The sequence below is a fragment of the Mytilus edulis genome, chromosome 11 (assembly GCF_963676685.1).
Source record: "Mytilus edulis chromosome 11, xbMytEdul2.2, whole genome shotgun sequence".
Classification (NCBI taxonomy): Eukaryota; Metazoa; Mollusca; class Bivalvia; order Mytilida; family Mytilidae; genus Mytilus; species Mytilus edulis.
The window spans coordinates 52531179-52603267 of NC_092354.1; the positions used below are offsets into that span (position 1 = coordinate 52531179).

At 33.1% G+C, this 72089-nt stretch overlaps 1 protein-coding gene across 1 annotated transcript; it reads right to left on the reverse strand.

Moving 5' to 3' along the window:
* Positions 1-18685: 18685 nt before the first annotated feature.
* On the reverse strand, positions 18686-42667 carry LOC139495797 (uncharacterized). The gene is made up of 10 exons (XM_071284171.1): positions 42058-42667; positions 40624-41211; positions 38088-38186; positions 37057-37344; positions 35789-35983; positions 32198-32404; positions 30861-30959; positions 28705-28803; positions 26201-26299; positions 18686-20243 (listed from the first exon to the last, which is right to left on the reverse strand). Exons 1-10 carry the CDS (start codon positions 42593-42595, stop codon positions 19420-19422), a joined length of 3036 nt encoding a protein of 1011 aa, XP_071140272.1. The 5' UTR covers positions 42596-42667; the 3' UTR covers positions 18686-19419.
* Positions 42668-72089: the final 29422 nt, after the last annotated feature.

The following is a 72089-nucleotide window of genomic DNA, read 5'->3' on the forward strand; positions in this document are numbered from 1 at the left end:
TAAAAGCTGCAATCAAACCTCCACTGATTATCCGGCAATTAATGAGGACAAAATTACAGCTGAAAAAATGCAAGACTTATTATTGTATACACCTTAGCATTACAAACTAAGACTTATACAATTGTCAAGAACCTTCCGATAGATTTATACAAAATTTCAATGACTACAACGATTATTTTCGCGTTTGCCTTTTTGTAATACATGTTAACCATTATAGTGTTGAAATCATTAAATCAGATGCGTTGTGTAGTGAAGTGAACGGTTTTTTTTTCACAACTCTATCCTAGCTATTTAAAGAGATATTTTTAAAAGTTGGCTCGGTTTCTACACGTGATATTCACATCACCTTATTAATATTTTCTGACAGAGGCAACATGAAATTTGTAAATAGTTTATATTTTTATTTTGTAACTTTTCCCAAAAACAAACCTTTTTTTTTATTGTTCATGGCCTTATTGGGCGATTCTTATTTGTAAATGGGGGTTGTCCCGCAGTGTTAGCTTACAATTGACTGTGTATGCAATACTTAAATAAATAGATGTTTACAATGTTAAGGAATAGATAAGGAACTACAGGTATATTATCACCTCTTAGTCTAAGCTAAAATCTTGAAAATGATCTTTTAGTATGCGAAGAATTTAAACAAAAAGAACGATGTAGACACAAAAGTTACCAGGCAATGAGGTTTCTACTTATTCAGTCGACATTGATGTTTAATTCTTCAGACCTTTTTATGATGTATTATTATATGAATCGGCAATGCGAATAGTTTCAACCGCAAATCGATAATTATAACAATTTGTACTGTCAAATTTCCTTTATCAGAAAATACTTATTATTATAAGCATTGGCATGTGTTGATTCGCAGTTCAACGTGCAATTGTCCAAGACCACTTATATCTAAAAGATCATAGGTAGATTATCAGTTCATATGTTAAGCTGAAATCTTGAAAATCATATTTTAGAATGGGTTCAATAAAATCAACGGTACCATTTTTTTTGCACCAGATGCGCATTTCGACAATTCATGTCTCTTCAGTGATGCTCGTGGCCAAAATATTTGAAATCCAAAGCATATATAAAAGATGAAGAGCTATAATCCAAAAGGTCCAAAAAGTATAACCAAATTTGTGAAAGGAATCAGAGCTTTGCATGAGGGAGATACAAAAGATTCAAAAGACACCAGACAAATATTTTAAAAACTTGTTTTTCATTTTCGTATTTAATATGTATTTGCTCATGATATCAAGTAGCCTTCTTGTTTCTTCATTGACCTGTCTGTTCTTTCTTCTACTTATTATTTTTTATCGTATTGAACACGATTGTTTTTGCTTGTGTTATGTAGATTATTTGTTTCGTCATTAACCTGGCTTTTCTGTCTTTTTACTTATTCAGTCGACGTTGATGTTAATTTCTTCAGACATTTTTCAAATTTATTATGAATCGGCAATGAAAAAAGTTTCATCTGCATATTGATAATTACAACAGTTTGTTCTTTAAGTTTCATCATGGGAAGATATTTATCATTGAGTCGTGTGTTGATTCACAGAGGTACAACGTGTAATTGACCAGGATCACTTATATCTACAGGGATTATATCAAACAAGATAAGAAAACAGGTAGATTACCAGTTCATATGTCAAGCTGAACTCTTGAACATAATATTTTTGTATTGGATTCAGAAAGATATCGGACAAATATTTTAAAAACTTATTTTTTTCATTCTCGTATCGAATATCTATTTGCTCATATCAAGTAACCTCCGTGTGTCCTCGTCAACCTTTGTTCTTTAACCTAAGAGTATATAAAAAATCTAGAACAAATAGTATGGCAGGTATTGTCACCGTTAACGCCTATTCTGAAAAGGACTCATCGATCTTCTAGAAATAAAAAGAAATATCTGGTTTGAAAGGCAAAATTGGGAAAGCCTTATGAAGACAAAAGTCACCATGAACTATTACAGATAATATAAACAGGTAAGATACCACAGGTATATTCCCATATCTTTTAAATCATATTTTGTTTTAGGAAAGATTAATATATGGATTGAATATAGACATATGCAGGTCAATTATAACTTACTATTCAGTTATTTTACATACATTTTCTTTATTTCGTTTACCTTTTTGATCCTTTTTTTTCGAAATTCAAGACTATTTATTGAGCACACCCTTATTTTCAAGGAATTGATAACAAAGACTTGAAATCATTGAATCAGATGCGTGTAGTGAGATGAACTACACGTATTTTTTACAACTTTATCATCAAGTTTTTATTATTTGTTGAAAGAACATTATCTATATAGCGGAACGATAAGTTTAAGGACATTGCCAACTTCTTATCTTCCTTTATAAGTAGTTCCTGTTTGAAGTCAGCTTCATAATGACAAGGAAACAAGTCGGCAAGAAAAGGGGCATAACTGGTTACCATTGGAATTCCGACAGCCTGATGAATAACAAACGTAACAAATATGTTGTCAATCAAGAAATCAAGCATCTTGATAATGATAGTTTCAGAGAATGTTTTGTTTGAATAAGAGTGATTCTTTACAGTCAATCAAGATATCAAGCATCTTGATAATGTCAGTGTCAGAGAATGTTTTGTTTGAATAAGAGTGATTCTTTACAGTCAATCAAGATATCAAGCATCTTGATAATGTCAGTTTCAGAGAATGTTTTGTTTGAATAAGAGTGATTCTTTACAAAGTAGGATATATCCCTTACCAAGACAAGAACACGTCTGTAATTAAAGTGAAATCACAAAAAAATACTGAACTCCGAGGAAAATTTATAACGGAAAGTCCCTAATCAAATAGCACAATCAAATGATAAAACACATCAAACGAATGGACAACAACTGTCATATTCCTGATTTGATACAGGCCTTTTTAAATGTAGAAAATGGTAGATTAAACCTGGTTTAATGATTTATGTGGTCGTTTCATGGGAAAGAAGAGATCAAATAAGAAAATGCTGTTTACTTCAAAGTTATGCATCGCTGATATGATTTTCGGATTTCTTAAGTTTCTAGTAATTAAAACAAACAATGCTAATATGTCGTACTTTGATGGGGCGTTGTCTAATCAACGCTCCTATCCCATCTTCTTATTTCTATGGGATGTTTCGTTCATTTTAACATTACCGTAATATCTTACTCTGTATCAAATGTGCATACATGATATAGTTATAGTATTTTTTTCAAAGTATCCACAGGTTGTTTGAACTCTAAAGTATTTACAATAGACAAACACCTACCATATTGGCAGTAATGGGTTTATGGGTATTTGCTGTCTTCTTATTAGGTTTGATTCAATTATAAACATTGCTGAACACGAATGTGTAGTGAAGTTCTTAATTCAGGATTTCCGTATGTAGGTGCGTTACTCTTATTTAATTTAGTAAATTGACCTGTATTTCAGTTTTGATAGTTTACTTCAAGATTCGAATGAAGTCCTTGGTAAGAGGGGAAACCAGTAAAACTGACATTCGACTGTGTATTATTATTGTTGTGAGTATTGAGTGTACCTTACTGTACCATGGACAGTTGCAGTATTCTACGGAAATTTACCTAATTATATTTAACTATAAATTTCAACGTGTGTGTGCCCATTGTCATTATGTGATGTGCTGTTATAGTTCCCGGCTTTGGTTCTGTATCTTGATTTAACTTCTTTGAACTAGATCTTTGGTTTCCCGACCTCTTTAGTCATAACATTATAAACCACATGTATCACTCAACTTAGTTTTATTTAACATGTTTAATGTTGTCGCTAAGAATGCCGCCAATAAAGATTCAGTAAAAAATGAAAAAAATCATGAGGTATATACCAACCCAGTGCACAGAAAACAATTTGACAAATAGGACGAATTAGTTGCTGTAAAAGATGAACAAGAAAGTCCTGCTTCTACAACGACACTCATTATAAGTTTGTGTGGGAACACGAATCTACGAAATGTTCAGTCAGTACACGACACTTCCCCTAATTCTTGAAATAGAGATGACACTGAATACATAACAAGTATAAAGAGGGGTACGGATTTTATATTCCGAGTTTTATTTAAAATCTAGAATGATGACACTTACTAGAGATCAAGTTAGCAACAGATTATCGATCACCAGAGGTGCAAATTGGGCAATATATCTATAGAATCAAACTTACATGTAGATCTTTCCATATCTTGATTCAGACAACCGTTGGTTTATTTCTTTTGACACGTAGTTTAAAAACCAAGAAAATAATGACCTCACAGAAAAAGTACTTTCACAGTACTACTGTTATTGACAACAGTGTATCTCAATGCATGATAATACGAGGCCATAGTTGAATATCCCCCTTAGGTATGGTACATATAAAGGTAAGAACCACTAAATCTGGCCCGGTTAGAAAAATTACAGAATTGGAAGGAATTGTATACTGATTGTAACAATGATTTATGAAATTTAATAAACAAGGGTTGTATAAGGTTTTCAAATATAGCATTTCAAACTAGTATTTGTAATACAATTATGAAAACAAAAGTAGAGGTTAGCGGGCAGTTTTCTTTTAATGGCACTACATGGATAAAATCCGAGGATTCTAAATATCTGACAAAAAATCCATATCAAGAGAGGCGAACATCCTAAAAAGCAAATTTTCCCTGATCCTAGCTAACCCACCAGGTCTTGATTGACAGAGTGTCTCTGATCCTGACTACATATTTAACCCGCAAAGTCTGGTTTGACAGAGTTTCCCTAGTCCTAGCAAACCTGTCAGAAAATCTTTAATCAATAGTTATCAATAGACAAATAGGTGGAATAAAGTATTAGAATTGTTATGCCCCATCTACGATAGAGGGCCATTATGTTTTTCTGGTCTGTGGGTTTGTTCGTCCGTCCGTCCGTTCGTTTGTTCGTCCGTCCCGCTTCAGGTTAAAGTTTTTGGTCAAGGTAGTTTTTGATAAAGTTGAAGTCCAATCAACTTGAAACTTAGTACGCATGTTCCTTATGGCATGATCTTTCTAATTTTAATTCCAAATAAAAGTTTTGACCCCAATTTCACGGTCCACTGAACATCAAAAATGATAGTGCAAAGTTCAGGTTAAAGTCTTGATTAAAGTTTTGGTCAAGGTAGTTTTTGATGAAGTTGAAGTCACATCAACTTAAAACTTAGTACACATGTTCCCTATGATATGATCTTTCTAATTTCAATTCCAAATTAAAGTTTTGACCCCAATTTCACGGTCCACTGAACATGGAAAATGATAGTGCGAGAGGGGCATCTATGTACTATGGACACATTCTTGTTTTTAACTGTTTTTGAAAAATGATCCGATTTTTATTTTCCCATTAAATAAAGGCAACAGTAGTATACCGCTGTTCGACAGGACATTTTAAGAACAAAAATGGTGGATTGAACCTGGTTATGTGGCATGACAAACCTCCCGCATTAATGGCAATGTTAAATATAACATTACAATAACAACATTACTTGACATGACTACAATACAAATATATGGGAGAAAATATAGAACATAGAAAACCACGAAAAATAGCCGACAAAAGGTACCAGGTTTGAAATTTTGATACGCCAGACGTGCGTTTCGTCCTTACAAGACTTACCAGTGACGCTGAGATGAGAAAAGTTTGAAAGCCAAAACAAGTTCAAAGTTGAAGAGCACTGAGGACCAAATTTCAAAAAAGTTGTGACCAATACGGCTAGGGTTATCTGCCTGGGATAAGAACATCCTTATTATTTAAAATAATTCACTTCTGCAAGCAATAAAGTTAAAACTGTATTAATGAATTAATTATATGTTCAGATCTGAATCACTGGCATCATAGTCTAAGATGTCAACAAGACCATCATATTAAGAATTCGACTTGAGTCGGGGTTCTTGCTAAGAAAACTATACTGGAAGTTGACATTTTTATGATATGCGCTGATCAAAATTTTTGTTGACTGATACAGATATATTGTTTTAAATCAAACGTATTTCATATTAGAGTATAATAGTTTTATTCAAAATGGTCAAAAAATATGATAGAGTTACCGATTTTGTATTTTTATGAGTATTTGAAAAGTTTAAAAATTTCCACGATTTGAACATCACGTATTTATCGATTGAAACATAGAAAGTAAAATATATATGTAAACTTGAAATGAAATGACATAATATTTCTTGACTGATGCTTTGTGTAAACAATATGTCATAAAGCAGTGAAGATTAAAAAATACGGATGAGAATAATTTTACTTGTATTTGAATGATTTAACAGTTTTCTCGTATTGTGCATGTTGAGCATCGCGATTTACAAAGGTAAAAATTGTTTAGAAAATGCGAGTAAAACATGATTAAAAAAATAACTATTTTAACTCATTATGTTGAACAGTGTTCACTTTACATTCGCTTGCTTTTATTAAATATTATGATAATTAGCATGAATCAAACTTCAGAGTGATTATTAACTTAGTGATTAAATTTAATCAAAATAAATTAATAATAATTAATATGAACTATGTTCATACAATCCAAATTTCTTATAAATACTGGCTTGACCAACAAAATGTTATGATTCGTATTCGTACTGATTACAGCTCACAACACGACTCACTTCTTGGACAAATCATTATGGAAATCCTTGATGAATCGAAAACTTTGTTAGCAGCCATGAACGTGTCTGGTAAAGAACCTGCTTGGAAGTTTCCGGCAAATACTGACCAGGTGACCGTACAGTTGATATGCAACAAGGCTAAGAAACCAGAGGCATCCTCCAGTATTCCAAGCCGGCCATGAAAACGAACAAACCCACATCCCCCAAAAGGGACGCCAAGCGTTATGACCAGTGGGTGCAGGCCAAAAGTTCTGCTGCAACATCGGCTGAGGTTATACCACCAATAACCAGTGAGGTTAGACCAGTAACAACAAACAGAAGCTATAACATCGATTCAAATGATTTGGAAATGAAAGATTGACTATTTTCTACCTCATTTTCACGCTTGGAGAAGTGGCCCATATCACTTTTCATTTCTGTTGCTCAAATATTAATAAACAGTGACATGGTCACCATTATAAGCCTATATGATGCATCAACAGACACAAAAGAAGATGATTATATAAATCTCTTGAATCAAATTGAAGGTAAATTTATTATCTGTGGTGACTTTAATGCTCATCATTATCTATGGGGTAGTAATAAAAGTGACACTAAAGGTAACTCATTGCACAATGCTATTAGTGCCAATAATATTATAGTTTTAAATGATGGATCAGGTACTAGACAAAACCCCTCCGATCTACAATTGTCATGTATTGATATATCAATGTCTAGTGTACAGTTAGCACATCAGATAACGTGGACAGTAGATAATAAATCCTTATATGGTAGTGATCATTTTGTAATACAGTTAACATTGAATCAAACCTCATCTTGTTCAAACAGCGAACACGAGTTGATTTGGAACTATAAAAAAGCTGATTGGGATGGGTTCGCCAGCTCATGTCATAAACAACTTGGTGAGAGCATGATTACTGACAATATTAATGAATCATGTACTCATCTCACTAACACTATCATTAAAATTGCTGGTGAGCACATCCCTTCTAAGAAAAGAAGGAAAAATAATAAACCAGAAGTCCCCTGGTGGAATGAAAACTGTACATTGGTGGTAAAAGAACGCAATAAAGCTCGTAACAAGGCCAGGCATACGGGGGGTGGACATGATTATTTATTATACAAAGAAAAAGAAAAGGAATGTAGAAATACTATTAAATTAACACAGCAAAAATATTGGGAAACCTTCTGCAGTGGCTTGAATAATAATAATAATATAGGGCAAGTGTGGAATACAATTATGAGAATGATGGGTAAAACAATTAGTTCTCTAATTATGCCTACTTTGATTTACAAAAATAAAATATATGAATCTACTAAAGAAAAGGCTAATATATTAGCTGAAGCATTTGCCAATGTAAGTAGTTCAAGTAACTATTCAGAAGCATTTATATCACATAAAGAACATATTGAGTCTATAGAAGCTGAAAACATGAAACATTATTTTTCTGAAAACTCCCAAAGTTATAACATGTATAATGAACCATTTACACTTAATGAATTACAGGATGCTATTGCTGATACATCAGATACATCTCCTGGTAAAGATAAGGTTACATATAGTATGTTTAAAAGCTTTAGTAATAAATCACTTGGTGTACTTCTTTTATTATATAACATAATTTGGTTCTCACAAGATATTCCTCTGGCTTGGAAACATTCAATAATAATTCCAAGCTTTAAAAAGGGGAAATATTCAAGTGACCCACATGCATATAGACCAATAGCTTTAACATCTAATTTTGTAAAAATTATGGAAAAGATGATTAATAACAGACTGAGGTGGTACCTTGAGCAAAATCATATATCACTTATCAGAGTGGATTTCGTCAAAATAGAAGTACGATGGAACAAATAATTAGACTTGATAACGATATACAAAAATCATTTTTAAAGAAAGAATATTTAGTTGGAGTATTTATTAACTTCCAGAAAGCATTTGATATGATATAGAAGTTTGGACTTCTAAACAAAATGGTTAAAATTGGGATAAAGGGTAACATGCTCGGTTGGGTTAATAGTTTTCTCACTAACAGAACAATACAGGTCAAAATAAATAACACTCTTTCTGATACTCTCACGATTCAAAACGGTACCCCTCAAGGAAGTTGCATCAGCCCGACATTATTCAATATTATGGTAAACGATCTCCCTTCATGTATTAATAATTGTTCTATCTCCCAAGTTGCAGACGATAGTGCAATATGGCTATGTGGTAAACATTGGTTATATTCAAAGGAGAATACAGAAAGATCTTCACAATATTAAATCATGGTGTGATAAATGGGGATTTCTCATTTCCCCCTCTAAAACTGTAGCTATTGTCCTTAGTAGAAAGAAAAACACTGAGAAATTAGTATTAACTTTAGGTAACAGTTTATTACAAGTAGTCAATGAGGTGAAATTTTTAGGAATAATTATTGATAGTAAATTGACTTGGTTAAAACATATACAATATATAGAGGCAAAATGCAGTAAAGTCTTAAATTGCATGAAACTTCTAACAGGTACTAAGTGGGGAGCAAACAGCCATTCTCTTAGAAACATATATATTGCACTTATAAGATCTAAAATTGACTACGGATGTGAAGTATATAATTCCGCCTCACATTCCGTAAAGAAAATACTGGACCGGGTGCAAAGTCACGCACTTCGAATTTGTACTGGTGCATATAAAAATGTAGCCACAAGTGGACTACAAGTAGAAATGGGTGACCCACCCTACGAAGAACGTAGGCAGTGCCTTATTACAAAATCATTTTTAAATATATCTAGTCATGAAGACAACCATCAAACTAAGGAAAGTTTGGCCAAAAAAGCAACATTTTTTTGCTACTCCAGGGAAATAAAACAGAATAAAAAACCATATTTTATTGTTTCAAAAGATATGATTAATCAACATGATGTAGATATTAACCAAATATACAAATACAAACACTTCCCAACACCCCCTTGGCATTTGACTAAACCCTGTGTATGTACACAACTCTCGAATTTCATTTCGAAAAAGGATAATCCACACTTAATTCGAAGTGAAAGTAACTTCATGATTGATACGCAGTACCGCCAGTTTTTAAAAATATATACGGACGGATCTAAAGATCCAAATTCTAATAAAACCTCATGTGCATTTGCAATACCTGAAATGGGAATAAAAAAAGGTTTCAAACTGCCTAAGAATATGTCAATTTTCACTTGTGAGCTTATGGCAATATTTCTGTCTCTTATATGGTTAGAATAATTTAAACCAAATAATGTTATTGTGTTTGTCGACTCTTTATCAGCTCTCCAAGCCTTAAAGAGTAATTTATTTAAGGTAAAAAATTATTTATTGTATGACAATATATTTTTATACAACCAGTTAGTCAAACTAGGTAGTAACGTAATATTTGAGTGGATCCCAAGCCACGTCGGAATTTTAGGAAACGAAATTGCAGACCAGACTGCAAAAGTGGCTCTTAATAAAGATACAGTAGATTGTCATATTCCCCTTTATAAAGAAGACATCAAATGTTTAACAAAAAACATTTTAAAACAAATTTGGCAAAAACAGTGGTTAGATAACACAAAGGGAAGATTACTACACTCCTTCCAAAATAATATATCATTTAAGATTACTATTCCACCAATGAATAGAGAAAATGAACGAATAATTTACAGATTAAGATCTGGCTCTATTAATGTAAATAAATATCTTCACAAAATAGGGAAAAGCCCGAGTGAAATTTGTGAAAACTGCAAAGTCACAGACGATGTTGTACACTTTCTATTAGTCTGCTCAAAATATGATGCGCAACGTAAACAGATGTTTGATCAGCTTAAAAATAATGGAGTCGTAGATCTCTCATTGAAACACCTGCTATCCGGTTACACACACACCTTTAGTCCCGTGCATAACTATCTACGGGAAACTAATATACTTATAAGAAAATAGGAAGACTCTCAACTTCATGTATAAGTGTCATTTAGCTTTAGTTTAGAGATTATAAAACAAATAATTATGTATTTGGAACTAGTGTATATGAATTATTTCTCAGACGGTCCCTAAGTTAAATTATTTCATAAAGTCAGTATACAACCAGCAAGATTAAAGATAAATGAAAAACTCACCCGAATATGAAATAATTTCCTTTTTAAATATATATATAATAATCACAAGCAAGTCAAAAGTGCAATGTACACTTCACCTTTGTGTCAGTCCATTGAGCGTAATCAAACAGAGTTTTTCTACCTGTGTCATACATCAGTAAATCATTCACCTTTCAAACACCAGTACTAATTTACCATGAAATGCACGCATTTAATTTTAACAAGTATCAACATTCAATTTTAAAGCTGATCTATTGAAGATTAGTATACTAGATAAGTTAACAGTGCATAGTAGAGATTTCCAATAAAATGACTTTACTCGACTTAACCGACCTAACTCAACGTATTTCGTCCTACTGCATTGAAGCATGACAGAGGGGAGCATACACTGCGTGCATGTGTTGCTCTTTGAACACGCATTGTTGCTGGAATATGCCTTCAGTAAAAATCAACCACAACTATTTTTTTACTCTTTAAATATTTTGTCATTAAACTTTGAATGATTTTTTTAACATAAATACTATAAAGGAACAATTACATTACCAACTTGTAATCAAACACACCCATCATTTCTTGTCATTTCACTTGACCCATATCTGAGTTCTTCTCACATTATGAATTTTAAAAACTACCAAGACGACATTTAGCATACACATTTTAAAGTAACGAATTCCGAAGCGAGAAGGTTGCCTTTTTGTTGTTTTAAAAAGATTTAACGTTTAAAGTAAATTCCAACACACCCGAATGTAAAAGGTGTACTCGACTTGTGAAACAAAATAATATTTTTCTATAATTTAATTGAAGATAATTTGATGTGGGCAGAAATTCATATCAATGATATATTTTTCAAAAGTACTTTTTCGTCTTTAACTATACCAAATTATGGGGCGAAGTTTTCATTTAAGTATACCTAAACTTGCATCCGAGGATACAGGGGTAGAGGGCGTACCCCCCCCCCCCCCCCTTTTTCGATCGATAAATAAGAAATTAAATATTATAAAACATTTAAAAAAATTGAAAAGAGGAATATATCTGATAACGACACACAAAATCAATACAAATATCAAATAATAAGTTCATTAAATTTTGCAATTATATCTGAAAATCAAAGTCATTGTCAAAACCATGAAAGACAACTCCAATGAGTCGTATGATAGGTAAAGATACGTCTATATACGTGGTCTTATGACAGTGAAGTTTAGGCGGGAATCTCAAGAATCACGTGATATATAAAAATCATGATTTCTTTCGTTTTTCATCATCTTAGAAATATTTGATATTGATTAAATTTATTATGAATGGGTTTCCTAGTTTATGAATACTTAGTTAAAACTTGTGTAACGCATTTTACAAAATTAATTGCTTAGCAATAACCGGTCCCGTTACGTGCGTACGTCGAGTTAGGTACGTATGTCATTTTATTGGAAATCTCTATTGAGGGATAATACAACATCACTTTAAAATTCTCTACAATGAAAAATTGCAGTCATATCTTTTAAGACAACAAACACAACACACTATGCTCAGATATTTAACAATAGAAACATTTGCTACAGGCTTTTCGTTTTATGAAAGTGCCACTAACATTTATCTTAATTATTTAATGTTATATGTTTAAAGATTAACGCAAAATACAATATGTCTTCTCCGATTTTCATAAACTGACAACTATAGTCATATTCATATTGATAGAAAATAAGAAAAATTAACAAACACAAACACAATCACTACGCTCATACATTATTAGAATAGTAACAAGAGTTAAATCCTTTTCTATAACAATAAAATGATAAAATCTAAAATTTGTACTAGAGGATGTCAGTTAGACAAACACACACAGATTATTGTATAATTATATATATACACATCCCAGCACTTCTGTTTCGCTGACATTCTCTGTACTTACAACAAAATCAAACAATGTCATTGTTTTAATTATATACTGGTATAATTTTTTTTCATATTTTTCTATTTTTGCTCAACTTATATTATATATATATATATATCTAAATAGGCGATTAAGGGTGTAGGTAGGGGTGATTCCTCGTTCAATGACGGAAGTGTTTTTTTCTCGTCAGGGAATGAGGAATCACTAAATACCAGTTTGTCTTTGGAAATTTATTTGGAATAAATTGACGCAACTTGCCGTTATGGAAAAGGAATAACTTCAACCAATCCTTACTTAAAGGAGTCATTATTTGCTACATCAATTGAGGAAGACGTCCTAACATTGGTTGCATTTAACTAGCACATGTCTTGTTACATGTTTCTAAATATACTTTTTTTATATATAAGTATATCACAGACGACACAAAGGTGAATAACCAGATTACATTTATAAACAATTTTATGATACTTATCAATAAATAAAGCATTTCATTAGGGACTATCATTTGCTTTTTTTTCATTTTCCTATTACATGTATCTTCTGTTATGTGTTTTTTTAGTTTTGTTTTTTGTCTCTCAACATATATGATATATATTTCTGAGTAATTCAGTCAACCATGTTCGCCATAGTTTGACATACAACTCGCCAAAACGTATTACTAAAAATAAATTAAGGACTGAAAGTATATATACATAATACTTATGTTATATGAAATTAAGGCGCAATTACTACATAAGTAAGTCGCCTACCAAAACCAATAACAACAACTTTTCATTTCATAAATAATCTTAAAATTTAATTCAAATTAAATTAAATATTTCTTTAAATTTAATTCATATTAAAAATTCTTTCAATCTAAAATTCATTCAAATTTAATATACATTAAAATTCTTTAAATCTGAAATTAATTTAAATTTATTTTTATTAAAATTTCTTTAAATCTGAAATGTATTCAAATTTAATTAATATTATAAATTCTTTAAATCTGAAATTTATTAGAATTTAATTTATATAAAAAAATCATTGAATTTGAAATTTATTCAAATTCAAGCTATATTAAAATTCTTTAAAATTGAAATTTATTTAGAATTAAAAATAACTTTAAACTAGGTTGAAATTTGGGAATCTATTTGCATTATTAAATATAGTTTAAATTTATATAAAATTAGAAATTTTCCGTAATATTTTTCTTAATTTGAAATTTAATATGCATAAAATGTGCATTTAATTTTATATTGAATGCATCATTTCATGCAGTCAGATCTGTAAAGGTCTTATAAAATCTTTATTATGTTTGTAGACGAAACGCGCGTCTGGCGTTCTTCATTATAATCCTGGTTCCTTTGATAACTATTGATAGCTTTGAGAACTTAAACTTGTCAATGATAAAACTTAAGAAAAATCAAGAGAGATTTCTGGCCAATTTTGTTTACTCTTTTGGTTCCTTTATTAATCCTTTTCAATATAAACTAGTGTTACGAAAAGCTTATTATTTTGAAACTGAGTAGCGAACCACCTCAACTAACCAAAAACTCGTATACATTTTAACGGACAGTAGTCACGTTTGTAGATAAATATTGTTCTTCCTAGATTCACTCTCGAAAAATCATTTTGAAACATTTGGTTAAGTAACTTTAATATGTGTAGCTCACACGGCCCCTCAATTCGAGTGAGCTTATAGTAACACGGGTTGATAACCAGTTGAATTAAGCCAGTTTTGTAAAGTGTGTATTGTTTAAAACTGCTATGGCTTTTAAAAGCTAAATGTATGTGTATCATTTCAATTTTTTTTTAATCTTATATACTTCTTTATACTCAATTGGAAGTATGAAGGTACGAGATATTTTGGATTTTGAAATAAAAAGGCATATTTACAAAACAACCGATTTCGGTAGGTGCATATACTTAAAGTATAAATTAAACTGAAAAAAAAACCCCATTCACGAAAAGATAAGATATTAATTTCTGACCCCTCTTCCCATCAACAGCCTTTTTTTTGGGGGGGGGGGGGGGGGGGTCTAAAAATGGGCATTATCGTTAAGAGACTGTCGAATACGCATTTTTCTTTCAAGGCGTGTTTGATTAGGGTATTTTGTCCTGAAAACGCACAAATGAAAAAAAAAAAAAATGTTTGTTGTATCTGGCTTTGGTTTCTATTTTTTTTTTAAATATAAAGCTACATGTTGATATAATAATACTTAGAATGGGCCCGCAAGAACCAACAGTATCAAAAACTAGACCTTGTGTCGCCCCCATTGGTATATGTGCAAGCAGCATATTAGACCTTGTGTCGCCCCCATTGGTATATGTGCAAGCAGCATATTACACAAAGGACACAAATTATAGTCGAGAATAGAATTCATGATAAAATTGTGTTTTGGTGATGATGTGTTTGTCCATCTTACTTTACTGAACATTCTTGTTGTTTACAATTGTCTCTATCTATAATGAAGTTAGCTCAGAAGTTTCAAATGAAAACATTTTGTAAAAGTTTACAAACAAATACATAATTTACGAAAATTGTTTATTATTAACTATAAAGAGCAATCAATAACTTCTTAAGGGGCAATTGACCGTTTTGGTAAAGTTGACTTATTTGTAGATCTAACTTTGCTATACATAATATTGCTGTTACCAGTTTATATCTATCTAAGGCAATATTGAAGATATTTCAAGAGAATAAGAGATTTGCTCTAAATGCTTTGATTTGAGAGAATTAAGCCAAAATCTACTTTTTATTCATTTGTTCTATTTCTAGCCATAGTGGCCATCTTGGTTGGTTGCCCAGGTCATCGGACACTACTTTTAAACTAAATACCCCAATCATGATTGTGGCCAAGTTTGGTGAAATTTGGCCAAGTAGTTTCAGAGAAGAAGATTGTTTTTAAAGAAAACTAAAATTTAAGAAAAATGATTAAAAATTGACTATAATGGGCAATGACTCCTTAAGGGGTCAACTGACAATTTTGGTCATGTTGACTTATTTGTAGGTCTTACTTTGCTGAACATAACTGCTGTTTACATTTTATCTCTTATCTATAATATTATTCAAAATAATAACCAACTGCAAAATTTTCTTAAAATTACTTACATAGGGACAGCAACCCAACAACGGGTTGTCTGATTTGTCTGAAAATTTCATGGCAGATTAATCTTGACCTAATACACAATTTCATCCTATTTCAGATTTGCTGTAAAGGCTTTTGATTTCAGAGACATAATCCAAAATCTAGTCTACCTCTATGTTCCTTTTCAGCCATGGTGGCAATGTCGGTTGATTGGCCGGGTCATCGGACACATTTAAACTAAATACCCCAATGATCATTGTGGCCAAGTTTGGTTAAATTTGGCCCGGTAGTTTCAGAGGAGAATATTTTTGTACAAGTTTACGGACGACGGGCGACGGACGCCAAGTGATGAGAAAAGCTCACTTGGGCCTTTGAGCTCATAAAATACATGGGTGAAGTGAAATACCTTTAGTAACAAGTCATCACTACAGAGAAGGTGTGTTTGACACACAAAAAGCTTCGTAATATTATCAATATTTAAATAAAAGCGTATTTCTTAGACTGGTATTTTTTCAGTTCACTCATTTTCAATTAGATTAAGGCATACTTTATTTTAATTCATGAAATATATTTAATATAAAAAAGAAGGGAACATCGTACACTGCCTCTCCTTAATTCTTTATAAAAAAAATCTACTTTATCTTGGAATTATAAAAGGCAAAACTTTAATTTTTTATCTTATTTCTGTTAGTGTATCTTGTCTTCATTCTCTGACAAATTCTTGTCTGCCCTTCCATATATATTTTTATTGTTCCATGGAACTTTCTATATTTTAGAATTTCAAAACTATTACAAGTTTAAAACTACGACTTTCTCTTCCTGCCCCCTCCCCAAATGCAATATTATTGTCATCCTTTAAGTCAGCACTAAGTTGAATTGTTCATAATGAATCCTTATTTCACTGCTGAAAAGACACATGATTCTTACGTGCATAAACAAGGCTGAGTTTGATTTGGTTGAATAAACAAAAGTATCTACAGTTTCGTACAAATTTGTCAGAGACACGATATTAAGGATGATAAGGTTACATTGAATTTATTATCTAACTCATCTATATTATTGTTAGATAGGAAGTTTCAAGGCTCACCTGATTGTTTCCTTGTACAACTTTGTTTGTGTCTGATTCTTACAAAAACATGTTTAATCCCGACACATTTTAACGGGAGTCTCTTGCCTTTGTAAGTCTTGCGTGTTTTTGTATTATTATCTTAGGTCATTTATATGTAATGAAGTTGAATGTGTCATCCATTTTCATTGAACTAGATAACATGTTGTAAAAGAACCGGCTGAAGCCCGCCTCTGGATGCAGTATATTTTTTGGCTATGTTGAAACCCCAAGGGTTGCCTTCAACTGTTGTCTGCTCTTTCGTCAGGTTGTTGTCTCTGACTCATCCGCGTTTCTATTCTCAATTGTTATGCCGTCCATTGTTCTGCCAAATCTTTCACATTTTGATTTTTGGGTCATTGTTGAATGTCGTAAACGTTCATTGTTGAATGTCGTAGACGTATGGTTGTTAACACATACTTCCTTAGGTTTCTTATTGGAAATTGACAAACATACCACATAATCTTTTTATGTAGGTATTGTACATTTTACACCGTATTTTGGTGATCATTGCAAAGGATCATCATCCCGAAAATCGTAAACATATTTTTTTTTTATCTTTAAAGGGGACAAGAGGTGCTCCAGGTCAATAAATAAGATAACAATTAATTTAAGATATTGACAATAGATAACAGCGTTTAATTAATCTTAAATGAAAAAAAAACAAACAATACATTAAAAAATAGGAGTATTTTTTCATAATTACAGTAAACAGATTCACAACAGTGTCAATTTCTAAAAAACAGACAACAGAAAATATTCAATAACAATTAAGCTTCAAGGATCTTAAAATTTTGCCACTTTGAGCTAAAATATATAGGCACAGAACCAGGACCGTTTTTCCAATCATCAGCACATCCTCAGGACAATTTTGTTTGGCGAATTTGCAAAAATTCTGCATTAAAAAAACTATTGTAATATTCTTTACTTGGTACTTTTGACGTATCAGACAAAAATTAAGCTACAAAACGTTTTGTTTCCGTTCTGATACAAACGTTCTCTGGCAGGACAACCTTACCCACCTTGAAATAACATTAAAATGTGAATATGTTCAATTGAAGATTTCTTACTTTTATGCAATACAATGTGTTGTTGCGTAATACTTAGTAAATCTTTTTTCCGACTACACTATTTCTTTTTAATTTCTTAAACTGGAGGAAAAAAAATACCCCCACCAATTTCCAAAAACAAACCAACAACAAAAAAACCCAACAAGATGTGGCCATAAGCTATGTTCCAATTTCCAATGGAGTTTGCTACTCTAAAAACTCATTTAAATACTTCAGAAAAGTATTAAAAAGAAAATTTACATACATTATCATGGCTTAAATCAATATACCTTCAGCAGCATTTAATAGTAACTTCTTAAATTAAAATGACACCTGATCACCTCAAGACAATACATTTATCTATGAATAAAAACATTGTAAGTGAGGTAACTCTTAATCCTCAAAAATCAAACAAATTATATTGATCACAAATACACCATTCTGAATATAAAAATGTATTACCACAGAACCCTTTGATATACACTTTTGTTATATTACATATACTTCCGTCACAGTATTCGGTGTTTCTAGAAACGACTAAACAAAAATCATACTACTAGAAGAAAACTTGACATAATTTAAAACCAATGTAAGGTAGGTTATTCAAATATAACATTGTCATTTTTAACTTTTAAAATTTAATGTTAATTAAATCAAACAAATGAAATTTTATAGCCTTTGGACTAAAACTTGGAACAATTAGTAAATTAACCTAACAACCCAATGCACAGTTGGAATCAGCGTATGAAAATGTGTAATATTGATAGCATGAAAATGTTTTACTTAAAGCAAAAGGTTCCAACACAAAGAATCAAAGCTTTCCCAAAATCAACAAAGAGCAGTAGTCCAAACTTACTATTCTCTTCTATATACTGTAAAATACATGAATCAATCGATTAATCGATAATGGTCCGGTACCTATTTCAAAGAGATCAAAAGACCAATTCTTAAGTATTGTCAATTAACCAGGGTACCCTTTTTCACACTTTTCTGCCCCTAATGTATAAATGGTTTGAGCCATAACCCCAAGCCAATTCTTATCATCCCTTTGTGGTATGGTTACTTATGGTATATTGCAAAGATTAATACACTGTTCCACGAGGGATTGTCTGGACACTAGAAACATGCTTGTTTGGGCCCTTGTTTGGCCCCTTTATCTTAAACTGTTGGGACCAAAACCCTCAAATCAATCCGAACTTTCTTTTTGTGGTTTTAAATCTTGTGTTTACAAATAGATATATTCAAAAAAAAATTATTGAAGAAATTGTCTAAAATAAGAAAAAAACTAGAACTAAATTATTTTTAAAAAAGAATAAATTGCCAATTTAAAGGTGACAAATCAAAATTGTGACTAACGCAAGTGACCGTTTTATTTTTATTTTTTTAAATTTACGCGTCGGCCATATAATATTTATGATCTTTTGTTTACCTATGAATCCTGAATATAGCTCCACATATTATGATCTTTTAACATATGCAATTTGTAATTCTGTAAGACAAATGACAATATATTATGTTAATTAGTCTATGAAAAACAAACAGATAATGCATTGCGATTAAATAAATGCACAAGAGGTTCATAATTAGAACATATTAACTGCCTTAATATGTACTCCAAGATTATTTATGTTTATTTCTTTTTTACGTCAAAAAGGAAAGCCTTTCCGTCTTGTCTGTTACAAACAATGAGAATATTTTGTTTTTTGTCAAAGTGAATTCCAGCAGGTTTACACAGTTCATCTGATCCTGTTAGAATGTCCCCATAATGTCGACCATCATCATATACAACAACTACAGTGTTGGTATTTTCATCAGTCACATAGACATTCCCGTCATTATCTGTTATCACACGATTTAAATTTCGATATTTCTCATTTTCAAACCTCCACAATAGTTTGCCGTCTAGCGTGAAGCAGTTGATTATTGTGGGTTCTATACAAACAAGCCTGTCTCTGTGTACTGTTATGCCACGGATAGTGCCTACAGGTAACATACGTATAACGTTTCCCATCAGATCCATCACATGCATTTGCTTTTCAATTCTACCAATGACAACGTACAGGTTATTATCATAATATGATATTCCCCAAAGACAATCACTAGTTTCGATTGTACTGGTGACTTCACCTGTAGATAAATTTATTATCAATATGAATCTGTCAAGTGTACATGTTACTGCCACAGTATTACTGTCTATATCTGTTATATAACATGGCCTATAAGGCATAGGAATATAAAAGACTTCAGCTACATCTGTTTTGCGTATTATGAGTTTCTCATCAAAATAATCGGCAAACACTAGTGTATTGTCTACTTTCATACAGCTGCCGATGTTCATACATTCATTCCTTGACAGTTTAACATTTAATTGTTGACGCAAAGTAACAAACACAGGAAGGTTGTGTTTGACAGGAGTTTGAGCTTGGGCGAATTCCTCTCCGGTAATGGTCTTTCCTGGAAGAGATAATGAAGCTTCATATGTATTATTTGAACAGATGATTGGATTTAATTCCTGTGCAGTTAACTGGTAAAATGGACGTATTTTGAATCATACTTTGTTGTTTTGCACACTATCTATTATGAATCTTTTAACATTTCAAATTTCTATGACTACAATCTCTAACATAATAACAAAATCTTTTAGTGTTATTTTCAATTATCGAATTATTAGATTATTTGATTTTAAATTAGAATATTTGATTTTAAATTAGATTATTTGATTTTGAAATTAGATTATTTGATTTTAAATTAGATTATTTGGTTTTAAATACCGCTGAAAAGAAAACGTCATGATAATGCATGTAATGATCATTCTATTGTAAAGAATCGTAAATCATTCGGTCTCTTCACTTTAACAGTCCTCTATAGAATTTTTTTGTTTATCTTAGGAAAAAATATTGACTAGTTATGTCACCTGAAACGAATCACATGTGCCATATAACTTTTGCTCCGTTTCTCTTTTGTTTTATAAATTTGGTCAAAATTGAAACTAGAGGCTCTTAAGAGCCTGTGTCGCTCACCTTGGTGCATTTTAAACAAAAGTCACAGATGGATTGATGACAAAATTGTGTTTTGGTGATGGTGATGTGTTTGTAGATCTTACTTTACTGAACATTCTTGCTACATACAATTGTCTCTATTTATAATGAACCATTAGTTACAGAGGAAAATATTTTGATAAAAATTTACAAAGTTTATGAAAATTGTTAAATAGACTGTAAAGAGCAATTACTCCTGGATCAACTGACAATTTTGGTCATGTTGACTTATTTGCAGACCTTACAAGGTAATGTTTATATTGTAATATGCCTTTTGATATATTTAGCTTATTTAGAATGTATATTAGAGTCCACTGTTTATCCCTAGACGATAGATCACATGGCCCCCTGTGTATACTTCCCTAGAGTATACAAGTTAAATTATATTCAGGTAAATTTCAAGAAATGTATTTCAAATCTTAAAAAATTTTTTTTTTAAAATAATACCGAACTCCTAGGAAAACTCTAAACGGAAGATTTTAACCATTCAAATAAAGGCAAGAGTAGTATACCGCTGTTCGAATGTCATAAATCGATTTAGAAAATACAATACTTTCACAAAGTAGATCCGAGGGAAACACATCAACTACAAGAAGAAAACATCGAAACACTGGGGAGCAAAAAAAAAACCAAAAAACAATGCAACACACACATAAACCGATTTTCATAATAATAGACACAACTTGCATTTTAACTTGGGATGTCAACATGTTGAAGATTTACTAATCGATTACTCGTTGGGTATACCGAGCGATACTCGGGTACTTGCTCGATAAAACATCAACAAACCGAAATTGTGCTGTCAGTCGTTGTTTTCTTATGATCGTGAAACCATCAACATTATTACCTAGTACTAGATAACAGTTCAAGAAATTTTGGTACATGTACTATTTATAATAATTGGTAATAATCTTATCAATTTATTAATTAATGTCCATAGAAGAATTACATTTAATGATGAACAAAACGTGATGATTAGAGCTTACTGATACCTTCAATCCTTTTCTGAGGGCCGATACAGGGTGCATCGGAAACGTTCTTATATCAAAAATATTCTCTTGCTTACTTTTTCTGGGAAGTAGCGATTTCTCAATTTTGTTAGGTTACGTACAGTCCACATGTGAAAAAATATTCGCTGACGATAAAACGGGATGTGTGTGTGTGGGAGGGTGGTGACTAAGATTAGCTAAAAGTGTAAATCTTTGAAAAATGCTCTTATATCCTACATGTACCGCTGTTTGGAGGAATTTTAAATAACAGTTAAACAGGAACATTCCTATTGTGTCTTTTTTTATATATATGTTCAAATGCTATACTAGTTTAATTTCCTGGAAATAAGCGCTCTCAATTAAAATAATTTTGTTTACTTAAAAAAGTAACAACATTAAAACATAAACGCGATTAGTCGAGTACCATTAAAGTAATCGATACTCGGTACTAACGAACGATACTCAAGTACTCGTTAACATCCCTAAATTTAACCATGTTTTCCTGTTAGGGGTTTTCGCCAAATTTAATAGTTAGTGGGATCATAACACGTGTTTGTTTAGCTCACCTGACCTGAAAGATGGTTTTTGTCAAAAATGAAAGTGGCCGCATCCGTGTTCATCCACAACCTTTATATATGTTATGTATTATCATAAAACATAACTTACATTTCAATATTAAGGATGAACACGAATGCGGCCACTTCCGTTTTACACGGAAACCGTCTAAAATTTAACTAAAATGCTAGAATTTCGAAGATTTCAGTAATTTAGCATGACTTAATGGCGCTGCAACCCGATATATGTGCATTGCATAGTCAAAAACAGCCCATATTTATGTGGCAGACGCATTCAACTGTCCAATAAATAACTAAAAGTTTACAAAATGTTGTAAAACTGTTATATTTTGGGGCCAAAAAGGGGTCTTACCGGACCTACTCCTTTATCCAAACTTGGCCACAGTCATCCTTTAAGTATCTAGTTTTGAAAATGTGTCCGATGACTTGGCCAATAAACCAAGATGGCCGCCATGGCAAAAAATAGAACGCAGGGGTAAAATGTATATTTTGGCTTATATCTTTAAAACCAAAGCATTTAGAGCAAATCTGACATGGGGGTTAAATTGTTGATCAGGTCAAGATCTATCTGCCCTGTAATTTTCAGACGAATTGGACAACCTGTTGTTGGGTTGCTGCCCCTGAATTGGAAATTTTGCAGGTTTTGATTATTATCTTGAATACTATTATAGATAGAGATAAACTGTAAACAGCAATAATGTTCTGCAAAATAAGACCTACAAATAAGTCAACATGACCAAAATTGTCAGTCAACTCCTTAAGGAGTTATTGCCCTATATAGTCAATTTTAACATCTTTTTCGTCATTTTTTGTAACTCGTACAACAATCTTCTTCTCTGAAACTACTTGGCCAAATTTAAACTAACTTGGCCACAATCATAATTGTGGTATATAGTTTTAAAAAATGTGTCTGATGACCCCACCTAACAAACAAAATGGCCAACATGGCTAAAATTAGTACATACTGGTAAAATACAGTTTTTGCTTTATATCTTTCAAACTAAGACATTTAAGACAAATCTTTCAAGATTTAAATGTCCATCAGAATAAGATCTATCCCCTCACAAATTTTCAGATGAATCCTACAACCCGTTGTTGGTATGCTGATCTAAAATTGGTAATTTTAAGGAAATTTTGCAGTTTTTGGTTATTATCTTAAATACTATTATAGATAGAGATAAACTATAAACAGCAATAATGTTCTGCAAAATAAGACCTACAAATAAGTTAACATGACCAAAATTGTCAGTCAACCCTTTAAGGAGGCTCGAGGGTATAAAAATTTCAGAATAAAATCAAACATTTGTTTTTCATTACAAATTTTATTTATTTTCTTTTGTAGTTGTTACTTTATCATATGGTACAAACATCATTCAAAGCAATCAATTCGTGTTGGCCCCAGATGACTTTCAAAATGTATACATCATTGAAAAAGTTCCAAATGATCTCCCTTTGGTGGAAAAATGCCATTTTTTGGATCTTAAATTGAAATATCTTTTTCAACTCATCGGTGACCTATCTTTTTTAATATAATTTCCATATAGGCTGTACTTAAACTAAATTATTGTAAAATTTTAGCGATTTCTGTTATAAATTTCTTTTTTTATTTCGATATTACCTTTATTTTCCCTATTACGTCAACAGAAAACAAAACACCTTTACAAAAATGTATGCTTCTTTCGAAGGCAGATTGTGAGCGAAAATGAACGGTGACCCCACTTTTTTATTTTATTTTTCTGTTAACTATAAGATAAAGTTCATTTATAGAAAAATATAGAGAAATCCTATATACATGATTTAGACCCGCGAACCCCCTTCAGGAGTTACTGCCCTATATAGTCAATTTTAACATCTTTTTCGTCTTTTTTTGTAACTAGTACAAAATTCCTCTTCTCTGAAACTACTTGGCAAAATTTAAAATAACTTGGCCACAATCACAATTATGGTATATAATTAAGAAAATGTTTCTGATGACCCCACCTAACAAACAAAATGGCCGACATGGCTAAAATTAGAACATACTGGTAAAATATAAGTTGTTGCTTTATATCTTTGAAACTAAGACATTTAAGACAAATCTTTCAAGATTTAAATGTCCATCAGAATAAGATCTATTCCCTCACAAATTTTCAGATGAATTCTACAACCCGATGTTGGGTTGGTGCTCTAAAATTGGTAATTTTAAGGAAATTTTGCAGTTTTTGGTTATTATCTTGAATACTATTATAGATAGAGATAAAATGTAAACAGCAATAATGTCAGCAAAGTAAGTTAACATGACCAAAATTGTCAGAGAACCCCTTAGGGAGGTATTGTCCTTTATAGTCAATATTGAACAATTTTTTGTTATTTTTGTAACTTGTACAAAAATCTTCTTTTCTAAAACTATTGGCCAAATTTAACCAAACTTGGCCACAGTCATTACTAGGGTATCTATTTTAAAAAAAGGGTCTAATGACCCCGCCTACCAACCAAGATGGCCGACATCAGTATATACAGTAACAGGTGAGCGACACAGGCTCTTGAGAGCCTCTAGTTTAGATATCCATATGCTAGTTGCTACATAGTTTCGAATTGGCCAAACACTTTTATAGTTGTTGTTTTTTCTTGTCATGGCATTATCGGTTTATTTCAGACAACGTTTTAAACGTCCCTTTAGTATCTTGTGTCTATCTTTCCGAGAAGAATTTTCAATTAAAGAGGATTGCGACAAACACCTTGTTATGATATTGTAATTATGTTATATAAATGATATTGTAATTATTGTATTTATTTATGTTGGCCTGATTTGTGTTGTGTGGCCTGATAGTTGTTTACCGAACAAACTTCCGTTGTAACTTTCTAGGATGTTCCATTATAGACTGTTCTAGAATTTTCCGTGACAACTATATATAAACAGACACTCAAGTTGAACTCTCAAACTTACACTTAGACTTAGACATCGATAGATATTAGCATTCACAGCATTTGGATTGACACTTTTATTCTACAAACAACATCATACTGGATTGTGACCTTAGTAGTGAACGTAATATTCAGATTGGATTCCGAAAGATATCCGGATACAGATAAAGATAAAAGATTGGACTCATATTTTGACAGTTAAGTTGACAGTGATATTTGTGTAATACTTCTTGTAAACTTTTGTATAATAAATATTGTTAAATTTTATTATTAATTTGTGCCTTTTGTTCGCTACAATTTAAAGGTAATTTCTGGCCGTAACAACCTATTGATTAAAACATCATTTAAACCGTAGGTTAGTTAAAGCCTTGTTTCTTGCGTATACAAGAGTAAAGATGCCTTGTTGACAAGAAATCTTATCAGTGAACAAAATAAATAAAGAAGCTACTGTTTCATGAACTGTGACGCCGCCTTACACTAACGACACATAGAAAAGGTCCCATCCTGTCTCCCACACATATTTTCATATATAAGGCGAATAAACATCAAATATTGTTAAATGACACTTCTAGGTATAGCCTTTGTTTTGAAAATACTTTAAGCGTATAAAAAGACATTTAATTAAAAAAATTCAAAACACTATGTTACTGCAGAGTGAATATCTCATATTTTTTCAACAGCAAGATTGGGCATAACCTCAAAAGACGTATTGGTCTAATTAAACCACATGGCACATTTTATACAGTTTTTGTCTGCCAAAATTAAAGTATGCTAATGAAAACTTCAAAATGTACAGTTCTTATGTATAGCATGCCGACAGCAAAAGTAATCTAAGCATTATAAATATACGAGAAATAGTATGTAAAATGTTGTCACTAACTTACGTTGTATGTGTTAAGACTTACCTTCAGTTTGACTCTTTTGGTTATATCCAGACACTGGTATAGCATTGCGAGCTGACATGCGTATATTTTGAGGTAAAGTAGTCCCCATTCCTACATGAACTGCAAATTGAGAAATCAATTTTTTATCTTTCAAATATGAATGTCAAATAGATTGCTAATATTTCCGATTATATATATAACAGAAAATTATCCGTAACCAAATGAGCAATGCATCTTTACAATCACAAAATACCAAATTCCGAGGAAAATTCGAAACGGAAAGTCCCTAATCAAATGTCAAAATCAAGAGCCCAAACACATCAAACGAATGGATAACAACTGTCATATTCCTGACTTGATACAGGCATTACCGTATTTGAAAAATGATAGATTGAACCTGGTTTTATAGCTAAAAAGAATAAGGTATATTAGTATTGTAATATGTCATACAAATAAAAGTAAAATATTCAAAAGTAAATATTGTGCATTTAATAATAATTTGATAATGCAAGGATGGACTTGATTGAAATTGTAAAATAAAAACCACAAAATCAATCTATGTATGTAAAGATAGTTAATCAACCAATTGCTCAAACTTCAAAATTCATAATATAACTGCTTCCTAAATGCTTTTCACATTTGTACTTGTTTGTCTTTATCAATATTTTGATATGAGCGTCATTGATGAGTCTTATGTAGTCGAAACGCACGTTTGGCGTACTAAATTATAATCCTGGTACCTTTGATAACTATGCAAATTCCTTATTCTTTTTTATTCTGTGTTAGTAGCGTTGTCAAATCGTACAGTTTTGTTGGTTAACCAGTAGTGTAAGTTGATATGTGAAGACCTTATCTGTGTTACCCTACAAATGTATGTTTTTACAGTACGGTGAATTGAAGTTTTTCCTTTGGCATTATAAGGCATGTCTGCCAGGATTCCTAGCTAAGCTTGACTTTTAATAATCCAACACAACCGTATCATCTATAGCGTTTGTAATAACGTCACATTGAAAAAAAAAATTAAAAAATCTTATTGATTTTGTCGAATTAAAATGTCTGAAACCGATGATTCTATCTTTTCCTCTTGATGTCTCCAAAAATAATGTTGGGTGTTTCAATTTGAAATAATTACCCACCAGGAACTTGCATACATTAATTAAAGCTTTGGTTCCTTTCACGGATTTGGCTATACTTTTTGGACTTTTTGGATTATAGCTCTTCATCTTTTATATAAGCTTTGGATTTCAAATATTTTGACCACGAGCATCACTGAAGAGACATGTATTGTCGAAATGCGCATCTGGTGGACGAAAATTGGTACCGTTAATTTTATTACTACCACTGGGTCGATGCCTCTGCTGGTTGACTATTAATTAGTCCCCGAGGGTATCACCAGCCCAGTAGCCAGTACTTCGGTACTGGCATGAAAATACGGATTTTTTTGTGTTATTAAAATTTGCTGTTATAAAATGATAGAAATTATCATAAATTAAGGAATGTATCTCCCTCGTGCAAAGCTCTGATTCCTTTCACGGATTTGGCTATACTTTTTGGATCTTTTGGATTATAGCTCTTCATCTTTTATATAAGCTTTGGATTTTAAATATTTTGGCCACGAGCATCACTGAAGAGACATTTATTGTCGAAATGCGCATCTGGTGCCGGGAAATTGGTACCTTTAATTTTATTAATTACATTCCTGTCGATTTGCTTTTCACACTTTTTTAATTTCGTTTAAAGCCATGCACCTTCAGATGTAGGTCCACGTAATCATAGATCAAATCTTACACAATGAAGACAAATGATTACTGATTCAAATTACTGCTTAAAAAAACATGAACTATACTAAATATACTTTTAGAAATTGCCCCGAGCTGATCGACAAGTTGTCTAAGTTTTAATTTATTTTATGTTTTTTTTAAATTAACAATACCAATCAATAAACTGGACCTGTCAAAATTATTACCACGACGATATTTTGAAATAAGACAATTACTTTATGATTTCAATATACATTTAGTATATCAAATCTATTAAAATTGAAAAATAGTTCGTTAAATAACATTAACGGTACCAGTTTTTCTGCACCAAACGCGCATTTCGACAAATAATGTCTCTTCAGTGATGCTCGTGGCCAAAATATGTAAGATCCAAAGCTTATAAAAGATGTAGAGCTATAATCCAAAGGTTCCAAAAAGTATAGCCAAATCCGTGAAAGGAATCAGAGATTTGCATGAGGGAGATACATTCTTTAATTTATAATAATTTTTAAATCTTTGTAACAGCAAATTTAATAACACAAAAAATCCATATTTTCATGCCAGTACCGGAGTTCTGGCTACTGGGCTGGTGATACCCTCGGGGACTAACAGTCCACCAGTAGAGGCATCGACCCAGTGGTAGTAATAACATTACGGTACCAATTTTTCTTTAAATTTGATTTTCAAAAAAATTAGTTTCGTAGAAATATGAGAAATAATATGTAAAATGACATCACCAGCTAATTTGTATGAGTAAATACTTACCTACAGTTGGAACCTTTTCGGTTTTCATTAAAACTGATCTAGCATTGGGAGCTGACATTGGTCTAATGGAGAGTTTAGAAGACACCTTTTCAACAGAACCTATGATTTAGAAAATCAATGTTTTATCTTCCAAATATAAATTTCAAACAATTTGGTATTTAGTTGGGATTTTTAGATTATACAAAAATAATACATAAGAAGTTAAGAAATTCATGCAAATCCTTATGATGATGAAGAAAGGCTTTAAGGAGCTTGTGTCGTCGATCACCTGATATTTGCTTTTACAATTGATGCATGAAATTCTGCAACCATTATACTTTAGCTTTAGTTTCCGAGATATGAGCCTTAAAACTGCATTTAACCCCTATGTTCTATTTTTAGAAATGTGGCTATGTTCGTATGTAGCACGGGTCATTGAATTATTTTTAACTAAATACCCTAATGATGATTGTGGCCAAGTTCGGACAAACTCATCTCAGTAGTTTCAGATGAGACGATTATTGTAAAAGATTACAAAAAGTTACAAAATTTTGTTAAGAAGTCACTAGAAAGGGCAATAACGCCGTAAGGGGTCGATTGAACTTTTTGGTCATGTCAACCTATTTGTAGATCTTTACTGTTTTTTATCGCTTTTTACAGTTTATCTTTATCTATAATACTATTCAAGATAATAACCAGAAACTTAACCAATTCAGGAGTAGCAACCATTCAACCGGTTGTCTCATTTGTCAGAAAATTATAGGGCAGATAGATCTTGACTTGATGAACAATTTTACTCCATGTCAGATTTCCCCTAAATGATTTGTTTTCAGAAATATAAGCCAAAATCTTTATTGTATCCCTGTTTAATGTTAAGCTTTTGTGGGCATCTTGGTTGACAGGCCAGATCATCGGACACGTTTTTTAGACTATATATATCAATGATGATTGTGGCCAAATTTTGATTAATATTTGGCCCAGTAGTTGCAGAGGAGAGTATTTATATACATGTATATATATATATATATATATGTTAACGGACGACTACAGACAAATGGCGTCAAATGATGAGAAAAGCTCATCTGGCCCAATGTGCCAGGTGAGCTTAGAAAGAGATATATGTATTCAGTCTTTGTGATTTGATGTGATAGGGAGATACATATGCCTGAATAAAAGTTACAGATTTTAACTAAATATTATGCATGTTATAAAATCTTACTCTTAATGCTATTGCGAACTTGAATGCAACCTTGAAGTAAAAAATCATAAAATATTTCTATGTTTGATAAAGATACATAATGAACTCACTTTCACTGTTCAAACATAAGAACTTAAACAATAAAGCCACATTTAAGGAGGCTCGAGGGAATAAAAATTTCAGAAAAAAATTAAACATTTGTTTTTTCATTTCAAATTTCATTTATAACTTGATTAGTTGTTACCTTATCGTATAGTACAAAAATCATTCCAAAAAATCAATCCATTTTGGTCCCAGATGACTTTTGAATGTATATATCATTAAAAAAGCTCCAAATTATCTCCCTTTTGTGTGCAAACAAGCCTTTGTTTTGGCATTTAAATTTAAATATCTTTTTTAAATCATCGGTGACCTATATTTTTTTATTATTATTTTCAAATAAGCTGTACTAAAGCTAAACTATTGAAAAATTTGAGCATTTTCTGTAATTTACTTTTTTTTATTTCGATATTACCTCTTTTTCTCCTATTAGTTCAACAGGAAAACAAGTACCTTAACAAACAGTTATCAAAGGTACCAGGATTATAATCTAGTATGCTTCTTTCCAAGAAAGATTGTGAGCGTAAATGACGGTGACCCCATTTTTTTAATATTATTTTTCTATTAACTATAATCCCCTATGGATTAATTTTCTTTCGTGGTAACCCTTTTCTCTGGGTTGATGAACAACATATACTTTCGTTTATATTTGATCGTGTGGTTTAGTAAAATGTGTATGCAAACCTTTATACAATTAATGTTAACACCACTGCAGCTTTTGCGCCAGGTTAAGTAAATTTCAAAAACTGTTCCGCAAAACCTGGTGTTTCGCGCGTATTTGATATTTGAATTTGATTTTCAAAAAACTTATTTTAGTAAGAATATGAGAATTAATATGTAAAATGACACCACCAGCTAATTTGTATGTGTAAATACTTACCTACAGTTGGAACCTTTTCGGTTTTCATTAAAACTGATCTAGCATTGGGAGCTGACATTGGTCTAATGGAGAGTTTAGAAGACACCTTTGCAACAGAACCTATGATTTAGAAAATCAATGTTTTATCTTCCAAATATAAATTTCAAACAATTTGGTATTTAGTTGGGATTTTTAGATTATACAAAAAAACAAGTTGAGCAATTCATGCAAATCCTTATGATCATGAATGAAGGCTTTAAGGAGCTTGTGTCGTCGATCACCTGGTATTTTCTTTTACATCTGATGCATGAAATTATGCAATCATTATACTTTTGATTTAGTTTCCGAGATATGAGCCATAAAACTGCATTTAACCCCTATGTTCTATTTTCAGAAATGTGGCTCTGTTCGTATGTAGCACGGGTCATTGAATTCTTTTTAACTAAATACCTCAATGATGCATGAATAAAAGTTACAGATTTTAACTAAATATTATGCATGTTATGATATCTTACTCTTAATGCTATTGCGAACATGAATGCAACCTTGAAGTAAAAAACATAAAATATTTCTAGGTTTGGTAAAGATACATAATGAACTCACTTCCACTGTTCAATCATAAGAACTTAAATAATAATTCCACATGTAAGGAGGCTCGAGGGAATAAAAATTACAGAAAAATTTAAACATTTGTTTTTTCATTACAAATTTTATTTATAACTTGATAAGTTGTTACTTTATCGTATGGTACAAAATTCATTGCACAAAATCAATCCGTTTTGGTCCCAGATGACTTTTGAATGTATATATCATTGAAAAAGCTCCAAATTATCTCCCTTTTGTGCAAAAATGCCTTGTTTTGGCCTTTAAATTTAAATATCTTTTTTAAATCATCGGTGAGCTATATGTTTTTATTATTATTTTCAAATAAGCTGTACTAAAACTAAACTATTAAAAACTTTGAGCGTTCTCTGTAATTTTCTTTTTTCTTTTTATTCTATATTACCTCTATTTCTCCTATTAGTTCTTTCGAAGACAGATTGTGAGCATACATGACGGTGACCCCATTTTTTAAATTTTATTTTTCTATAAAGTATAAGATAAAGTTAATTTATAGAAAAATATAGTGAAATCCTTTATTAAGCAAAATATTTGATTTAGACCCGCGAGCCCCCTAAAACAATACATATACAACATAATTTGATTGATAAAACTGTAATGTAAGGACAAGACTAACATATGGAAATTAACAGCAATGAAATGATTATACACTAAACATATTTCAAAATTTTATTTTTTATTTTTTTTAAGAATCGGTTAAGCCTTAATTCTCTATAAGGAAAAAAATATCTATGTACCTTGTGTTTGACCACTAGTATCAGCTGATATATATCTTGTTGAAGTTAGTTTCTGTGAATAACGATGTTCAGCATTGGCAATGGCTGATTGATAGGGCATTTGATACCGAAGATGTTTCAATTCAAGAGACGGCGATGAACTATATTCTAATTCCCTGGTTACAGTCGTTGTGCATCTGCTTGAATTCGAGGACCCTATGTCCCTTACTGCATATACAGAAATAAGTATGATCAGTAGTTGTTAAGATACTATAAGTATGCCTTTGGCTTGGTTTTTTCTAGCTTTGCAGTTTATATTAAACTTCAGTCATGAAATATCAATATTCTCTCGATAAACAGTAATCGAACTCTTGTGTACCTATTTACTTCGATAATAAAAAGGGTGTTGAAAATTTATCTATCCTTCATCTTTTTGAAATTCTTTTTGTTAAGGTAAGATTTACTTACTGCAGGTATTTTCAGATAAAGTTTTCAAGATTGTTTTTAATTTAAAAAAAAACAAAACAATTAACACTCTGCCTGTGAGTTTGTCTTGCGTGTTATTTTATTTCTACGCGTAATCGTAAGCTCAAATTATCATAGAATCATTGCAAACACAATAACTTAACTTTTACTCAACGTTCTAGATTTGTTTTATAACCTTAGCAATATAATTGATCTTACAGATGTAAGTTATAAAACAGGGTTGCTCACACTCATCTATGTGCATTATAAAAATTGAAAACTTAATATTTCTCGACTAAGATCTCTTTTGTATTGTTTTTTCTTGCTATAAATGTTTGTTTGTAAAATTGATCTTTATCCATTATAATAGTTATCAAAAGTACCAGGATTATAATTTAGTACGCCAGACGCGCGTTTCGTCTAAATAAGACTTATCAGTGACGCTCAAATCGAAATATTTATAAAGCCAAACAAGTCCAAAGTTGAAGAGCATTGAGGATCAAACATTCCAAAAAGTTGTGCCAAATACGGCTAAGGTAATCTATGCCTGGAATAAGAAAATCCTTAGTTTTTCAAAAAATTCAAAGTTTTGTAAACAGGAAATTTATAAAAATGACCGATATTATAGGCAAATAAAAAGATAAAGATCATAATGAAAGAGCAACAAAACTGCTTGCACGAGTAGACTATAAAATTTAGCCATGTTGATGTGTTTGTAGATCTTGTATTGCTATCATTTTTATGTTTATCACTTGGCGGAATTTTAAGGAAATTTTGCAGTTTTTGGTTATTATCTTGAATATTATTATAGATAAAACAGCAATAATGGTCAACAAAGTAAGCTCTATAAATAGGCCAACATGACCAACGTCAGTTGACCCATTAAGGAGTTATTGCCCTTAACAGTAAATGTTTAACCATTTTTCAAATATTTTACTATTCTTTAAAAAAAATCTTCTCCCCTGAAACTACTGGGACAAATTTAAGCAAACTTAGCCAAAATCATCATTAGGGTTTCTAGTTATAAAAATGTTTGCGATGACCTGGTCAACCAACCAAGTTGGCCGCCATGGCTGAAAATAGTACATAGGGCTGAAATGCAGATTTGGGCTTATATCTCTAAAATCACAGCATTTAGAGCAAATTTAAATGGTGTTAAATTGTTTATCTGGTCAAGATCTATCTGCCCTGAAATTTTTAGACAACCTGTTGTTTGGTCGCTGCCCCTGAATTATTAATTTTAAAGACATTTTGCAGATTTGGTTATTATCTTGAATATTATTATAGATAGAGGTAAACTGTAAATAGCAATAATGTTTAGCAAAATAAGATCTACAAATAAGTTAACATGACCAAAATTGTTAAATGACCCCTGAAGGAGTTATTGCCCTTTATAGTCAATTTTTGGTGGACGTTTCGTCCCCGAGGGTATGACCAGCCCAGTACTCAATGCTTCGGTGTTGACATGAATATCAATAATGTGGTCATTTTTATTCATTTCCTGTTTATAAAACTTTGAATTTTCCGAAAAACTAGGGATTTTCTTTTCCAAGGCAAAGATTACCTTAGCCGTATTTGGCACAATTTTTTGGAATTTTGGATCCTCAATGCTCTTCAACTTTGTTCTTGCTTGGCTTTATAAACATTTTGATATGAACGTCACTGATGAGTCTTATGCAGCCGAAACGCGCGTCTGGCGTACTAAATTATAATTCTGGTACCTTTGATAACTATTTATCAATTTTCATTAAAAAAAATTATTTTTTAGAAAATATTTTCTACTGTAATTACTGGGCTAACTTCATTATAGATAGAGATAATTGTAGCAACAAGAATATTTAGTAAAGTTAGATCTACAAACACATCACCATCACCAAAACACAATTTTGTCATGAATTTATCTTTGTCCATTGTTTAATATGCACATAGACCAAGGTGAGCGACACAGGCTCTTGAGAGCATCTAGTTTCTTTATATTGTACAATTTTGAAAAAAACTTCAAATCTGAACAAGTAAAACTGCGAGCTACTGCTCACTAATGATACCCCGCCGGAATATTTCGGTAAACAGGAAGTTGTGGAGTGATGAATCGGAAAACGCATCAAACGATGTAGCTGAATTATATAAACCCTGAAACCAAATTTCAGAATTCCTTGTCAAGTAGTTCTTGAGAAAAATGCGACATTTTTCAAAGCGGGGGTATAGTAATAAAAATAGACCTTTAGCGGTAAAATAAACCCTTAGATTTTTTACTTGTTTTTCGTTTTTTGTGTACTGCTATTTGTTTGTTGGTCTGAGTTTGAAGGCCCCTTAAGCACAACACAAAGATTTTATACCTCCAGTTCCCCAGTTTTTAAATGCTGTAACTTTCTTTATAATGTTTGAAAATTTATAAAAGAGGTATTTATGGATAGCTTTTAGATTACTCTTTTTCAAATCAATGCAATGTTAGTATTATACAACAATTATGTCATAAATAATAATTCAAACTGTGTCTACAACATTTTACAAGAAATTTCCACTTTCAATTGAAATAACCTTCTTCGTGGATACGCCGAGAGAGTTGATTTTATAATATGTTGTTCCTAGAGACATTATCTACAAAAGGGTGTCTCAGATTTTGAATAGAATGTATAGGTCAATTTTTACACCTAATCAAATAATATCTAATTTTATGTGGTAAGGATGTTTACACTAATAACAGATGTATGAGAGAATGGAATAATATAGCGATAGTTTGAGACACTCTTTTGTAGCTCCTGTTGTGTTGATTCAGAAATAGTTGATTACATAATGATTTTATAACAAAAATATTGCATTCATTTAAAAGATTAATCTTTTATCTATCTATATATAACTCTTTTATTAATTTATATGCAGTAATAAAAAAAAATATGCATTTTACAGGTCGGAGATTGGAAACAAAAAAAAATATTTGTATTGTGCTTCCTTATGTATCTTTCTTCTGTATTAAGGTATGCTTTAACAGTGCAAACAAAGAAGAAGACGAAAAGTAGTATTATATATATAAAAAAAGAAATAGATAGGATCAATCATAAGTAATTCGTTTGAATTTAATTTTTCAGGAATATTTACAGATAAATTATATATTTAACTATACTGAAATCATAAATATGGACTAGTTACCAAGACTTATAGGTAAGAGCGTTGCAGTTATCTTGTTGTTTGTTTCGCTTCCATTGGAATATTTGGAAAGGGCTTCAGTTATTTTACTCATCTGCTCTTCCATTTTAATATCAGTTTCAAACAAGTCGGCCTGTATATCGAAGTTAAGATAACATGCGTTTACCATGGGCTTTGATTTATTCCATTGTGTTGGTTCTGTAAGTGTAAATAATATATATAAAAAAGCAGTTTATATATACTGTTCATGTAATGTGATTTGTTTAGATGTTTTGTCTGCCTACTGGTTTGTCCAATTTTTATTGCCGATCTTTTATTTTCTACAAAATTAGTAGTAGTGTACGCTCCCTAGATGTGTTAAGCATAAAAAAGATTTGGGACGTCAGCATCTCTTTTATTGTTGTTCAATCATGTTTTCTGGATCCGGGCTTGCAGTTTGGTACGTCAGCTGCTCGTTTTTTTCTAATTAAGAATCATCAGTTGTACATAGAATTGTAGATCGGTCACATCATAAAACAGCCAAAAGGCATTAGAAACCCAAAATTGTAGCAAAGGCATCACAGCCGTTTTTTCATGGCGTATACAAATCTTACAAAATAAACCTGTGCTAAAGATATACGTCCGTATAACAACGCCCGGTTATAATAGGCTAGGTCCGATATCTCGTTTAAGATAATGCCATGCAATGCACGGATGAAATCATTATAACATCTTTTTAAAGGTTTGCAGATTTCCTGTTGGAAGGCATACATTTGGTTATTATTTGTTCTTTCTTGAGGTTATTTCAGAAAACGTTCTAGACGCGCGAACTTTATAATGTGTTCTCCAGTTCAGATATTAGTACCTAGGAACTCTCATCAAAGATACCAGGATTTAATTTTGTATTTTGCCAGACGCGCGTTTCGTCTACAAAAGACTGATCAGTGACGCTCGAACCCACAAAAGTTAAAAAGGCCAAATAAAATACAAAGTTGTAAGTTAACCTTAGAGTAATTAGGCCGTATAGCTCCTTACATGTCCTTGTTTTTTTGGGTGAGGGGATCTCGTTGAAGGTGAAGAATTATAACAACGATTGTTTAAAATTTATGAAGTTTTAGTTTTCATTATACTATGGCAGACAATTGTCTTAACTTATATATCGTTCATTAACATTCAGTTAAGATCCATACCAGCATGGAACGGCCGTAGAAAATATTTATTGAAACATTAAGTATACCAAAATAGTCGTTACAACTCGTGGTAAGAGTATTAATGGAACATTAACAACAAACCTTCTATAGGTAACAGAACCATCTCAATACTTTCAGTAGCAAATGTCTTAATACGTTCCAAAATCTTTTCTAGAAATAAAACCACTGTGGATTGTAACAATTCATCTGTTTTAATCATTTCCAACGAAATATCTGCATTCAGGACAATACTCCCTTTTGTGGCAACAATGAACTCTATTCCAGTTAAGCATTCATTTATTTCGTCTTTGAACGAATTGAGGATATCAATATTTTTCTCGACATCATCCTCGGTTTCAAAGATGATCTGTAAACGAACTGTCTGTCTTCCTACTCAAGATATATATAATTTTATAATGATTTTATGTATATCTGTCTGAACATTTAATACAGGCATCAACTGAGTCGTGATACAATTTAGTCCATTAATTCGTAAAATAAACAGCGTAATAAACTCTTTAAAATATTTACTAAGAAAAGAATGATATCAGAAAGACATCAATCACTAGGGAGAATATATATGGAAGAAAAAACATTGTACTTGTTTACATTTGTAAATGATCGTCAATTTGAGGTATAAAAGAACATATAATTTACTATATTCATGCAGATGTTAAATCAATCCGCGTTTCATGGTATATTTTGCATGACAATAGTTTTGATATTTTTATGTTCGTCTTTCCCTATAGTAAGCATCTGTATTAAACATATAGTGGCGCCTTAATTTAGTGGTACAGGATAATATACAGTACATCTATAGATTTATATCTATTATCTTTAACATATTGAAATTGTTATTGATTGACATCAACTTTCTTATAGTTTAAACATGTTCTCGATATCTGCACGAGAAAATTGCAATGATTTATCCCCAACTCACTAATACTTCTAAATTTTATGTTTGCCCTTTTTTGCATTGCACTAAATGATGAAATATTGTTTTGTTATTTGTAATTATCTTTGTCATTAATCATCTTTATACATTGATTGTTTAATATATTTCTTGAATACATCACATATAACTTATAAATGTTAAATCTATAAAAAATATTGATCATTTTAAGGCAAATTACCATCTAACATTTCATCTTTTAAATGAGATCGAAGATTCCTCAAACTTGTTTCAAAGGTATCTCCCCAGTAAAACTTTACTGGCTTCTTTTCACATTTGACTGTAGAAGAAAAGATATTGCATAGCTATAAAAACTCATATATATATATATACGTGTTGTTTCCTGTACACATCCTAATGTTCTTATCTGTACTCAGCGTCTAAGATGTCAAAATTATAAGTTTACATTTATTACCAGTTTGATTATTTAATAAGAAACCAGGACATTTTAAAGAAATTAATGTCCTTCTACAACCTTTAGGCGCAGAGTCTTTTTGAAAGGGAGACTGGTAGAGATTTGGGGATTATTTCACTCGGCCCATGATCTGGGCCTATCATGTTTGATAATTTGCAAGTTTGAAAAATGGAATTAGGGTCTAAAAGTGGGTAACTCTGGACCCTCATCCACTTCATCTTTTAGAGGGGAGGTCTACAACAGGTGGGACACTACTAACTTGGGCATTAGTAATACACATGTTTCCCCGTCACTCCTCATTGTAGGTGATGGTTTAATCGTGTTTAACTACCATGGGTATGTCAACATAAAGTAATGTCACAAAGTAACAATGTATATTCTAGTCATGAAAATGTAAATACAAGTTGGTGTAATGAAATGTATGTTTAATTTGAACAATTTATGTTGTAGTGTCAAAGGTTTTCATATGATAACAAAGAACGGAACCTTAACACAACTGAGAAAAATATGCGGACATTTAGTATTTTAATCTTGATATCTGTGAATTACATTAACAACAAACAAAGAGAGACAACTCTTTAACAAGGAAATTACTTCAACATATTTTAGAAACAACAACAAATCTTGATCGTTGCTTTTTTTTCTCACCGTCATCCAATCAGTATTATTTTAGGGTCACAGGAAAACAAAGGTAAACAAAAATGGTTATCATATCGACATGAATTCTGTTTTCCAGCAGTTTCAAAGTCCATTCAGATACATTTGACATTCTTAGAACTTGGATTGGAATTAGTAACAAATGCATGTCATGAACATATGAAAGCTTATTGTAATAAATTTGTATAATGTAACTGTAAGAGATACAATCTGAACACTTTTTCTTGTTTTGCAAAATATCTGTTTATTACAAAAATTATAAGGATGCAGAACGGTGTCACTCAAAAAGTTATAAATAAAGGCGACAATAGTTTGACAATGTTCAAATTTCGTAACTTGAATAGAAATAGACAAATTAAGGTACTGAACAGAAACAGGTAATTCTATGAACTTCAAATATATGTACAATACTAGTATTTCGGAATTTAAGCTGAATTAGGATATAAAAAAAACGTACTAAAATATTGTTTTCAAATTTAAGGATTCATTACGGTTAAAAATTGATGTCGAATGATATAGGAAACGAACGATACTTCAAACACCCTACAATTGTTTTTGAAAGCCAACTATGAAAACTATTTAAGATACTAATCATGAAATGTTTCTAAACAAAAACAACCACGACTTTTCTTGGGATTTATTATTTATATTGTTAAAGTTTTTGAGTTGACTCTAGGTAAATAGTATGTGTATGATCCAGACCTTATGAGTATTTGGACCGTACGCGTACGGTCTGGACCGTATGCGTACTTTTTCAAAATACTCATACGGTCGGACCGTACGTGTACGGTCTGACTAATATTTAAAAGTTGGTCAAGTTTATTAGATGCAAGTGCATATTGCAGATCTACATAACTTAACTCTCAAATTAATATAAAAAAGTTGAATTGAAATTTAAATAAAAACTATATATTCTAACTATTTAAAAAAATCACACTTATCAACTCTGTTAATCTCTTGAATTCAGCATGTCGATCAGTTATACATTAATTGAATTATGATCACTGAAATTGAAGATGCCTGAAGTAAAAATAAGATGGGAGGAGAGTTGTTTTAGAATGTTTAGCAACTTTACAAAAAATGTAAATGCAAAGGAACATGTATGAACTGGAAACATGTACATTTTTAAATGTTATAAATATTACGTTACTTGTTGTAGCAAGTGTCACCTTGGGCGAGTGTACCAACAATAGGATTTAGATATACAATTAAATAAATGTTTAATTTCAATTGTTCGTTTGTTCGTTTGTTCAGTTTATCAATCTAATTGTAATAATAACAATTTGTAAAACTAAAAATACTGTCCGACCGTACGCGTATGTTCGGACAGTATACGTATACGGTCCGGACCGTACGCTCCAAATACTCAAATGGTCTGGAACATGTACATTTTCATCCTCCGCACGTTTGGTTTGAGCATGTCTGATTTGAGAAACTCCGCACCGGACATTCCATACAAAATTATATGTTTTCATCTTATGGAAACACTTTTACCATATTTTAATGTTTGATGGAACGTATTCATGTATATGAAAGATGTAAGCAATGATCAAAATAATCAAAATAAACAAGGGTCATTACACGAAAATATTGTAATACTGCAGTTATTGGAAAATTCACTAAAAGGTTAGACTTGATGACTTACATTTAATGTTTTCTATCCCCTTCATTGCATTCTCATATTTTATTTGTGTTTCCGCATCTATTGCACATTTTTTGTGCCCAATTATTCGCCTTTCATAGTCATGATAGTCATGATAGTTGCTGTTTTGGAAAAAATGAAGATCAATTCTACGACAAATATCTTGAAACTTATTGAAGTAATTATCGAATTCCGGTTTATCAATATTGGTGTCACGTCGATGAGCAAGTTGATTTCTATAGCATCGTATGCGTTCAATATCAGCGCCCAAACTAATATCTGCATCGTCGGGAAAAATTCCCCATCCGTTAGTTGGAGAAGGTATAAGCGAAAACTGTGTCAATAGTCTACAAGCTAGTGTAATATCTAACGAATCATAAGTATTTGAATTCTGTAGTTCTTTAAGGCTTGTCTGTTGTTCTGGATAGAATTTTTTTAGATATGGCTCACACATTTGATACAGATGACTTGCAGATGTTCTTGATTTAATAACCTGTCTTAGAATTTTCGGAAAAGTTTTGATGATGGCCATCGAAAGCCTAGAATACCTTTCGTGCTCTTTACTTTCACTATTTGGTAAGAACTTCGTAACTTCAAAATTAAACAAATTGTAAATGAGAAATTTCAAATGACTTTAGACAATAATGTGAATACTAGTATATGGTAAACCAAAAACATAAAAGTAAAATCGTTTGACATGTTTCCTTTCTTGATATGTTTGTATTTGGATATCTAAGTGATTGGGGTGAATGTGTTACGCAAATAGTACCACAGCAGTGGCTATTTGTTAAAATGTAATTATAGTTTACCGAGCTCAGTGTACACAAGATTTGAATCGTAAATATCCTGCTAGTAATTATGTCAACGAAAATTCGAGCATCGGTCGTCATTAACGAGTACCGAATACCAAAATGATACTCGATTAATCTCCTTGGTTAAATATTAAAACATTGTTCTAAAGAACGCCTTTCAGCTTGGTTAGAGAATCAACGGAATTCATAAAAAAAAGGTTGTTGACAATCTGTTTCGTATGTTCTAAAATATGTTTCTATCATTTAATAGAAGAAAACCAAAGAACGTTAATGACCTAGGGTGGTTATTTGCTTATGAAATCATAGTTAACTGAATTGGAAATATTAATTTAGCTTATAATAACCTTTGTCGATCATGCATTGGATTACAGCTATCAAACCCAAGAAAATTAATTTGCTAGCGAATACTTAAGTACTGCTCGAAAATTCGAAGTTTTCGATTAGTAACTCTTCGTCGAATTGACATCTCTACTGTGTTTTTACGAATTTTACGAAATCACATTGTTGACACTTGGCAAAGGATATTATTGTTAATGCTTAACATGAAATTCAAAATACAGATTCATCTGTACTTGAATTTCGTTGAATCGAAATCTATAATAATCCTAATGTACGTGAGACTTACCTTCGATTGCTTTAATCAGTGATAGGTCTTGTAGTACGGAAGTAGTATCTATTCCAGACCTGCTTAAAGTGTTATACATACTTCTTAAAGTGTCTTGTTTAAAAAAGGAATCCGTTCTGGAAACTATCAATTCGATGTTCTGTAGCAGCTTATCGGAATAATTTTGTGTTACCTCTTCAGGTTTGATGCTAACTATTAAATTTGTTGCATTAATTATCCGTTGTATATCGTCGGTCATTTCTACTTCTACATCATCATGAGGGACATTTCCCCATTTACATTTAGTTTCGTCTATCATATTTTCAAATCTAAGTATTTTGTAGCATATTTCAGTTGTAAAATCGTCCATGTTTGGGAGCTTGTCCATTAGAGCAATTTCATTTTCCCTTAACACAAAACGGTATTCGTTCTTCTCATATTTCCGTTTTAACCCAAGTGGAGTTATATACTGTCTTAAAATAATCTGCATAACTTGAGGAAACAATCTCAGGACCATGCATCCTAACTTTGCATGTCGTTCTTTATATGAATCGGACATTATGCCAACTTATCTTATCGTACCGCTTGATTTCCAACGCACAAACCTTTTCAAACATGTTGTCTCAAGGTGAACCATCTGCCAAGAAGATATGAAAAGTAAATGCTTAAGAAATCAATTAGAAAAGGGCGTTTGGTATGGGAATAAGTAGCAGTATCCAATATCTTGTTGAAAAAAAAAATATGGGTGTTGCACGTTTTTCTTTTTTCATTAAGCCTTTGATATTTATAAAATGTTTATATAGGCGATATCTATCTAATGCTTCTATATGCGGTTTCAAAATTATAAAATATATAGAATAAGTTGCATTATGAATTATATTCAAGCTAATGAAAACATGATTTGACGTAGATACACGTATTTTGTCGTAGGAAGAGATAAATCCTACTCTGATTCAAACAAACTATCTCTAAAACTTATCAAGATGCATAATGTCTTGATTGACAGCATTTTTTGACGTTTGGAGGACGTATATTTCAACAAACTATCGGCATTTCAATGGGAACCAAATGTGCCACTCTTCTTGACAACTTGTTAGGCTGACTTCATACATGGGAAGAAAGCAAAGGAGTTATCATTGCCCTTAAATTTTACTTTCCGCTATATAGATGACAATAAAAAAAATGTGGTATGATTGCCAATGAGACGTTCTCTCAATATATAATTCAAAATTTAGTAACTATCGCATCGAACTAAAGATTATGATACAACAGAAACAGTAAAGTCTGCCTTATATATTGACTTACGTATAGTAATTGACAATAAGGGTCAATTGAAAACGGAACTTTACGACACAAAAGCGATTTCAGCTTCCCAATTGTGAACTTTTCATTTATATGTAACATCATCACAGTAGCGCCGGCATACAGAGTATATATATCCCAACTGATACAATATACCTGGTCTTGTATTTCCTATTATGTTTTCATTGATAGAGGGTTGCTCCTCACATTGAAGCTATTTAATCAAGAATTCCAAATGGTAAAGTTAAAATTATCACGTAGTATTTTTTTGCGGGTGCCATCACGAGTTGTTTATCAGTTATGGAATATCAGTTCAACATATGAAAACGGAAATGTTCCTTATGTCGTAACTTTAATTTCGTTCGGGACAAGAGCTGCTTACTCTTCCGGAGCACTTGAGATAACCCCAAGTTGTTGGTGGGGTTCGTGTTACTTTGTCTATTTTTCTATGCTGTGTTTCGTCTGCTATTGCTTGTCTGTCAATCAATGGCGTCATCAGTTTATTTTCGATTTGTGAGTTTAAATGCCCCTCTTGTATCTTTAGCCCCTCTTTTTTGTGCTCTTGCTACAATGTATTTAGGACTGGCTCGAAATTTTGGTTCACCTCCACATTACATGTTTCTTTTGCACATTCTAAACCATTATTTTCATGAAACACTTGATTTAAGCGAACATGGATTTTTCAATACCGGAGTTAAGTTATACCCTTAACACAATGACATTCATATTAGCACGGTGGGTATGGTTGTCCTGCGATAGAACGTTCTGTGCTGGTGATTTGGTCCTGTCAGGTGCTGGTGGGTCCTGATTCTGTGCTGGTGGGTTTGTTTACATTTTATCAGAACGGTAATAAAACGACTGTTTTGTTGCTTAACTTTTCTCTGATGCGTCATAAGTACCATGCAAAGTATATTACAACAATATTATATTGCAAAAGTCGTGCAAGTTCGTTAAACGGAATTGTCCTGACGCTGTGTTGGTGATAAGAAAAACGGTCCTGGTTCTGTGCTCCTATGTCCTGGTTCTGTGCCTTTATATTTTAGTTAAAAGTGGCATATATTCAAGATCATTGATGCTGTACTGTTATTGACTAATCAACTGTTGTCTGCTTTCTTGAAATTGACATTGTTGTGAATCTGTTTACTGTTATTATGAGAGAAAAAATACCCCTATTTTTTATTTTTGTTTTAAATTAACTGTAATCTTATTTATTGGCCTGTTAATGGAACCCTTCTTGCCCCCTTTTAAGATAAGAAAATATATTTACGATTTTCGGGATTACGATCATTTTGCAAGATCACCAAAATACGTTGTAATTTATACAATACTTATATAAAGTAGATGATGTGGTATGTATGTTGTCAATGGACAAATTTCCATAAGAAACCAAAGGAAGTATGTGTTAACAACCATACGTCGTCATCGTACGACTTTCAACAATAACCCATAAAATAAAAATGTAAAAGGTTTTGCATAAAAATGGAGAGCAAAAATATAGAACAAAGGACTTTCTGAGCGTTTGAATCATATGTCTTTAGCAGCTTAAAACACACTTGTTTGTGAATTTGAGTGCTGACTATAAGAATGACAATAGTATTGCGGGTTTGTTTGTTTGGGTTTTTATTTGGGGGGGGGGGGGGATGGGGGATAAGTTAGAGCGAGGTTACAGTGAAAGTTTTAAGCTTGGAATAGTTTCCCGTAAGATTTAAAAGTTGTATTTTAAAAGAAAAATGTATCTTATAGCTATTAAGAATCACTTGCTGTATCTGTATGATTTTTTCAACATAATTTTTTGTCTGAACGGTTATTAGGTATTTTTTTCTCGAAAGTTCGATAGAACACTAAACAAAAATCACTATTTTATGAAAGGGCAGACTAGAATATGTCAGAGAATGAAGACGAGATAACCTAGAGAACACTTAACAAAACTAAGATGTCTTCGCTTTTTTATTTCAAAATTCCAAAATAAATAAATATTTTTGATAAAGAATTACGGGAGAGGAATTGAACAAAGTGTCCTTCTTTTCTATATTTAAATATTTTTATGAATAAAAATCAAATGTGCCTTAATTATAATTGAAAATGAGTAAATGGAAAAAATACCCAAGTAAAATACACTCTTATTTTAATATTGATAATATCACTAAGCTTTTAAGTTTTGTGTGTCAAACACACTATCTCTGTAGTAATGACTCCTTACTAAAATATTTCACTTCATCCATTTTTTTTTCTGCATTTTTTTATATTGTGAATTCTAAGTATTATTATATTAAAATGTAGCCTTAATTTATATTTTAAAAAACTGAATCTAAAGCCAGATATATCAAACATTTTTGTTTCCATCTATCCGTTTTCAGGACTTTAACAATCAACGTAAACACACCTGGAAAGTAAAATGCGTACTCGGCTGTCTGTAATCGACCATTTTTAGACACCCTCCTAAAAAACAAGCCGGGGGTGGGGGTTCAGAGATGTAAATTAAGTACTTAGATCAATATTTTATCCCTTGACACCATTGGCGAGTATGGTCTTGAGGAAACGATGATAGTCCGTCGGAAGGGGACGATAAATGGCTGACCCGTGTTAAGAGAGAGCCACATTAAAGACACCCTTGTAGATTTCGAAAAAGAGTACGCTAATGCCGCTACAAGGCGGCACTCGCACCCGCCAAGTGGAAAGGGATTATTATAAGTTGCAAAACTTGTTTCCTAATCCACTATAAATAAATATGTTTAAACTAATATTTTATCTTTTCGTGTATGGTTTATGACCCCTTCTGTGGACTGAACAGTTTGAAACAATACAAATCTACACACACACAAAAATGGCTTAATTTCAACTGGTTATCAACCCGAATCGCTATATGATCATATATAAGCTCACCTGTGTCGAGGGGTCGTGTGAGGTTCATTTATTGTCTTGGCGTCCGCAATTACAAAAAGATCTTTTCTGAAATTACTTTACCAAATGTTACCAAATGATTTATCAAGATTGAATCTAGGAAATACAATATTCATCAACAAACATGACCACTGTCTGTTAAAATGTATTCGAGTTTTTATTTACAGCCGATTCCATTGAGTATGTAGGCAAAGGTAATATCTTTGGTTAGCTTGCTTGTTAGCTAAACCGTGAAGTCATTGTTAGGTAAGGTATACTACCCTCCTTTCGAACTAGCCTGGTCCTACAGACAGAAAGATGTGTCATTTGTCGGACTAGTCTACTCTTAAAGTAGGGTAGTTTACATAACCTAACAATGACTTTTCTGTTCAGCAAGCAAGATAACCAAAGATATTCCCTTCGTCTTCACACTCATTGAAATCGGCTTTAATATTCAAAAGTTCAAGCAATTAGGGCAAAACTTACCGAGTAAAAAAAAATCAAAATGTCTATCTACCTTGCACATTTCAGAAAATTCAGATCAGATAACGAAACTGGGTCCAGCAACATTTAGAAGCAATTTAAGATTTTGACCCTCACAGTTTCCATTCACCACAAATATTCTCGTTACAACGAATCATTTTAAATACAAAAATACCATTTGCAGCCTTTTGTTTATCTATTAATACATGTATACGGATAAAGTTATGAAAGGCAGCAGGGTCACCAGGGTGAGGAGTCCATGTCATCTGAAATAAATGCTAAGCATAGATCTAGAAAGCGGCAGATAGTCATTACATTAAAAAAACTCTCTTCTTTTCGACTTTTTTCTAAACAAATTGACACATAAAATGAATTATATAGTATTGTGGAATTTTTAACTTGTGTTCAATTTATTGGTTACACCTTTTACTAGGATAACAATCCTGTCAAGTATGAACTGGGTAAAATATTTCAGAAACGAAGATGGAAACGGAAAGTTTCCGTGCGTCAGGTGCAACAGCATAAGAACAGCTAACATACCTCGTCAGGGTGGAAGCTAAAAAGTCCACGAAAATTTGATTTAAAACCTTTACTCGTTCCAACAAAGTTATTGAGATTTTACTGAGGATTTAACCATCTACGACAACAAAATTTCTTTTTTTAGAATTTACAGCTCTTCTATAAATATATGCAAAGCAAACCATTGATTAAATTGCTTGCTATGATTGTTTGGATGTTTGTAAACGACAGGTAAGTAGTCTGTTTACTATATACTACAATTTGTTTGGACAATAAACATTAACTTCAATTCCTGTCAGTTTGTATTTGTCCAATCAAATCCCAGTATGTATTGAATCTCCGCCTACCTATTGTTTGAAAACATCCAAGCAAACATAGCATGTAAGTCAATCAAAGTTTTTTTGCATGCTTTTATAGAAGAGCTGTACTATATAATGCAAAGAAGCGTTTATGTCTTTCGCCCAAAAATACTATCAATTTCTTTTTATCCTATGTAACTTCCATACCATTTCCTTCCATTCATGATCATTAAATTGAACTGTAAAATATTTCTTGGTACCTGCTTAATTCCTTTATAAGTCTTATGTAAACATAATTATGACAATAAATGTTGTGAGCATAAGATTCACTGCACATTTTTAAAGTTCTGCTTCATCAAACATTGAAATGTGAACTTAAGTTTTGAGACTTTTTTCATCGACACGATTGGGATTTTTCGGCTTTGAACTAGCTTTCAGTACCTGCGAGCATTCGTTGTTCAATAATGTGTGTCTTTGTGTTATTATTTTATGTGATACATTGTTGTGTTAGTACACCACTGTAACAATGAAGGAAGAAATGAGGAGGGTTGGTTGGGTGGAAGTGGGGAGGGGTATGCGGAGCGCTAACAAACATGTCTATGCGGCATGGGCTTTGATCATTGTTGAAGCATCAATGTAAGGGCATTTAATATCTTAATAAAACTATTCTTATTTTAGATACTATATATTGTTATCTGATATTGGACGAAAGATGTTGCCCTTTTATGTAATAATGTAATACAAGTTACGATCATTTGAAAACACATATTAAACAGCCAAATGGATGCACAAGAGCTAACATAGGAGTCATAGATCCTATTGACAACAATTATCTGCCCAATTCTATTGATTTTGTAACATTTGTTTCAAATATGACCAACTTCTTATCCAAAATCACCAGCACCGTATCAGGACCCACCAGCACAATGACAGGACCCACCAGCACAGTATCAGGACATGAATAAATTGAGAAAATGCTAAATTTTAATAAATTGCAATATTTTTTCACAAAATAGTTTTGTCGTGTGGATTGCGGTATAGAAAGCGGACTCTATGAGCATTTTTGTTTAATTTTTTCAGTTCGAGATTTTCTGAAAATGAGCATTTTTGTGTTACGATTTCTGAAACAGTTTAGAGGGTCAACTTTTTAATGGTTTACATAGGAACCCATAAGAAACAAAATTGAAAAATCTCAACTGTTTTCTTCCAATTTTTATGAGTGAAAACGTCAAAAATCATCATTTTTGTCTTTGTTTACATTTTTTCATTGACCACCCGTCAGGACCGAATCACCAGCACAGAACGTTCTCTCGCAGGACAACCATACCCACCGTGATTAGAATTTCTTCTACATCCACAACCATCCTTCCCGAAAATAGGAGAGAATCATCGTATGTGTATGCAAAAATAAAAACCTTGAATCGTTTATTTTTACAAGACAAAGGTTAGTGATTAATTATTGGTTTATTTTTTTATGACTGATCTGTTTATCCTGGTTATCCTCGTTAAATATTTTAATTTGGCATTTCATTTAGTGTTTGCTTTACGCCGCATGAGAACAAAATGGCTATATCACGGCGAAAGCTTATTCAAAATCTTTACAATTTACAAAATATTTTTAAAATCAGCTGTGGTGTAGTGGTTAGTGCATTGGACTAATAACACAAAGGTTCCTGGTTCAAAATTCCCGTTCCTGGAGTTCCGGGAAGAAAATGTCAGGAACTGAATTTTCGACACCATTTGCAAGTACGGTCTTCAGGAAACGATGATAGTCCGTCGGAAGGGGACGATAAATGGCTGACCCGTGTTATGAGAGAGCCATATTTCTTACACGTAAGAGACACCCTTGAAGATTTAAAAAAAGAGCAGGATAATGCCGCTACAAGGCAGCACTCGCATAGTGGAAAGGGATAACTATCAGTTGCAAATTTTGTTTCCCAATCCACTATAAATAAATATGATTAAATTAAGTAAAATCCTGTAATTGACTTGTGTTTGTTGTTATATTTCTAATAAATTGAAATAAGGTAGGATGTCAACGTTTATTCAACCAGTTTTGCTTACCTGAAACTTCCTTATCCAGTTACATAAAACAAGATTTAGGAAATAAATGCTTTATGTTGTCCATTATAAGTTATTGGCTCGAAAGTACTAAGTGTCAGTTATGAAATCACATATTTTTATTATAGTTATGTCACCCGATCGACAATGTCGGGTGACATATTGCTTTTCCTCTGTTTCCTTTTCTGTATTATTATGGCACCCTCAACGGAGTTGGGGTGACATATTGTTATTCTACGTTTCTTTTTTTTCTTATTATGGCACCCTCAACGGAGTTGGGGTGACATTGTTATTCTACGTTTCTTTTTTTTTCTTATTATGTCACCCGATCGACAATGTCGGGTGACATATTGCTTTTCTTATGTTTCTTTGTTATTATGGCACCCTCAACGGAGTTGGGGTGACATATTGTTATTCTACGTTTCTTTTTTTTCTTATTATTATTTTTCTTCTTGCAACAAATTTTGTCCAGGTGATTTCACGAAATCCAATGGACCAATGTTGATGGAACTTTACTATAGTAAGGACCCCCACATGCAGAGTTGCAGTAAGCATGGAATGGTTCAAGATGGCTACCGTTTCCATGGAAACAGAACAAATGTGAAAAAATCCAGTTTTTTCTTTTGGTGAACTGTTTGGATATGCTTGAACTCAGAATCATTATATTTTGATACAATGTAGGTGCCCACTATATACAGGTTTTGGATGAGTTTGGCTCTCATTGGAACTACACTGTTGCCATGGAAACTACACCAAAAATTCCAAAAATCTCAAAGTGCTCCAAATGTCATGAAACTTCACAGTAACGATGAGCAACATTGGAAGATGTGGAATTTGGCTTTGGAATTTCCAAAATATCTGTTGTTACCATGGAAACAATGCAAAAAGGTCAAAACTTTGAATTTTCACAGAACATTCCAGAACATCAATGTAAATTTATTCTAGAGACATTAAATCGTATATGATGGTATATGATTATGGAGGGAAAAAATTGCAGCGGGGGTTTGACTTTGGAATATTCAAAATGGCCGCCGTAACCATGGAAACAGCAAAAATATCCAAATTTCAAAATGCTTCAAACTTAATGAAACTTTGCAAAAATGTTACTAGACATCTGTAGATGCACCCTTTGAATTTTAAATTTTCAAAATGGCTGCCGCTCACCTGGCAATGGGGAAGGGTGCCATCCGTTATTGCTAGCAATTACAAATCTAGTTATGGCACCCTCAACGGAGTTGGGGTGACGTATTGTTATTGTACGTTTCTTTTTTTTCTTATTATGGCACCCTCAACGGAGTTGGGGTGACATCTTGTTATTCTACGTTTCTTTTTTATGTCACCCGATCGACAATGTCGGGTGACATATTGTTATTCCTCCGTTTCTTTGTTATTATGTCACCCGATCGACAAAGTCGGGTGACATATTGCTTTTCCTCTGTTTCTTTTTCCCTATTATTATTATTATTATTATTATTAATATTATTTTTTTTCTTCCACCTAATTTTGTCCGGCAGTTTTTTCAGAGCCAAAGGAACCAATCTGAAAGATAGTGCACTATAGCAAGGAACCCTGACTTTCCTGTTTCTTTCCGGTATTGGAACTAAAAAAATGGTGAAAAAATTTAATTTTAGAGTTATGTGAATTGTTTGAGAATGCTTAAGCTTAAAATCTTTAGATTTTAATACTATGTAGGTGCCCACTATATACTGCTTTGGGATGATTTTGGCAATCATTGGAACTGTTATGTTGCCATGAATACCACACCAAAAATTCCCAAAATATGGAAATGCTCCAAATTTAATATAACTTAACAGAAACGATGAGCAACATTGTAAGATGTGGAATTTGGCGTTGGAATTTTGAAAATGTCTGTCGTTACCATGGAAACAATGCAAAACAGGTCAAAATGCTCGAAAAACTACAGGGTTTGGTGAATAATTTTGGTATGCCTTAATTTAGAATCATCTAATTTTCATACAATATAGTTTTTAACTATACACAGGTTTTGAATGATTTTGACAATCATTGGAACTACAATGTTACCATGGATACAGCAGCAAAAATTTCAAAAAATTCAAAATGCTTCAAACTTAATGAAACTTCACAATAGTGTTGACTGTCATGTGTTGAAGCAGAATTTGAAGTTGGAATTTCCAAAATGGCTGCCGTTGCCATGGAAACATCAAAAATTTCAAAATTTTCAAAATGCTTCAAATGTTCTGAAAATTTGTAGAAAGTTGAATTACCATGCATATATGTGCATTCACTGTTAAAATTTTTTGAAATTGCTGCCGCTTAGTGGCAATGGGGGGAAGGGTGACATCCGCTATTGCTTGCAATGGCAATTCTAGTTATGGCACCCTCAACGGAGTTGGGGTGACGTATTGTTATTCTACGTTTCTTTTTTTTCTTATTATGGCACCCTCAACGGAGTTGGGGTGACATATTGTTATTGTTCGTTTCTTTTTTTTCTTTTTATGGCACCCTCAACGGAGTTGGGGTGACATACTGTTATTCTACGTTTCTTTTTTTTTTTCTTATTATTTTTATTAATCTTCTTCCACACATTTTGTCCACGCTAGTTCTCGGAATCAAATGGGCCAATGTTGATGGAACTCTACTATAATGAGGACCCCCATATGAAGTTGTGCATCTTGCTATGGAATGGTCCAAGATGGCCACCGTTTCCATGGAAACGGAACAAATGTGAAAAATTCCAGTTTTTGGTTTTGGTGAACTGTTTGGATATGCTTTAACTCAGAATCATTATATTTTAATACAATGTAGGTGCCCACTATATACAGGTGTTGGATGATTTTGGCACTCATTGGAACTACTATGTTGCCATGGAAACAACACCAAAATTTTCAAAAATATTAAAATGCTCCAAACTTCATGAAACTTCACAGTAACGATGAGCAACATTGGAGGATGTGGAATTTGGAGTTGGAATTTCCAAAATATCTGTTGTTACCATGGAAACAATGCAAAAAGGTCAAAATTTTCAACAAAAAAATAAAAATGCTGTAAACTGGATGAAACTTTACAGGAATGGTCACTAGCATAAGCAGAGTTGACTTTTGAAGTTGGAATTTTCAAAATGGCCGCCGTAACCATGGAAACAGCAAAAATTAAAAAAATTGCAAAATACTCCAAACTTAATAAAACTTAACAAAAATGATAATTTGAATGTGTAGATGCACACTTTGACTTTGGAATCTTCTAGATTGCTGCCTCTCGCCTGGCAATAGGGGAAGGGTGCCATCCGCTATTGCTTGCAATGGCAAATCTAGTTATGGCACCCTCAACGGAGTTGGGGTGACATATTGTTATTGTTCCGTTCTTTTTTTCTTATTATGTCACCCGATCGACAATGTCGGGTGACATATTGCTTTTCCTCTGTTTCTTTACTATTATTATTCTTATTCTTCCAATGATTTTGTCCGGCAGTTTTCTTGGAGACAATGGAACCAATCTTAATGATAGTTGACTATAATGAGGAACACAAAATTCCGGGTTGCAGTAGGTCATAAGACCATTAAAAATGGCTGCCGTTACCATGGAAACGGAACAAATGTGAAAAATTCAATTTTGGGGTTTTGGTGAATAATTTGGAGATTCTTAAACTCAGAATCATTATATTTTGATACAATGTAGGTGCCGGCCATATACTGGTTTTGGATGATTTTGGCAGTAATTGGAACTACTATGTTGTCATGGAAACTACACCAAAAATTTCCAAAATATGAAAATGCTCCAAATTTTTTGAAACTTTAGCATAACGATGAGCAACTTTGGTAGATGTGGAATTTGGCGTTAGAATTTCGAAAATGTCTTGTGTTACCATGGAAACAAGGCAGAAATGGTCAAAACGTTTTAAAAACCTTAAGAGTGGCATTTACTCCCTTAAAATGGTAGGTCAAATCCATTGAAACTCTTATGGTATGTTCCCTCCCATGTACCAATGTGGTATCTGCCATTAGAAATTTGGAATGGTCTGTGTTACCATAGAAACCAGCCAAAATGTCAAAAATTTCAAAAATTTCAAAATACTCAAAAAGTATTGATACTTAGTATCATTGTTCACTGTCAAGTCTGCATGAGACTTTTGGAGTTGGAATTTCCAAAATGGCCACCGTTGCCATGGGAACTGCAGAAATGTCAAATATTTTCAAAATGCTCCAAACTTAATGAAACTTTATATTATTGTTAACTGGCATGTATAGATGAGACTTTTGACTTTGGAATTTTCAAAATGGCTGCCGTTGCCATGGAAACAGCAGAAATATAAAACTTTTGACAATGCTCTTATGGTATTGAAAATTTTACAGAAAGATATATTGCAATTCAAATATCTGCATTCACTGTTAAGTTGTTTTGAAATGGCTACCGCTTAGTGGCAATGGGGGGAAGGGTGACATCCGCTATTGCTTGCAATGGCAATTCTAGTTATATTTATTCTTCCACACTTTTTTGTCCATGCTATTTCTCGGAATTGGCTTGAACAATATTGATGAAACTATACCATAATGTAGACCACCACATTCTATAGTGCAGTGGGGTATGGCACCATCAAGATGGCTGCCGTTGCCATGGAAACGAAACAAATGTGAAAAAATCCAGTGGTTTTTTTTGGTGAACTGTTTGGATATGCTTGAACTCATAATCATTATATTTTAATACAATGTACGTGCCCACTATATACAGGCATTGGATGATTTTGACACTCATTGGAACTACTATGTTGCCATGGAAACTACACCAAAAATTTCAAAAATCTCAAAATGCTCAAAACTTAATGAAACTTCACAGTAACGATGAGCAACATTGGAAGATGTGGAATTTGGCGTTGGAATTTCGAAAATATCTGTTGTTACCATGGAAACAATGCACAAAGGTCAAAACTTTGAATTTTCACAGAACATTCCAGAACATCAATGTTAAATTTATACTAGAGACATTAAATGGTATATGATGGTATATATGATTATGGAGGGAAAAAATTGCAGCGGGGGTTTGACTTTGGAATATTCAAAATGGCCGCCGTTACCATGGGAACAGCAAAATTATGAAAAACTTCAAAATGCTTTAAATTCAATGAAACTTATAACCAATTTTGCCTAGCTTATGTAGACTTAACTTTTGAGTTTCGAATTTTCAAAATGGCCGCCGTTGCCATGGAAACAGCAAAATTTTTCTAAATGGCTGCCGCTGGCCAGGCAATTGGGAAAGGGTGCCATCCGCTATTGCTTGCAATGGCAAATCTAGTTATTATTATTATTATTATTTTTATTCTTCCACACATTTTGTCCATACTATTTCTCAGAATTGGTCAGACCAATGTTGATGGAACTTTACCATAATATGAACCGCCATGTTAAGTTGTGCAAGAGACATTGGAATGGTAAAAAATGGCAGCCGTTACCATGGAAACTAAACAAATGTAAAAAAATACAGTTTTTTGTTTTGGTGAACTATTTGGATACTATTTAACTCAGAATCATTATATTTTAATACAATGTAGTTGCCCACTATATACAGGTGTTGGATGATTTTGGCACTCATTGGAACTACTATGTTGCCATGGAAACTACTCCAAAAAATTCAAAAATCTCAAAATGTTCCAAACTTCATGAAACTTCACAGTAACGATGAGCAACATTGGAAGATGTGGAATTTGTCGTTGGAATTTTCAAAATATCTGTTATTACCATGGAAACAATGCAAAAAGGTCAAAACTTTGAATTTTCACAGAACATTCCAGAACATCAATGTTAAATTTATTCTAGAGACATATTAAAAGGTATATAATGGTATATGATTATGGAGGGAAAAAATTGAAGTGGGGGTTTGACTTTGCAATATTCAAAATGGCCGCCGTTACCATGGAAACAGCAAAAATATGAAAAACTTCAAAATGCTTTAAGTTTAATGAAACTTATAACAGATGTTGCCAAGCTTTTGTAGACTTGACTTTTGAGTTAGGAATTTTCAAAATGGCCGCCATTGCCATAGAAACAGCAAACATTTTCTAAATGGCTGCCGCTGGCCTGGCAATGGGGGAAGGGTGCCATCCGCTATTGCTTGCAATGGCAAATCTAGTTATGTCACCCGATCGACAATGTCGGGTGACATATTGCTTTTCCTCTGTTTCTTTTTCTGTATTATTATGTCACCCGATCGACAATGTCGGGTGACATATTGCTATTCCTCTGTTTCTTTTTCACTATTATTATTATTATTATTTTTCTTCCACCTAGTTTTGTCCGGCAGTTTTCTCAGAGCCAAAGGAACCAATCTGAATGATGGTGCACTATAACAAGGAACCCTGACTTTCCAGTTGCAGTGCAACTTTGGAACTAAAAAATGGCTGCCATCACCATGGAAACCGAAAAATAATGGAAAATTCCAGTTTTTGGTTTTGATGAATTATTTGGAAATGCTTTAACTTAGAATCATTATATTTTGATACAATGTAGGTGCCGGGCATATACTGGTTTTGGATGATTTTGGCAATCATTGGAACTGCTATGTTGCCATGGATACTACACCAAAAATTTCAAAAATATGGAAATGCTCCAAATTTTATAAAACTTCACAGTAATGATGAGCAACATTGGTAGATGTGGAATTTGGTGTTGCAATTTCGAAAATGTCTGCCGTTACCATGGAAACAATGCAAAACAGGTCAAAATGGTCTAAAAACCTTCAAGTGGCATTTACTTTCTTAAAATGGTAGGTCAAATTGATTGAAACTTTGATGGTATGGTCCCTCCCATGTACCAATGTGGTATATGCCATTCAATTTTGGGAACGGTCTCTGTTGCCATAGGAACCATCCCAAATGTAAAAAATTTCAAAAAATTCAAAATGCTCCAAAATTGATGAAACTTAATATGATGGTACACTGACAAGTCTGAATAAGACTTTTGAAGTTGGAATTTCCAAAATGGCCACCGTTGCCATGGAAACTGCGGAAATGTCAAATATTTTCAAAATGCTTCAAACTTTATGAAACTTAATATTATTGTTAACCTGCATGTATAGATGAGACTTTTGACTTCGGAATTTTCAAAATGGCTGCCGTTGCCATGGAAACAGCAAAAATGTGAAATTTTCTAAAATGCTCTCAATGTACTGAAAATTTACAGAAAGATGTACTGCAATGCATATATGTGCATTCACTGTTAAACAATTTTGAAATGGCTGCCGCTTAGTGGCCATTGGGGGAAGGGTGACATCCGCTATTGCTTGCAATGGCAACTCTAGTTATTCTTATTCTTCCAATGATTTTGTCCGGCAGTTTTCTTGGAGACAATGGAACCAATCTTAATGATAGTTGACTATAATGAGGAATACAAAATTCCGAGTTGCAGTAGGTCTTAAGACCATTAAAAATGGCTGCCGTTACCATGGAAACGGAACAAGTGTGAAAAATTCCAGTTTTTTGGTTTTGGTGAATGATTTTGAGATGCTTTAACTTAGAATCATTATATTTTGATACAATATAGGTGCCCACTTTATACTTGTTTTGGATGATTTTTGGCACTCATTGGAACTACTATGTTGCCATGGAAACTACACCAAAAATATCAAAAATACCAAAATGCTCCAAATTTAATAAAACTTCACAGTAACGATGAGCAACATTGGTAGATGTGAAATTTGGCGTTGGAATTTCGAAAATGTCTGCCGTTACCATGGAAACAAGGCAAAAATGGTCAAAACGCTTAAAATACCTTAAAAAGTGGCATTTACTTTCTTAAAATGGTAGGTCAAATCCATTGAAACTCTGATGGTATGTTCCCTCCCATGTACCAATGGGGTATCTGCCATTAGAAATTTGGAATGGTCTGTGTTACCATAGAAACCAGCCAAAATGTCAAAAAATTTCAAAATGCTCAAAAAGTAATGAAACTTAATATGATTGTTGACTGTCAAGTTTGTATGTGACTTTTGGAGTTGGAATTTCCAAAATGGCGGCGGTTGCCATGGAAACTGCAGAAATGTCAAATATTTTCAAAATGCTCCAAACTAAATGAAACTTAATATTATTGTCAACTGGCATGTATAGATGAGATTTTTGACTTTGGAATTTTCAAAATGGCTGCCGTTGCCATGGAAACAGCAGAAATGTGAAACTTTTCACAATGCTTTTATTGTACTGAAAATTTACAGAAAGATGTTTTGCCATGCAAATATGTGCATTCACTGTTAAAAGTTTTTGAAATGGCTGCCGCTTAGTGGCAATGGGGGGAAGGGTGACATCCGCTATTGCTTGCAATGGCAATTCTAGTTATTATTATACTTCCACCTATTTTGTCCGGCATGTTTTTTGGAGTGAAATGGAACCAATCTTAATGATAGTTCACTATAAGGTGGAACAAAAAATTTCGGGGTGCAGGTGGGTCTAAGACCATAAAAAATGGCTGCCGTTTCCATGGAAACAGAATAATTGTGAAAAATTCCAGTTTTTGGTTTTGGTGAATAATTTGGAGATTCTTAAACTCAGAATCATCATATTTTGATACAATGTAGGTGCCAGCCATATACTGGTTTTGGATGATTTTGGCAATCATTGGAACTACTATGTTGCCATGGAAACTGCACCAAAAATTTCAAAAATATCAAAATGCTCCAATTTTTTTGAAACTTCATAGTAACGATGAGCAACATTGGTAGATGTGCAATTTGGCGTAGGAATTTCGAAAATGTCTGCTGTTACCATGGAAACAAGTCGAAAATGGTCAAAATGCTTCAAAAACCTTAAAGTGGCATTTACTTTCTTAAAATGGTAGGTCAAATCCATTGAAACTTTGATGGTATGTTCCCTCCCATGTACCAATGTGTTATCTGCCATTAGAAATTTGGAATGGTATCTGTTACCATAGAAACCAGCCAAAATGTTAAAAATTTCAAAAATTTCAAAATGCTCCAAAATTGATGAAACGTAATATATTTGTTGACTGTCAAGTCTGCATGAGACTTTTGAAGTTGGAATTTCAAAAATGGCCAACGTTGCCATGGAAACTGCAGAAATGTCAAATATTTTCAAAATGCTCCAAACTTAATGAAACTTAATATAATTGTTAACTGTCATGTATAGATGAGACTTTTGACTTCGGAATTTTCAAAATGGCTGCCGTTGCCATGGAAACAGAAGAAATGTGAAACTTTTGACAATGCTCAAAACGTACTGAAAATTTACAGAAAGATATATCGCAATGCGTTGATCTGCATTCACTGTTAAATTGTTTTCAAATGGATGCCGCTTAGTGGCAATAGGGGAAGGGTGACATCCGCTATTGCTTGCAATGGCAATTCTAGTTATGGCACCCTAAACGGAGTTTGGGTGACATATTGTTATTCTACGTTTCTTTTTGTTTTTTTTATTATTTTTCTTCCACACATTTTTGTCCAGTCTGGAACTCTCATATGAATGGCCACAAGAAGATGGAACTATACCATATTGTTAACCACCAAATGAAGATTTGCTTTTTGGGGGTGGCACTTTCAAGATGGCTGCCGTTACCATGGAAACGGAACAAATGTGAAAAAATCCAGTTTTTTGTTTTGGTGAACTTTTTGGATACTATTTAACTCAGAATCATTATATTTTAATACAATGTAGGTGCCCACTATATACAGGTGTTGGATGATTTTGGCACTCATTGGAACTACTATGTTGCCATGGAAACTACTCCAAAAAATTCAAAAATCTCAAAATGTTCCAAACTTAATGAAACTTCACAGTAACGATGAGCAACATTGGAAGATGTGGAATTTGGCGTTGGAATTTCCAAAATCGCTGTTGTTACCATGGAAACAATGCAAAAAGGTCAAAACTTTGAATTTTCACAGAACATTCTAGAACATCAATGTTTAATTTATTCTAGAGACATTAAATGGTATATGATTATATAGGAAAAAAATTGCAGCAGGGGTTTGACTTTGGAATATTCAAAATGGCCGCCGTAACCATGGAAACAGCAAAAATACAAAAAACTTCAAAATGCTACAAATTTATTGAAACTTAAAACAAAGGTTGCTCAGCTAATGTAGACTTGACTTTTGAGTTTGGAATTTCCAAAATGGCTGCCGTTACCATGACTACCGCTCACCTGGCAATAGGGGAAGGGTGCCATCCGCTATTGCTTGCAATCGCAAATCTAGTTATTATTATTTTTCTTGCAACAAATTTTGTCCAGGTGATTTCTCGAAATCCAATGGACCAATGTTGATGGAACTCTACTATAGTAAGGACCCCCAGGTGCAGAGTTGCAGGAAGCATGGAATGGTTCAAGATGGCTACCGTTTCCATGGAAACCGAAAAAATGTGAAAAAATCCAGTTTTTTGTTTTGGTGAACTGTTTGGATATGCTTTATCTCAGAATCATTATATTTTAATACAATGTAGGTGCCCACTATATACAGGTGTTGGATGATTTTGACACTCATTGGAACTACTATGTTGCCATGGAAACTGCACCAAAAATTTCGAAATTCTGAAAATGCTCCAAACTTCAGAAAACTTCACAGTAACGATGAGCAACATTGGAAGATGTGGAATTGGGCGTTGGAATTTCCAAAATATCTGTTGTTACCTTGGAAACAATGCAAAAAGGTCAAAACTTTGAATTTTCACAGAACATTCCAGAACATCAATGTTAAATTTATTCTAGAGACATTAAATGGTATATTATTATGGAGGGCAAAAAATGCAGCACGGGTTTGACTTTGGAATATTCAAAATGGCCGCCGTTACCATGGAAACAGCAAAAATATGAAAAACTTCAAAATGCTTCAAATTTAAGGAAACTTATAACAAATGTTGCCTAGCTTATGTAGACTTGACTTTTGAGTTTGGAATTTTCTAAATGGCCGCCGCTCACCTGGCAATAGGGGAAGGGTGCCATCCGTTATTGCTAGCAATTACAAATCTAGTTATGGCACCCTCAACGGAGTTGGGGTGACGTATTGTTATTCTACGTTTCTTTTTTTCTTATTTTTATTTTTCTTCCACTTTTTTTGTCCAGCTTATATCTTGGAACTGCATGAACCGATTGTCATGGAACTGTACCATAATGTTACCCAGCATGTGCAGATTTGCAAACAGGGTATGGCATATCCAAGATGGCGACCGTTGTCATGGAAACTGACAAAATGTGAAAAAAAATCTAAATTCTAAATCTTTCATTATAAGACACAAGTGGATGAAACTTTATAGAAATGTTACCTGATTGGACCTGATGTGCATGCAGTATTAAGAAGTTCCAAAATGGCTGCCATTGTCATGGAAACAGGGCGAAAGTTTAACATTGGCCCTATGGGAAAAAACATTAAAGCTGCTTTTTCTTATGGAGTATGATATTAAACCCATAGAAACTTTATGGGTAGGTAACATGTAATGAGTCAAAGTGGAATCTGTCTTTGGAATTTTCAAAATGGCTACCGTTACCATGGAAACTACCCAAAAAAATAAAAATGCACCAAACATTATGAAACTTAACAGAAATGTTGACTGGCATGTACAGAGTTGAAATGTTATTTTGGAATTTTCAATATGGCCGCCGTTACCATGGAAACGGCAAAAAATCCAAAATTTGCAAAATACTCCAAATTGTGTAAAACTTTACTGTTATGATAACTGGCATGTCTTGATGCGATTTTCGACTTTGAAATGATCAAAATGGCTGCCGTTATCCTGGCAATAGGGGAAGGGTGCCATCCGCTATTGCTTGCAATGGCAAATCTAGTTATTATTCTTATTCTTCCAATGATTTTTGTCCGGCAGATTTTTTGAAGGCAATGGAACCAATCTAAGTGATAGTCAACTATAATGAGGAACACAAAATTTCGGGTTGCAGTAGGTCATAGGACCATTAAAAATGGCTGACGTTACCATGGAAACGGAACAAATGTGAAAAATTCCACTTTTTGGTTTTTGGGAATTATTTGGAGATGCTTTAACTTAGAATCATTATATTTTGATACAATGTAGGTGCCGGGCATATACTTGTTTTGGATGATTTTTGGCATTCATTGGAACTACTATGTTGCCATGGATACTACACCAAAAATTTCCAAAAGATCAAAATGATCCAAATTTAATGAAACTTCACAGTAATGATGAGCAACATTGGAAGATGTGCAATTCGGCGTTGGAATTTCGAAAATGTCTTGTGTTACCATGGAAACAAGGCAAAAATGGTCAAAATGGTCCAAAAACACCTAAAAGTGGCATTTACTTTCTTAAAATGGTAGGTCAAATCCATTGAAACTCTGATGGTATGTTCCCTCCCATGTACCAATGTGGTATCTGCCATTAGAAATTTGGAATGGTCTGTGTAACCATAGAAACCAGCCAAAATGTCAAAAATTTCAAAAATTTCAAAATGCTCAAAAATTAATGAAACTTAATATGATTGTTGACTGTCAAGTCTGCATCAGACTTTTGGAGTTGGAATTTCCAAAATGGCCACCGTTGCCATGGAAACTGCAAAAATGTCAAATATTTTCAAAATACTCCAAACTTAATGAAACTTAATATTATTGTCAACTGGTATGTATAGATGAGACTTTTGACTTTGGAATTTTCAAAATGGCTGCCGTTGCCATGGAAACAGCACAAATGTCATGTTTTTAAAAATGCTCTGAATGTACTGATAATTTACAGAAAGATGTATTGCCATGCATATATGTGCATTCACTATTAAACAATTTTGAAATGGCTGCCGCTTAGTGGCAATAGGGGGAAGGGTGACATCCGCTATTGCTTGCAATGGCAATTCTAGTTATTATTATTCTTCCACCTTTTTTTGTCCGACAGGTTTTTTGGAGTAAAATGGAACCAATCTTAATGATAATTCACTATAAGGAGGAACACAAAATTTCGGGTTGCAGTAGGGTCTAAGACCATAAAAAATGGCTGCCGTTTCCATGGAAACGGAACAATTGTGAAAAATTCCACTTTTTGGTTTTGTGAATAATTTAGAGATGCTTAAACTCAGAATCATCATATTTTATCACAATGTAGGTGCCAGCCATATATTGGTTTTGGATGATATTGGCAATCATTGGAACCACAATGTTGCCATGGAAACTACCCCAAAAATTTCAAAAATTTCAAAATGCTCCAAATTTTTTGAAACTTCATAGTAACGATGAGCAACTTTGGTAGATGCGTAATTTGGCGTTGGAATTTCCAAAATGTCTGCCGTTACCATGGAAACAGTGCATTAGTGTCAAAATGCTCTAAAAACCTTAGGGTTTGGTAAATAATTTTGATATGCTAGAACTTAAAATCATCAAATTTTAACACAATATAGTTGTCCACTATATACAGCTTATGAATGATTTTGACAATCATTGGAACTCTTCTGTTACCATGGATACAGGACCAAATATTTCAAAAATTTCAAAATGCTCCTAAATTGATGAAACTTAATATGTTTGTTGACTGGCAAGTCTGGATGGGACTTTTGAAGATGGAATTTCCAAAATGGCCACAGTTGCCATGGAAACTGCAAAAAAGTCAAACATTTATAAAATGCTTTGAACTTTATGAAACTTGATATTATTGTTAACTGGCAAGTAGAGATGAGACTTTTGACTTTGAAACTTTCAAAATGGCTGCCGTTGCCATGGAAACAGCAAAAATGTGAAATTTTCTAAAATGCTCTGAATGTACTGAAAATTTACAGAAAGATGTATTGCCATGCAAATATGTGCATTCACTGTTAAAAAGTTTTTGAAATGGCTGCCGCTTAGTGGCAATGGGGGGAAGGGTGACATCCGCTATTGCTTGCAATGGCAATTCTAGTTATGTCACCCGATCGACAATGTCGGGTGACATATTGCTTTTCCTCTGTTTCTTTGTTATTATTATTATTCTTCCAACTATTTTGTCCGCCACTTTTCTCGGAGCCAATGGAACCAATCTTAATGATAGTTAAGTATAATAGGGAACACAAAATTCCGGGTTGCAGTAGGGTCTAAGACCATAAAAAATGGCTGCCGTTTCCATGGAAACAGAACAATTGTGAAAAATTCCACTTTTTGGTTTTCGTGAATAATTTGGAGATGCTTAAACTCAGAATCATTATATTTTGATACAATGAAGGTGCCACCCATATACTGGTTTTGGATGATTTTGGCAATCATTGGAACTACTATGTTGCCATGGAAACTACACCAAAAATTTCAAAATTATGAAAATGCTCCAAATTTTTTGAAACTTCATGGTAACGATGAGCAACTTTGGTAGATGTGGAATTTGGCGTTGGAATTTCCAAAATGTCTGCCGTTTCCATGGAAACAATGCAAAAAGGTCAAAATGCTCCAAAAACTTCCGGCTTTGGTGAATAACTTTGGTATGCTTGAACTTAAAATCATGAAATTTTAATGAAATATAGTTGTCCACTATATCCAGGTTTTGAATGATTTTGACAATCATTGGAACTACTATGTTACCATGGATACAGGATCAAAAATTTCAAAATGCTCCAAAATTAATGAAACATAATATGATTGTTGACTGTCAAGACTGCATCAGACTTTTGAAGTTGGAATTTCCAAAATGGCCACCGTTGCCATGGAAACTGCAAAATTGTCAAATATTTTCGAAATGCTCCAAACTTAATCAAACTTAATATTATCGTTAGCTGGCATGTATAGATGAGATTTTTTACTTTGGAATTTTCAAAATGGCTGCCGTTGCCATGGAAACAGCAGAAGTATGAAACTTTTTACAATGGTCTAAATGTACTGAAAATTTATAGAAAGATATATCGCAATTCATAGATCTGCATCCACTGTTAAATTGTTTTGAAATGGCTGCTGCTTAGTGGCAATGGGGGAAGGGTGACATCCGCTATTGCTTGCAATGGCAATTCTAGTTATGGCACCCTCAACGGAGTTGGGGTGACGTATTGTTATTCTACGTTTCTTTTTTTTCTTATTATTATTTTTCTTCTTGCAACAAATTTTGTCCAGGTGATTTCTCGAAATCCAATGGACAAATGTTGATGGAACTCTTCTATAGTAAGGAGCCCCATATGCAGGCTTGCAGTAAGCATGGAATGGTTCAAGATGGCTACCGTTTCCATGGAAACAGAACAAATGTGAAAAAATCCTGTTTTTTTTTTTGGTGAACTGTTTGGATATGCTTTAACTCAGAAACATTATATTTTAATACAATGTAGGTGCCCACTATATACAGGTGTTGGATGATTTTGACACTCATTGGAACTACTATGTTGCCATGGAAACTACACCAAAAATTTCAAAAATATCAAAATTCTCAAAACTTAATAAAACTTCACAGTAACGATGAGCAACATTGGAAGATGTGGAATTTGGCGTTGGAATTTTCAAAATATCTGTTGTTACCTTGGAAACAATGCAAAAAGGTCAAAACTTTGAATTTTCACAGAACATTCCAGAACATCAATGTTAAATTTATTTTAGAGACATTAAATGGTATATGATTATGGAGGGAAAAAATTGCAGCGGGGGTTTGACCTTGGAATATTAAAAATGGCCGCCGTTACCATGGAAACAGCAAAAATATGAAAAACTTCAAAATGCTTTAAATTTAATGAAACTTATAACAAATGTTGCCTAGCTTATGAAGAATTGACTTTTGAGTTTGGAATTTTCAAAATGGCCGCCGTTACCATGGAAACAGCAAAAATATCCAAAATTTCAAAATGCTTCAAACTTAATGAAACTTTGCAAAAATGTTACTAGACATCTGTAGATGCACTATTTGACTTTGGAATTTTCAAGCTGGCTGCCGCTCACCTGGCAATGGGGGAAGGGTGCCATCCGTTATTGCTAGCAATTACAAATCTAGTTATGGCACCCTAAACGGAGTTTGGGTGACATATTGTTATTCTACGTTTCTTTTTTTCTTATTATTTTTCTTCCACTTTTTTTGTCCAGCTTATATCTTGGAATTGGATGAACCAAATGTTATGGAACTATACCATAATGTTAACCAGCATGTGCAGATTTGCAATCGGGGTATGGCATTTTCAAGATGGCCACCGTTACCATGGAAACAGAACAAATGTGAAAAATAAAATTTTTGTTTTTGGTGAATAATTTGAGTATGCATGAACATAGAATCATCTAATTTTTATATATTATTAGTGTCCACTATATACAAGTTTTAGGGGATTTTGAGAAGCTTTGGAACTACTATATTGCCATGGAAACTAAATACATTTAGCATTAAACCCTATGGAAAAACCTTAAAGTAGCATATACTCCGTTAACAAGGAAGGTCAAACTCAATGAAACTACATGGATATGTAACATGGCATGTTTCAAAGTGGCACCTGTCTTTGGAATTTTGGAATTGGTAACCGTTACCATGGAAACAGCAACAAATTCAAAAGTTTCAAATTGCTCCAAACTTTATGAAATTTTACAACAATGTTGATAAACATTTGTAGATACGCTCTTTGACTTTGGAATTTTCAAAATGGCTGCCGCTCACCTGGCAATAGGGGAAGGGTGCCATCCGTTATTGCTAGCAATTACAAATCTAGTTATTATTATTTTTCTTCCACCTAATTTTGTCCGCTCGCTTTCTCAGAGCCAAAGGAACCAATCTGAATGATGGAGCACTATAACAAGGAACCCTGACTTTCCTGTTGCTTTTTAATATTGGCACTAAAAAAATGGCTGCCATCACCATGGAAACGGAAAAATGGTGAAAAAATAAAATTTTGGAGTTAGGTGAATTGTTTGAGAATGCTTAACCTTAAAATCTTTAGATTTTAATACAATGTAGGTGCCCACTATATACTGCTTTGGGATGATTTTGGCACATTTTGGAACTGCTATGTTGCCATGGATACTACACCAAAAATTTCAAAAAAATGAAAATGCTCCAAATTTTTTGAAATTCTAGCATAACGATGAGCAACTTTGGTAGATGTAGAATTTGGCGTTGGAATTTCCAAAATGTCTGCCGTTTCCATGGAAACAATGCAAAAAGGTCAAAATGCTCCAAAAACTTCAGGGTTTGGTGAATAACTTTGGTATGCTTGATATTAAAATCATCAAATTTTTATACAATATAGTTGTCCACTATATACTGCTTTGGGATGATTATGACAATCATTGGAACTACTCTGTTACCATGGATACAGGATCAAATATTTCAAAAATTTCAAAATGCTCCAAAATTGATGAAACTTAATATTATTGTTGACTGCCAAGTCTGGATGAGACTTTTGACTTTGGAATTTCCAAAATGGCCACCGTTGTATCAAAACAGAAAGATGTATTGCCATGCAAATATCTGCATTCACTGTTAAACGATTCTGAAATGGCTGCCACTTAGTGGCAATTGGGGGAAGGGTGACATCCGCTATTGCTTGCAATGGCAATTCTAGTTATGGCACCCTCAACGGAGTTGGGGTGACGTATTGTTATTCTACGTTTCTTTTTATGTCACCCTGACGGAGGTCGGGTGACATATTGTTATTGTTCGATTCTTTTTTATTATTCTTATTCCACACTTTTTGTCCAGCTTAGTTCTCGGAACTGAATGGACCAATGTTGATGGAACTATAACATAATGTTGATCACCATGTCTAGTTGTGCACCTGACTTTGGAATTACAAACATGGCTGCCATTGCCATGGAAACAGCAAAAATATGAAAAATTCAATGGAACATTCCAGAACATTAGTGTGAAAATAATTCTACAGCCCTTAAATGTTATATGATGGCATAATATTATCGGGAGCACAATATGAAGCAGCAGTATGACTTTGGAATTTTCAAATGTTGCCATGGAAACTGTTCAAAAATAGCAAAATTTTGAAAATTCTTCAAAAATGATGAAACGTTATAGGAATGTTAACTTGTAATTCTAGATACGGCATTCAACTTTGAAATTTCCAAAATGGCTGCCGTTACCATGGCTGCTGTTTAGTGGAGATTGGTGGACCAGGGTGACATCCGCTATTGCTTGCAATGGCAATTCTAGTTTTTCTTATTATTATGGCACCCTCAACGGAGTTGGGGTGACATATTGTTATTCTACGTTTCTTTTTTTTCTTATTATTATTATTATTTTTTTTCTTGCAACAAATTTTGTCCAGGTGATTTCTCGAAATCCAATGGACAAATGTTGATGGAACTCTACTATAGTAAGGACCCCCAGTTGCAGAGTTGCAGGAAGCATGGAATGGTTCAAGATGGCTACCGTTTCCATGGAAACAGAACAAATGTGAAAAAATCCAGTTTTTTGTTTTGGTGAACTGTTTGGATATGCTTTATCTCAGAATCATTATATTTTGATACAATGTAGGTGCCCACTATATACAGGTGTTGCATGATTTTGGTGATCATTGGAACTACTATGTTGCCATGGAAACTACACCAAAAATTTCAAAATTCTCAAAATGCTCCAAACTTCAGGAAACTTCACAGTAACGATGAGCAACATTGGAAGATGTGGAATTTGGCGTTGGAATTTCCAAAATATCTGTTGTTACCTTGGAAACAATGCAAAAAGGTCAAAACTTTGAATTTTCATAGAACATTCCAGAACATCAATGTTTAATTTATTCTAGAGACATTAAATGGTATATGATTATGGAGGGTAAAAATTGCAGCAGGGGTTTGACTTTGGAATATTCAAAATGGCCGCCGTTACCATGGAAACAGCAAAAATATGAAAAACTTCAAAATGCTTTAAATTTAATGAAACTTATAACAAATGTTGCCTAGCTTATGTAGACTTGACTTTTGAGTTTGGAATTTTCAAAATGGCCGCCGTTACCATGGAAACAGCAAAAATATCCAAAATTTCAAAATGCTTCAAACTTAATGAAACTTTGCAAAAATGTTACTGGACATCTTTAGATGCACTATTTGACTTTGGAAATTTCAAACTGGCTGCCGCTCACCTGGCAATGGGGGAAGGATGCCATCCGTTATTGCTAGCAATTACAAATCTAGTTGTTTTTATTTTTATTATGGCACCCTCAACGGAGTTGGGGTGACGTATTGTTATTCTACGTTTCTTTTTTTCTTATTATGGCACCCTCAACGGAGTTGGGGTGACATACTGTTATTCTACGTTTCTTTTTTATGGCACCCTCAACGGAGTTGGGGTGACATATTGTTATTCTACGTTTCTTTTTTTTCTTATTATGTCACCCTGACGGAGGTCGGGTGACATATTGTTATTGTACGATTCTTTTTTTTTTCTTTATTATTCCACACTTTTTTGTCCAGACTATTTCTCGGAATTGCATGGACCAATGATGATGGAAGTGTACCATAATGTTAACCCCCATGTGCAGTTGTGCAATCGGGGGTTGGCATTTCCAAGATGGTTGTCGTTGTCATGGAAACAGAAATAATGTGAAAAATCGGAAAGTGTTCCAAAATGAATAAAACTTTGTGGAAATGTTACTTGGCATGCGAAGACTTGAAATCCATCTTTGGAATTTCCAAAATGGCGGCCGTTGCTATAGAAACAGTACAAACATCCAAATTTTCAAAATACTTTAAATTTTCGGAAAATTAGCAAAATGATGTATTGTAAAGTGAATTAAGTTAATTCAATGTTAACAATTTCGAAATGGTTGCCACTTAGTGGCAATTGGCGGACCAGGGTGACATCCGCTATTGCTTGCAATGGCAATTCTAGTTATGGCACCCTCAACGGAGTTGGGGTGACGTATTGTTATTCTACGTTTCTTTTTTTTCTTATTATTTTTATTTTTTTTCTTGCAACAAAATTTTGTCCGCGCGAGTTCTTGGAATCCAATGGACCAATGTTGATGGAACTCTACTATAATGAAGACCCCCATGTGAAGTTGTGCACCTTGCTATGGAATGGTAAAATATGGCCGCCGTTTCCATGGAAACTGCACAATTGTGAAAAAATCTAGATTTTGGTTTTGGTGAATTAATACGTTATGCTTAAACTTAGAATCATTATATTTTTATACAATGTAGGTGCCCACTATATGCTGGTTTTGGTATGATTTTGGCAATCATTGGAACTACTATGTTGCCATGGAAACAACACAAAAAATTTCAAAAATATCAAAATGCTCCAAATTTTTAGAAACTTCATAATAAAGATGAGCAACATTGGTAGATGTGGAGTTTGGCGTTGGAATTTCTAAAATGTCTGGCGTTACCATGGAAACAATGCAAAAAGGTAAAAAACTTCAAAAAAAATCAAAATGCTGCAAATTGGATGAAACTTTACAGAAATGGTAACTGGCATGGGTAGAGTTGACTTTTGAAGTTGGAATTTTCAAAATGGCCGTCGTAACCATGGAAACAGCAAAAATGTCCAAAATTTCAAATCAATGGCAAATCTAGTTATTATTATTTTTCTTGCAACAAATTTTGTCCAGGTGATTTCTCGAAATCCAATGGACCAATGTTGATGGAACTCTACTATAGTAAGGACCCCCAGGTGCAGAGTTGCAGGAAGCATGGAATGGTTCAAGATGGCTACCGTTTCCATGGAAACAGAACAAATGTGAAAAAATTCAGTTTTTTGTTTTGGTGAACTGTTTGGATATGCTTTATCTCAGAATCATTATATTTTAATACAATGGAGGTGCCCACTATATACAGGTGTTTGATGATTGTGGTGATCATTGGAACTACTATGTTGCCATGGAAACTGCACCAAAAATTTCGAAATTCTCAAAATGCTCCAAACTTCAGGAAACTTCACAGTAACGATGAGCAACATTGGAAGATGTGGAATTTGGCGTTGGAATTTCCAAAATATCTGTTGTTACCTTGGAAACAATGCAAAAAGGTCAAAACTTTGAATTTTCACAGAACATTCCAGAACATCAATGTTAAATTTATTCTAGAGACATTAAATGGTATATGATTATGGAGGGCAAAAAATGCAGCAGGGGTTTGACTTTGGAATATTCAAAATGGCCACCGTTACCATGGAAACAGCAAAAATATGAAAAACTTCAAAATGCTTCAAATTTAAGGAAACTTATAACAAATGTTGCCTAGCTTATGTAGACTTGACTTTTGAGTTTGGAATTTTCTAAATGGCCGCCGCTCACCTGGCAATAGGGGAAGGGTGCCATCCGTTATTGCTAGCAATTACAAATCTAGTTATGGCACCCTCAACGGAGTTGGGGTGACGTATTGTTATTCTACGTTTCTTTTTTTTCTTATTTTTCTTGCAACAAATGTTGTCCGCGCGATTTCTCGAAATCCAATGGACCAAAGTTGATGGAACTTTACTATATTAAGGACCCTCACGTGCTGTGTTGCAGGAAGCATGGAATGGTTCAAGATGGCTACCGTTTCCATGGAAACAGAACAAATGTAAAAAAATCCAGTTTTTGGATTGGGTGAACTGTTTGGATATGCTTTAATTCAGAATCATTATATTTTAATACAATGTAGGTGCCCACTATATACAGGTTTTGGAAGATATTTGGCTCTCATTGGAACTACTCTGTTGCCATAGAAGCTACACCAAAAATTCCAAAAATCTCAAAATGCTCAAAACTTAATGAAACTTCACAGTAACGATGAGCAACATTGGAAGATGTGGAATTTGGCATTGGAATTTCCAAAATATCTGTTGTTACCATGGAAACAATGCAAAAAGGTCAAAACTTGGAATTTTCACAGAACATTCCAGAACATCAATGTTAAATTTATTCTAGAGACATCAAATGGTATATGATGGTATATATGATTATGGAGGGAAAAAATTGCAGCGGGGGTCTGACTTTGGAATATTCAAAATGGCCGCCGTTACCATGGGAACAGCAAAATTATGAAAAACTTCAAAATGCTATAAATTTAATAAAACGTATAACAAATTTTGCCTAGCTTATGTAGACTTAACTTTTGAGTTTCGAATTTTCAAAATGGCCGCCGATGCCATGGAAACAGCCAGAATTTTCTGAATGGCTGCCGCTGGCCTGGCAATGGGGAAAGGGTGCCATCCGCTATTGCTTGCAATGGCAAATCTAGTTATGGCACCCTCAACGGAGTTGGGGTGACATATTGTTATTGTTCGTTTCTTTTTTTTCTTTTTATGGCACCCTCAACGGAGTTGGGGTGACATATTGTTATTCTACGTTTCTTTTTTTTCTTTTTATTATGGCACCCTAAACGGAGTTTGGGTGACATATTGTTATTCTACGTTTCTTTTTGTTTTTTTTATTATTTTTCTTCCACACATTTTTGTCCAGTCTGGAACTCTCATATGAATGGCCACAAGAAGATGGAACTATACCATATTGTTAACCACCAAATGAAGATTTGCTTTTTGGGGGTGGCACTTTCAAGATGGCTGCCGTTACCATGGAAACGGAACAAATGTGAAAAAATCCAGTTTTTTGTTTTGGTGAACTTTTTGGATACTATTTAACTCAGAATCATTATATTTTAATACAATGTAGGTGCCCACTATATACAGGTGTTTGATGATTTTGGCACTCATTGGAACTACTATGTTGCCATGGA

Bases quoted from the DNA above. Each gene is read 5' to 3' on its own strand.
- LOC139495797 (XM_071284171.1), bottom strand. From the start codon at position 42,595: ATGTCCGATTCATATAAAGAACGACATGCAAAGTTAGGATGCATGGTC. The intron at 37,345-38,087 runs GTAATTTGCCTT...TATCTTGAGTAG, and splicing joins AAAAGATGAAATGTTAGATG to GAAGACAGACAGTTCGTTTA. The intron at 20,244-26,200 runs GTAAGTCTTAAC...TATCTCTTCCAG, and splicing joins CCAAAAGAGTCAAACTGAAG to GAAAGACCATTACCGGAGAG.